Source organism: Drosophila willistoni, unplaced genomic scaffold (assembly GCF_018902025.1).
Source record: "Drosophila willistoni isolate 14030-0811.24 unplaced genomic scaffold, UCI_dwil_1.1 Seg711, whole genome shotgun sequence".
NCBI lineage: Eukaryota > Metazoa > Arthropoda > Insecta > Diptera > Drosophilidae > Drosophila > Drosophila willistoni.
In genome coordinates, this window is record NW_025814620.1 from 1 (window position 1) to 61477 (window position 61477).

At 37.0% G+C, this 61477-nt stretch overlaps 1 protein-coding gene, 1 long non-coding RNA gene and 1 pseudogene across 3 annotated transcripts; 1 reads left to right on the forward strand and 2 right to left on the reverse strand.

The window, feature by feature from the left end:
* Window positions 1-15320: 15320 nt before the first annotated feature.
* On the forward strand, window positions 15321-15662 carry LOC124461883. Of its 2 annotated transcripts, none has more exons than XR_006955292.1 (4): window positions 15321-15341; window positions 15406-15448; window positions 15510-15577; window positions 15635-15662. It is a non-coding gene; the product is annotated as an uncharacterized LOC124461883 (long non-coding RNA). The 2 variants fall into 2 exon arrangements; XR_006955293.1 differs by having other exon boundaries at window positions 15513-15577.
* A 5402-nt stretch (window positions 15663-21064) lies between these two features.
* On the reverse strand, window positions 21065-22381 carry LOC124461884 (annotated as a pseudogene).
* Window positions 22382-51196: 28815 nt separating this feature from the next.
* LOC124461885 lies at window positions 51197-52747 on the reverse strand. The gene is made up of 3 exons (XM_047013313.1): window positions 52506-52747; window positions 51431-52071; window positions 51197-51324 (listed from the first exon to the last, which is right to left on the reverse strand). The coding sequence occupies exons 1-3, from the start codon at window positions 52745-52747 to the stop codon at window positions 51197-51199; spliced, it is 1011 nt and encodes a 336-aa protein (XP_046869269.1).
* Window positions 52748-61477: the final 8730 nt, after the last annotated feature.

Consider the following 61477-nt stretch of genomic DNA (forward strand, 5'->3'; position numbering starts at 1 on the left):
TTTTAAAATGTAATTCGGGCTTTTGGTAGACTGCAATATCACAGTTATCGCAATAATCTCTCACTTGTGACACCATGCCTGGCCAATAAAAAAATCTCCTTATTAATTTAGGGTCTTACTTAGCCATTCTCAGTGTGTGTATAAACTATTTGAGCACTGGCTATGACTTCAGTCGTCAAACCAGATGGAATCCACAGTTTCCATCTCGATTCTTGATTTTTAAATTTCCATCATCATGTTCAGTTCGTATATAGACAAAACCATCTTCATACTCGTATATCTGGATACTCTCCCAGACTATCTAAAAACTTTTTCAAATTCTGATATTCACTATCACCCAAAACAGTTGGAATTTAAATCAACACCAGGATAAACTTCTTCTAGTGCACTTATTTCATCTGAAAACATTCTCGAAAGCGCATGAGGTACGACATTGTCCGACCTTCTATGGCTTATCGTGAACTTGTAACTTTGCAATTTCATGCCCATCTAGCCAACCGTCCCTTCAAATTAGGTTGCTTCATCAGCCACAAAAGGCTCGCATGATCCGTAATCAATTCAAACTCCTGCATCTCAATATAGCATCTAAACCTGTCGATTGCTTCTAATGCTGCTAAACATTCCGCTCCGTTACACTGTAGTTTCGATGAGCTGACTCAGTTTCTTGGACTAATAAAATTGGTTTTTCTTCTCCTTCATCTGACATTTAACTAACGTAGCGCCTATGCCGACATCGCTCGCATCGCAATGCACATAGAACTTCCGTTCAAAGTTCGGGTTCTGCAAAACTGAGGCTGAAGTCAACGCAGACTTTAAGCTTTTCAAAGGATTTCTGAGCTTGCTCGTTCGACAAATTCTTTTTCGACGACAGAAGCTTCGTGATTGAAAAACTAATATCTGAAAAGTTAGGTATAAATCGTCTATACCATCCGACTACTCCCATAAACGCTCTTACTTGTTTAACTGTTTTCGGAATTGGCCATGACTGAATCGCGTTGTTTTTTGATTGTTCAGTTGAAATTCCTCCATGCCTACTATTATCCTAAAAATGCAAACTTTTGTGACAAAATTTGCTCTTTGCCACATTTAAAGTCACATTCGCCATTCGAAATTGCTCAGCTAGCTTGGCTAACACAATAAGATGTTCCTCAAAGCTTTCGATACTAGACATAAATCGTCTAAGTATCCAAAAGTACAATATTTTATTCAGGGGTTTATTTCATCCATTAGTCTATACATTGTTTGCGCGGCATTACACAAACAAATGGCATAACCACAAAATGATACAATGGACGACCGGGTACTGTAAATGCTGTGATTGCTTTTGATTCCTCACTCAAACCTATTTGCCAAAAGCATCCTTCAAATCTATCTTGGAGATGATGTTAGCTTTGGTAGTCTGCGAAAATTCCATTGATGCTGGGCAGTGGGTATGGTCCTTTCTTTGTAACCGTTAATACGTCGTGCATCTAAGCATAAAGAACTTTCTCCAGGTTATCGCCAAACGCATGGGCGAACTCCAAGGACTATTTGACTTCTCAATAACTCCTAGCTCTAACATTCTATCGATCTCCTGAAACTGGGTAAAATCGCTGTTTAATCGGGTGGCATTGCTACCTCCATATGATGTTGCAGAAGCTTTGTTCTTCCGAGGCCTTGCCTTTCAAAGTCTGGAAATAGACAATGATTCCGCCTAAACGTTTTCTTCTTCTGCTGTCAGCGGAAACTTTTTCCTCACCGTCTTTCTCTGTTAATCTAGGCACGTTGCTATTTGAAGTTTGTTTCAATCGAGGAAATTACACCGGGGCCAATTTGAAAGCTTTCCAAAAATCTGTTCCTAATACTACCTATGCTTAATCGAAGGGATTATAAAGAAATTAATGTCCTTCATCTGCTCCCTATATTTTACGTTCAGTTGTATGGATCCAATAACTGTTTGTGGCTGTCCATCAGCCGTTTCTGACGAATTAATTTTGCGAAATTTTGAATTGTGCGACCAGTCTATTTTAGCCAGGTCTGCTCCAATGCAACTAATATTTGCCCCTGTGTCTAATAAGCCTAATTCTAAAATTGTAAAAATGAAATTGAAGCATAAAATCGGCCATCTACGGCTTCATTAATTACTGAACAAATTAACCTTCTTTTGGTATTTCGTACAGCTTTCCAAAGTTACGCATACGCAAGGTTGAGCGCTTTGTGCTCTCTTGACGCATGCGACATTACTATCATCAGAAATATTCTTTCGCAAAATCTTGCATATTCTTTTAAACGTATGTGGTATGGTTTAATTGGATGTAACTTAATATTCTTTCTATTTGTTTGTAACTCTGAAATGTTTTCTTGCTTTTTCTTGTTCAGTGTAATTACGATTTAATCTTTTGTGAGCAACATTTACTAGGGGTCCGTCCGCTTGTTGCCATCGGTGGTCCTTCCGATAGTTTTCCGTCCGATTTGAACATTTTATACACTGCGGCTTGTATACTCCTTTGGTTCTGCAGCCGTAACAAAAGATAATCCGATCTTCTAGGCACATGTCCCAGCGATGTCCTTCTACGTCACATTCCAACAACCAAAGAATTCGCCACTCGCTGAACTGCATCTACCTCTTCACCGACAATTCGTCTTCTGACTGTTCTGTGGCGTCTAGTACTGCAGCTACGGATTTGTAAACGGGTTTAGAAAATTTACACTCTTGATCGGACGCTTAATTAGCGTCTCTCCCAATAGATTTTTCTCTTCTTTGTACTAACTGAAGTAGATGTGACACCGAAACAACTGATATATATAACAATGCTTCACGCACTTCCGGTATCAGGTTACGCTGCAACTGCTGCACTAGTCTATCCTCTTCCAATGGAACCGAAAGCCTACTAACAATGGATATTACATCCCATAAAAATTATCAAATGATTCTCCAATCTTTTGCTTCCTACTTCTTATTTCTTCAAAAATTAAATCATCATCCTTGTTATCAGATATTGTCTTTTGAGTTTGTCACAAAATCTGTCCATTCGTCTGCAAACTCTCAAACTTCTGATTTATAAGATTCTCTATTCTTTCAAACAATCTTTCGTAGTCGACGCTGGTGCCGATGTACTAGCTGTGGCGTTGACTCTTGTCTGATGTCTCTCAAAATTTTCTGGTTGAGCGCGTTGTACTCTTCGCTTAGGAGGTCTTCCTGTCTTTTCGCTGTTCGTAGTGGTTCTACCTCTTCTGATGAATTCATCACCGTATTTTGCGGACTATTGTAATCAGGTATGGCTGACTGTTCTGGACCAGATAAAAGGTGTGCTTGCCTCTGCTGTCGCGTATTATGGACTTTAGGAACTGCTCCTCGTTTTTGACTGGCTGATAACTCTGTTCTAACTTGTACATCTCTAAGGTGGCATAAAGGCTTGCATACCGGACACTCTTGATTTTGTCGAAACATAAGTAATTATACAATTTCTATGAAATGAGTGCATACACTTTGTCGTTGCCCTTTCGTGTACGTCTGAAATAACTTGTGAACAAATGCTACACACTTGTGATGAGGATGATCGTGGTACCTCCTCGTACTCTCTATCACTGTGTATTACTGACATTTTTAAATATTCGATAGCGTTATCAATTCAACCAAATGTTAATCAAATTCTTATTTTTTTTTTTTTCTTGAATTAATAATTTTGAATAATTTTTCTTTTCGGGTTACTCTAAGTGAATTCAGGTGTAATAATTTACTTTATCACTAGGGACTACTCTTGATATCTGCGTTAGGGATGCTATTTTCTTAGCAACAGGAAATAGAAATTTATATAAGTACACTCATATTTTTGGGTAGTGTCTTTCTTTTTAAGCGGTTGGGTTAGGGTCCCTGACTCTACATCCATAGTTCCTATTCTCAAAAAAAAAATCATCTTCCCTCTTTTATTTGAGTTGCACCTACATAAATGAATTTAAAAAGGGATTCGTTACCTGTCTTAATATAGTCGCTTGCTATGCCAATTATGATCTGGGGTTGGCTGATTAAACCATTAATGTTCTCACCAATGTCCTGACCACTCACAATTAAGCTGCTACGGGCTATACTAAAAGGGATAAAAAACTAGACTGACTAGTCTATGTACTCTCTACAATAATACTAGCGGTTGCATTATCCTTAGATGATGTTTCAGCCATTTGTCACAATCATAATTCCAGGTAATACGTATTCTATTAAGCAAGAGGTACAGAGTCTAGGCTACTATCAAGCCTTCGTCTACTCAACACTTTTCAAACCAGAGTCTAGCTCTCGGTCACATGCCAAAAGTTAGTAGTTTCTGCTGTTTTGACAGTTATTGTTTGCCTTGGGTTCATGTTGACAGTTAGCTTTAAAATATTCGGAACAATTAGTAACCTAGTTGAATATCCGGACCAGATCTCTGGGCATCGCCGGAGACGGTAATTCCAATAATAGTTAACTTTACGATTTTAATTGTTGATAGTATAGAATAAAGATTAGAATGCACAAAGAAATTAAAGAAGAAAAGGGGTCAATCTACCAAATGAATTATCTACCTGAGAAAACCTTAGGGAGATAATTATCAAATTAGAATCGGGCCCTCAGTTGGGCGCCAAAAATTACTGTAACGTACAAAGCCTTAACGTAGCCGATGGGCAGCAAAATTATTGTATCTAATTAGAATGTGCCCCATGGTTGGGCGGCAAAAATTTCTGTAACTATATATCTATAACCACGACACCACAAAGGCTTACCAACCATTGCAGTCGGCAACTATACGTTATTGTGTGAGGCCTATCTTGGTGTTAACACGATTCATCTGCGGGACTCTTAATGCGGCTAGCAAGACAATCGGCTGGGGTGGTTCTTTGATGAATGTGTTTCACCCACTCACACGTCAGCAACTTTAAATAAAGTCCCTGTGCTGAAACTCGAAATAGAATAGAGAGCAAAGAATAGAAGAAATAGTCCTAGTGTTGGCTGTATAGGTGTATCTACAGCCGCGCTCTCTACCCACCCTACCATGATTTTCCTTTCAGCGCTAGGGGAAAATCCCAGAACAAACATCCTTATTCACATTAGATTGCCCAAAAAGAAAGTTCAGAAAATTACCTCATTATAAAAATCATTATTATTCACTTAAATTAATGTATTCTCACAATCATTCATTTCTTAGAATCTAATGTTTCATGTAGTATTCTGAGAACAAAGTTAACTCACATTAAAAAAACCAAAACCATTCCATAGTATATATATAAGAAAATTTACAACTTCATAAATGATATGAATTAATTTGTAATTACTAAAAAAAATATATAGCTCGAAACTTTAACGCATATCGATTTATATTCAAAGATAATTAAATGAATATAAAAAAAAAATATTCTAAATACTCGGCATAATTTCATGAACATTAACTTCTCTTTTTTTTTTTTTTTTTAAATTTCGACCCACTGTGCAAAAGCAAAACGCAACGCTTACATATGCAGCGTATAAAAATTAACCGTTAAATTTTTTTTTCAACTCTTCACATACAAATGTTTCAATAAAACAATTATGCATATTTATTCACTCTTGCCCTTTTCTCTTTTGATACTTTTCACTTTTCAGTTCATTTTCTTTTTTCTTTTCTTTACGCATGATTTTATTCGAAACACATTAGAAGTATATAAAAATATATGGAAGTATATAAAAAATATAACGGAGTGGAGATAAGCAACGACAATTGTTTTCGCTTTTGTCTGCATCCGCTGCATCGCTGTCCGCATCATGTGGGACTGGATAATTTTGAATGACATCATATTTCGTGTCATCAGGCAAGATTCCTTTATCTGTGCATTTATGTCCCAAAAAGGTGACTTCATGCATAAAAATGAACATTTTTCAGGATGTAACTTTAGGTATGTTGCCTACACTTCTCAAAAACATCTGTTAGATTATTGATCATGTGTTTTTCGGAACAACCTATGACTATTAAGTCATCCATGTAAAGAAATGCTTGCGAAGGTTCAAGGCCAGAGAACGCTATAGTCATCATTCTCTGGAACGAATTTGGCGCTATTTTTAAACCGAATGGTAGTCGCGTGAAGCGGTATGAGCCATTACTTGTGGAAAAGGATGTTATGTCTCGTGACTCTTCTTCGAGTTCAATTTGGTGAAAACCTGACATTAGGTCAAGGCATGAAAAATATTTTGCTCTACCTAGTTGGTCTAAAATGTCATCAATTCTAGGTAGCGGAAATTTATCGGACAACAATTTTTTATTAATTTGACGATAGTCAATTACTAATCGCCATTTTTTATTTCAGCGTTTGGTAACGATTTTTTCGGTACCAATAAAAGTGGGCTGTTGTATGGGGATACAGAAGGCTCAACTATTTCGTCTTTTATAAGCTTTTGGACTTGTCTTTGTATCTCGTCTTTTTGACTATGAGGATTTCTGTAGTTCTTTATATATATTGGTTCATCATCTTTCAGTCTCAGCTTTTGTTTATAAAATTATTTGTAGTTATAGATTCGGTATCCAGACCGAACACATCACTATACTGTGTGCATAATTTGGTTAGTTGGCTATTGAACTGTGGTGGGAAATTCTTGGAGAGTGTCGCTAATACCGTTTTCTCTCTATCTTCTGGACTTGTTTTAACTACTTCGTAGTTCGAAAGTGATTCGTACTGCAAGTTATTTATCTTGACTATTTGATTTGTGTTTGTTGTATTTAGTAATTTTATGAACGCGTTTTGAGAAGATGCTATGGTATTTGCTATGTAAATACCATGCTGAATTTCTTGGTTCGGAATTAATATACTGTCTTCCGCTGAGGTTATTTCAATTTTTCGGACAACTTGTGATCTTGCTGGCAGAACTATGGAGTTGTTGCCAGAACTGTATGCTATTGGCACATATATGGGATATTGTAGATTATTTGGTCTAAGTATAAGCCAATCCTCAGTCGGTTTGAAATCTAATTGACAGTTATATTTTCTTATGAAATCGATACCTAGTATTCCATCACAAGGAATAGCGAATTGTAAATTTACGATATGAAAATCGTGTGGAATTATGTATTTAGAGGTTTGTATTTCAATGGAAGTAAGTCCTTTAGATTTTGTTATTTCTTGACTTATTCCCTGTATATTTATTATTTGATTTGTTTGAATATATTGGAAGTTGTCGGAATTTTCTTTTAAAATTGATATGTCAGCACCTGTGTCTATTAAAAATACTAATTCTTTTCCTGTTGCTACGTTAGTGAAACTTACAAATGTGCTTTGACTGAGACTGATGGTGTAACCTTGTAATTTTTTATTGCTGAGTATCTAAAGGTTGTTGGGAGTTTCCCGAATTGTTCTGGGCTACCCTAACATTGCTATTATTAGAGTTATAACCTCTGTTTTGTTGGTTGTTTCCTCTATTCCTTCTGTTATTGTTTCTGCCTCTGTTGTTTCCTCTCTGGTTGTAGTTCTGGTTATAGTTTTGGCCATTGTTGTAGCTATTATTATAATTGTTATAATTATTATAATTACCACGACCATTACCTCTACCACGATAATTATATCTGTTATTATGATTACCACGGCCTCTTTGAGCAAATAGGACCGTATTTGGATTGCCTGATATTTCAGTACTTTTTTGTAAGTACTTTGCTATTGCTTCATCCATGGTTTTGAAGTTTCCAGAGTCAAGTATATTTTTAATTCTGTTGTTATCGCAATTTGCAATCATTGCTTCTATAGCCTCGTCTGTGCTATTCTTACTAGCAATTTCTGCAGGTATACCCTCTTCGATATATGCTGATTGCAGTGTCTTTCGCAAGTTGTCTATCTCTGAAGTAAATTTGTCAGCGGTTTTACCTTTCTGAGCTGTATTCTTCAACTTGGCTTTTATAACCTTGGATGTTTCACCAATTACAACGCCTTGCAATTTTTGTATTATTGCTTCTATTGAAGTCTCTTTGTTTACTTCATATAATGTTTGGCCAACAATTTTTGATTTTATTACCCGAACTGCTATATCTTCATAGTCTCCTTTCATCATATCCACCAACTCCAGAGCTGTAATGAATCTTTGGAGTTGCATTTTTGAGCCGTTAAATTCAGGTATGGATATGCTTATTTCTTTCACATATGCCCTTCGGGCATTTAATTCTGCCATCCTGTTGGTTGTGTTTATTACACTTTTATTGATGTCTAAGTCCGATTCGTTGTCTTGTTCAGACAACACTTCTATATCAGGTAGTGTTAAAAGCGCAGGAATTGTTAGATCGTTTAGATCTTTCTCTTCTATTTCTTCCTCGCTTGTTTCAGATTCTTCACCTTCTTGCTCTGTTTCCTTTTTAGAGGTGTCTATGCTCAGAGGTGAATTAAGTACGGTCGGTACGAATATTTCAAGATTATATTTTGTTTTTATAGAGATTAGATTTGCTCGTAACTTGATCAATAGATTGGAAATCTTTGACCAATTTTCTTTACCTATGCTCTCTCTATTAACATGCACTAAATTTCTCGCTTCGTTGAAAGAATCAACTAGGATTTTTGCGTGCTTGTTTATGGTTTCCTTTTGGATATTCCTATTTTGTGTAACACATTTATATGATTTCTTAAATTTTCTTTAATATTTTGGATATGGGTAATTAATTCTTCCCATTCCATGCTTAAAAGTTTTTTTTTTTTTGTGGGTTTTTTTTTTTTATTTATTTAGATGTCCTCATCTGATTCTACTACATTGATAGTTTCTATTTCTGTTTTAAAAATATTATGCACCCATGCAGGCACATCCTTATTCCTAGGTTTCTCTAGTAACAGTCTGCTATAGGCTATTTTTATGGATTTTTCCATAATTTCCACAATGTTTCTTTTAAACTTGTAGTTGTTTTGTATCCAGATTTTTATTTCCTTGTACTTTTTGTTTACCGGTCCTGAGTGTATCAGGAAATCAAGGAAAGGAATATATTTCTGCAGATGTTCAGTTTCTACTTTATTCATGTTTACTTAATTTGTGACAACCTATTGTTGCTGTGCTTCGTCCATCAGATAGAAGCGAAGTGTACCTGTTGCATTTGAAAAACAACATATATTTGGTACTGTAATTAGAAAACACATCTGTACCATTGCGCTTCCTTGAACTGGGAATTCTTCTCCAGTCAAATCAAGGTATGCTGCTCTAATCTGTACTAAATTTATCGAATTCTGTACCGAATTGACATTACCTGTTCTAAAACCTCTAGTAGGTCTTCTATAATGCTAGTATTCCTATCTACTATCTTCCTAAAATAATCTTCTAATGTGCTCATTTTATCCAATTAATATATATATTTGTGTTTTTTTTTTAAATTTTATTTTTTTTTTTTTTTTATATAATTTTTTTTAAATTTCGAAAATGATCTTTTTTTTTTTTGTAAATGCACTGTTACAATAATTGATGCATATGTTATTTAGATCTTATCAAGATCATTAGCATGGCTTAAGGCTCTCTTTGTTACACATTTATTGTGTAATTTGTATGCTTTATATAATACATATGCGCTCATTATTATCACAATTATTAATAAAAGTACATTTGTTGGTTTTAGATCTACATTTGATGACTCTATTTTGTTAATAACATTTGCAGTGGAGTCCACTGTTTTAGTGTCTATTAACCCCATATTGGGTGTATCAAATGTATCATCAAATTTACTTATTTTGTTGTCAAACATTCCATTTAAAAAAAAAAGGATTTTAAATCAAAAATTTGAATTTTTCATTTCATTATATATTTTCTTGAATTTACTTTAATATTAGTATTTTGAGCTGAAGGCTCTTTTTTTTTTACATATGTTCCTGCCTACTTTTGCGTATGGTTTTCAGGCCACACTCTAATCGGACAGCTTTAATGCCGCACAATTGTACATTGATTACTTATATATTACAAAAAAAAATGTGCATCGCAGTACACTCAAAAAAAATTTGTGACGCAGCACATAGGTTGTTTATTTGTTTTTTCTTCTTGTTATCTTCTTTCCGTCTAGTTTCTAGCATCAGCTGGTCGTCGCCGGTTGGCACGCTGATGCTCCATCGATGGCGTAAAAAGCGGCCTGCTTTTCACGCTTGTAGTCTCAGCTGCTGATGTCCGTGGCCTATGAGCTCAGGCGGTTCCGGTGCCGGTCATCGCACCAGATTTGTTGATTTTTGATTTCTTCAGTTTGGGGACTGGCTCCTCCTTTGGAGTCCCGTAGCAATGCTTGCACGTATACTCGCAGTATGCTGAGTATAATGGTCCCTCGCAGTCGTTCGGGCAGGCCTTCTTCGGTTTTGGTATCTCTTTCTCAGCTTGTGGACTTATTCTTATCTTTGGTTTTGCCACGTTTTGTATTGCAGAGTATGGGATTCTGGTTGTGGTTTTATTTCTTCTTTCTTCTAATTGGGTTTTTATAACCTCTACCTCGGCGTGTAATTTCACCGAGGTATTCCAATTAGTTTTTGGGTTATTTATTAGCTTCAATATTTCTGCCTTTCTGGCCTTTAACTTTTTTACCACACCAGTTTTTCTTCCCATCACTCTACTTACTGTGATTTTTCTCTCCTTTATTTATTTCTTGTATGTATAATATTCCCACGTCGGTGTAGTGGGCGGTCTGCCTACCACACTGTAATTACAGTTGTTGTTTAATTTCCTTTTTTTTTTTTCTCTGGTCACTTTTTGTACTTAGTGACCACTGTCACGGTCGCCATGTAATATAAAAGGTTCGATGTTTCATATTATTTCACAAATTTATTTAGAGAAGAATAATATGTTCTGTTTAGGTTGGCTTGGTTTTATTGAATGAATTTTAATTCTATAACAATTGTCGTCTATAGCTAAGACCGCGTAGCTGCGCTGCTGGTCATGCAGGCAGAGGAGCGGTATGCTTATGTATAAACATACTTATGTATAAATGTATAAATGTTTACATAAGAGTATGTATGTTTATGTACCGTCGCAGCGGTGGAGTGAGGATGTATCATATTGCATCTTGGGCCAAAGCGGCCGCGCGTGTTATATTTGCCGACACAGCAATTGTCCAGCACCATGCACTCATGGGTGGTCATGTTACTTAAGAGGCAAATGCACTTGAATGTTGCGCACATAAATATTGTAACTAATTGCTACAATATGTTTGTATTGTTGTTAATGTTATTCCACAACATGCTACATTGCATTGAATACTCTTGCTTAACGTCTCCGACTTCGCTTTATATTTTGGTAACAAAAAAATGTAGTAGAAAAAACTCACCCTTGTAGCGTCCGACGAAGGCATTCGAGGAATTGCTGTAGAGGCTATAGATTTAATTTAATTTTTTTTGTATTAATTATGTTCACATTTTTTGTTTCTTTACCAAGTAAAGCAATTGCTCATGCTTGTTCTTTTTTTTAAATTTTTTTTTTTTTGGTTTTTTTGTTTTTGCTCCTTTTTTTTCATTTTTAGTGTATGTTACCTCGCGACTTAAAAAAAACAATTTTGGTTTTGCACAATGTGGCTCGAAATGTTGCTTTGCGTTTTCTTCTTTGTATACTTTTTTTTTCACTTGCTTCACTCCTTTTGCATTTTTTTTTTTTCTCTTATTACCAATTATTACTTGTACACCAACTTATTCTAGCTTTCGATTCTAGTATATTACCTAGGTTTAAACAAAAGAAGAAGTTAAAAATTTTCGTTTTTTATGGCTTTCTGGCTTAAACCCTTTTTTACTTGATTTTCACTTTTTAACTCGGTTACAATTTATTCTTTGGGCTGCGTGTTTTCGCTGTTTTCACTTTTCACCGCTTGGCGCGTGTTGTATCGAAATCTGACTGATCAGATGGTCGCCAATGTAATTGCTTCGTCTCTTTGGTGAATAACTTCTTCGCTGCTTGCACTATCCAACATAAATGTCTTGGACTTCTGGCTTTGGAAATCATTGACACCAAAATTTGGGCTTTACGTTTGTCTAACAAAAAAAATGATATACACATACATGATAAAATGTGAATGTCGTTAATGCGTTTTTTTTTTTCTTTTCTTTAGAGCTGTATAATTACCTTCTGCTTAATCAAAGCAATACATTTTAATTTCCTTTTTTCTTTTCCATCATGAACGAACATACCGAGACTTTGAAAATCTACGTGCAAAATTTTATTTGCAAAAATTACCAAATTTTAATGATTTAAAGAAAAATTAGCACTTACTCAAAATGTATATCTTGAAATAGAGAACACCAACATCAATGGTTTCTTTTTTATTTCCGATTCAAGCCCATGAAGGATGGCTTGTATTTATTTGTATTTAAAATTTACTTGGGTTATTTTAACCACAAAAAAATGAAATATTAATTTTTTTCTCACTTCCTGCAAAGGACTGTTCCGCTCGGTTGCCAATTTGAAAAGAATTTATCAAGATAGTTCGCCTATGCTCTATGCCTAGCTTTGATCTTCGTTTAGACCCGAAGTCAATTGTCAAAGTGACATTATCCGCTATTGGCATAATGGGAAAAAGAAATGTATCACTGTGGTGAACTTTCTTTCTGCAATCAAGCAGTGCATTCGCGGGTCTTTTAAATGCTGCCTTCCTTTCTTTTTTTACTTTTTTTTTTTTCTTTTGAGCTGCAAGTTTTACTCAAGGCACCTCCACGTTTTTCGGATAGTTGTCCAATTGGCAACAATGCATTTTCAATTATGCTAGCTCCATGTAATAGAATTTTATGCATAGTGGGGGTCATAGGATGCCAATCATATAACTTTATATATAGATTTGTAGTTTCTAAGGCATATGCATCGTATTTGGCAGTATCAATTTTGAAGCCACTGAAAATGGCTTCTAAAATAACTTTAAATCTATATATAAGTTCATGGTTTATTCCTGTAATGTCAGATGCCAAATAAATGTTTTCGAAAAACCGCCTACTAGTATGTGTTGCCAAAGTTGGCTTTGGGCATGTCTACCAATAGTCCAGTTTCTAATCGAAATCGTTCTTGTATTATTTTTTTTGTCTGTTCTTCTAATGTTTTTTCTTCAGTTGTCTTTCTTGCTCTATATTTTTTTATTGGCAATTTATATGCCAGGTGTAAAATGCTTTCAAAGAGTCTTATCCTGGCGTGTAATATGGAAATTCCAAATTCTAATGCTTCAGGACATACAACATTTTTGTTACTTAAATCATTGAAGTTCTTTGATGTGGCACCACATATGTAACACCGACTTGTTGAGGTTGTGTTAGTTGCCGCGTTACACACTTTTCTATCAACCATGGTCATCTTCATAATATGATTAAATTTAAAAGCAATCTGACCTATAGACACTTCGGTCGACGCAAGAGCTTTGCAAGCATTCTCCACAAATTTTATTTCATCCTTGGCTACATCAGTGGTTTCTTTCACGAACCTGAACCGAATCGGCTTACAAAAGCGTGACGAAGAAGGTGTGGGATTTTGCCAAAAATCTTATTATGGTCTTTGAAGGTCCGTTTCCGCGCTAGTAGCTGTAATTTTCATAGCCATTTTAGGTGGATAGCATTCTTGTTTAGCTTTCAATAATAGATCATAACAGGAATAATGGCCTTTGTTTGTTGCTCTTATTATTTCGTATTGTCGCCTTGTCAGATCAGCCTCAACAAACATTTTGAGAGCTTCAAAGGAAAGGAGGAATGGTTTCATTACTCTTGGAGTATGACTTTCTATACTTGCCAGCCCGTGTTGGTGAGTTCGTTATATCCTTAAGGATTTTAGATGCATTTCTTTTCCCATCATTTTGCAAAACCACTTGTGCAGCATGGACTATCACCTCAGGATTTACCAAACTTCGTATTACCTCAGTCTTTCTTCTCTCGCTTCGATCACTCGATTCAGAAAACTGTTTACAAGGACGCCCTTGACGATTTGACGAATCAATTGGTATTTCAAATGTCCCTTCTAACCACAAATAATATTTTTCTAAAAAAAAATTTATGATTCAAAGATTTTTTGATAGTTTCAGAAACTTTGGAAGACTCGAGGAGGTAACTTTTCAAAAATCTAGTTTTTCTTCCATGGTTCGTATATTTTGGCCTTGCATCAGGTCAAATAAATACCTTCTCGTCACTTCTCTCACACCAGAGGCACTAGATAAACCTACGCAATTAGAAGACGCACCTATACCAAAAATGAAATGTCGAAATAAAAATTATAAAAAAATATTATACAAAACAAAAAATAATAAACAAACACAAATGACGAAAACGAATGCAAAAAACTAGCAGCAGCTACCATTTTCATTTTTATTACCTTAAAACATTGACAAACACAGTTATACCACTCACAATGAGGGGAGCCGGGGTAACACAACTAAAACATTAAGTAAACATGAAAAAAGACATTCACAAAATACACAAAAAATGTTAGGTTATTCAAAAATACACAAAAAATATTTAATTTGTCAATTTAATCTTCAAATAAGAATAAATTAAAGTAAATACCTTCAACTTCAAAATTCATTATAAATAATATTTTTCTGGAGTACTCTGTCACACGTTCTATCCCTTTGAAAAGCGTTTTTGTTGTGGCGAAAAGCAAGCAAAGCGTAGTCCGGCTTCAAACATGAACACGTGTTCATGTTTTCAATGGAATTTTGCGCAAGTTCCGTTAGATTTCCAGAAAAATCCGGTTTGCCATCAAGGTTGTTATACAATTTGTGTACAATTTGGCAAAATATTGTGTGATTGATATTTTGATTTTTAGGCTATGGCCACAACCACAGTGCACCGGGTCTCGAATTTTTTTTTTTTCTATCGCCGCGCAAAAACTTCGAATAAGTATATTTCGTGAATAGGTGGCTATAGGTGGCCAACTATAACTTCATATATTATGAAACTATGTATAATTATTAAATGAAGAATATTACAGGACGGAAAGGAAAGTAGTTATAAGCTCTTTGAATTTTTATTTTTGGAAAAATCTGTCTCAAAAATTTGGTCTTTTATAACAATGCTAATGTATGCAAAACATTCTTAAAATTGGTGAGTACTACATAACACATAAAGGTACTTATCTGGACTATTGATATCCATCACAATTACTTTGATAGTAACTTTGCAAAAATAAATATTGACTTTGGAAAAATGTATCACTGAAAACACTGTGAATGATAATCGAAGTTTGACTACCTGTAATTCGGCGCGGGCGCTATTTTGAAAGGTGGGAATGATGAAATTAGTTTCTCTGAAGTATCTCCTAACAATGTGCATCAATAGTTTGTTCTTAAAATGATTTTTTTTGTTGACTTTTGGCCGCCTTATTTTTCAAAATCTACCTATGTGCAGCGTGGCGTCGCTCAGCAATTTAACACATGTTTTGCGATTTCTTCTTTTTTTTTATTACAACTCAACCCAAGGTACTCTAAAATATGTATGTAAGTATTTAGCCACATTTAAAATTCATACATTAACTTCTTTCAGCAAAGACGTCCAACTGGGACACTTCAGAATGGAAAAGCTGCCGGTAAGTAAAACTTACCTTGAGGTGTCTTAAATAAATGTATTTATTCCTTTATTTATTTTAGCAGATTTAGTTCCCCAACCACCACAAACGTCTGAATCAACTCCAAACTTGACACCACAAGAAAAAAATGTATGTAACTAAATTGTCCAATTACAAGACTTCAAATTCTTTAAATTGTTTTTTCAGATTTCTTCAACGGCTCGCAGGGTAAATGAGGTAAATGTTTCTTAATCTTGAAATAAATTTGTTGTACACAAAATAATCCAATATAATTATGTTTTGTAGAAAAGAATTTTGAAGTATTTGGTCCAATAGTCGAAAAAAATGGATTTACTCGCAACCTTAAGGCGGATAGGATTATATGTGGTTTTCCACGTAATCGACAATTGGTATTTCTTGTTCAATTTGGTGAAATCGAGGAAGTTGTGACCCAACCTGATATGAAAAAATATGCACCACAGCTTCTAATCGATTTTTATATTGCAAATTTAGATGATGGTCCACTTGACAATTGCAAAAGTGAGTGAAATTTTTTCCTTTGTATATCATTTGGTTTAACTGCATATCTATATATGTATATAAAATTCTCGAGTGTGGTGTTTGTTACCAAACTACTCCGAAACGGCTCGACCGATTCTCACGAAATTTTTTATGCAGATCGTGTAGGACTGAGAATCGGCCAACATCTATTTTTTATACCCAAATAATAACGAGCTCACGATTAAAACTGACTAACTGTGATGGATATCTCAACTACCTGTGTTTTATACGAGTGAAATTAGACACACGGCCTACTTGATAAGAGATGAAATTCAACAAAAATAATTTAAATCTTCCAATCGAAAGAGGCCGTGAAAAACCATATACAACGTTGAGACTTTCTAGATTTCAGTAAGGTGATGTACACTGTCGAGTTCACACGGCTTCGCTTGGGGATTTTCGTATACAAAAATTAAATTTTCCAGTTTTTTTTTCGGAACAAAAGTTGAAATTTTCTTTTAACTTCAGGACAATATTTTTCTTCTAAATTTGTCATGTCTATGTGGCGAAATATTCTAGGAAGGGTGCGGCCCCAAGCATTGACAGGATGCAAAGGTTTTGGACTGTCTCGCAGAATGGCATCTAAGGATTTCGTGGATTCACCTAAGTGTTCCAAAGTGGATAATGGAGGCTGTCAAAACAAAACTCAGTGCAGCCCTAAAAGTATAGCCAAGCCCAAGAAAGAAAAGGAAGAACTATTCCAGTTTCATCACCTTCTGAAGCAACCAGCAGAGTGTTGTGCCGATCCCTGCCCAGAGAGATTCCCCACCTTTGACGAGTGCCTGTACAAGGAGTCGGATAAAGCTGCCCGCAAGTATCAGGTCACTTGGGTAGAGTGCCCATTCAAATTAAACCGAAAAAGATCTGCTGTTTTGAAAAAGGCAAGCGGCCACCGATTCCACGACGCAGACGTAAGGAGCCGAAAGCCAAGTGTGAGGAGGAAGTTCAGTGTCCAGAGGAAGGCCGTTGTCCGATATATGTTGGCCGATTCTCAGTCCTACACGATCTGCATAAAAAATTTCGTGAGAATCGGTCGAGCCGTTTCGGAGTAGTTTGGTAACAAACACCACACTCGAGAATTTTATATATTTATCGGCGGCGCATTTGTGGTTTAAAAAGAACCGTTTTAGCGGGCGCCAGCGTTCTGTCGCTGTCGCCAAGTGTGGTTCGGTGGAAGGTGCGCACAAGAATTGTGCGTCTCGAGTTCAGTCGTTGTTACAACTCGAGTGCGACCGAACTCGCTGCGCTAATTATTGATCAAGAAAATAATACACGTTTTACACCAATCAGTTTTCCAACTTGATTTATTACAACAATGGCACGAACACGCAGGGGGGCTAATTTGAGTCGTCAAACAAACAGATCTAGAGGCATGCAAGATAGAAGAGCAATAAGATCAGATGCAGAAAGGCAACAAAATAATGCAGATGTCCGTGTAAGAATGGCGCAGTTACGTGCATCACAATTACAAGAGGTACGAGATGAGCGAAACCAACAAAGACATGAACGAAGAGAAGCGCGCAGTTTTATAGCCAACAGACGTAGAGGGATTGACCAACATCAACAAGTACTTCGAGCATTTACATCACATTCATTTCTTCGACTAGCATTTCAGTATGAGCCTGATGTTGAATATTACGCTGGAGTTTTACATTTTTCTGCCGTTCAAATTTCGTGTCTTCGCTTTTATCCAGGTGAATGGTTGCTGCCCTGGCTAAATTGAGATGTTATGACGTGTATCCCAACCTGAACAGCATAGTTTTCAATGATTTTTTTTGACATGTGTTTGGAAAACTTAATTATTTCTGTTTTTTAAATTTTTACTCTCTGTATGTTTTTATGATCATTATAATAAAATACTTTTATATTTCTATCTATATTATTATTGTTTTGTATTATTATATTATGTTCATCAAAGCATAAATTAGTTCAGCTAAAAGGTAACACGAAATTCTTTTACTGTTAGGCGTTACGAAGTTCGCCGGGTTTGCTAGTATCTATATAATTTACAATAAAAGTGAATGTATGGAAGTAATTTTAACTCAGCTTCTTTCTTTAGACCCTAAAATAATGAAATTTTTGAAAAAGCTTTTTTAAGTGATATAAACAAAATTGTGAGGGGTTTTACTTAGATTCATTCAACACTCTGTAAATAAGAGCTGTCAGCATATTTCTCTTTTTATTTATCAGTTGTGGCAGACAGAACCGCAATCCGTTGCCATTTTCAATAGAGGGAAATTGTGGCAGGTTGTTTACTATACAACAAAAAATAGAAAAACAAAGGAGTGCATATGTAGTAACTGCCACGAAATCGATACGATATCAACATGGTAGCTAATTGAAAGGTATACTGTCTCTCTCATCACCTACTTCAACTTGATTCCTTTATTCGATGGATGTGCTCTACTGGAGGATGTGCTCAAATACATATTGTAGTTGTGGAAAGGGGCGGAGGGATTGCTCTGTGTGTGTGCCACAATGCGATACAATTTAGATTTAGATGCTTTATCTGATTTATTTGTATTGAACGTGTGGGCGTGTTGCCGACGTCTAAGTCGTGATTGTCAACGTGTCTGAATCTGAGTCCTAATGCTGTCTGCCAATAGGTGCTTCAAAATTCGATAATCTCTTTGGCAGCAGCAGCGTCTTTAAGTTGTCGTTGCTTTTAATAGGCATTAGTTTCCATCAAATAAACTCAAATTATATATACATATATGCAGTTATACCAAATGGTATACAAAGGAAACAATTGCACTCACTTTTGCAATTGTCAAGTGGACCATCATCTAAATTTCCAATATAAAAATCAATTAGAAGCTGTGGTGCATATTTTTTCATATCAGGTTGGGTCACAACTTCCTCGATTTCACCAAATTGAACAAGAAATACCAATTGTCGATTACGTGGAAAACCACATATAATCCTATCCGCCTTAAGGTTGCGAGTAAATCCATTTTTTTCGACTATTGGACCAAATACGTTAAAATTCTTTTCTACAAAACATAATTATATTGGATTATTTTGTGTACAACAAATTTATTTCAAGATTAAGAAACATTTACCCCATTACCCTGCGAGCCGTTGAAGAAATCTGAAAAAACAATTTGAATTTGAAGTCTTTTAATTGGACAATTTAGTTACATACATTTTTTTCTTGTGATGTCAAGTTTGGAGTTGATTCAGACGTTTGTGGTGGTTGGGAACTAAATCTGCTAAAATAAATAAAGGAATAAATACATTTATTTAAGACACCTCAAGGTAAGTTTTACTTACCGGCAGCTTTTCCATTCTGAAGTGTCCCAGTTGGACGTCTTTGCTGTAAGAAGTTAATGTATGAATTTTAAATGTGGCTAAATACTTACATACATATTTTACATTATCTTGGGTTGAACTGTAATAAAAAAAAAAGAAGAAATCGCAAAACATGTGTTAAATTGCTGAGCGACGCCACGCTGTCTGCCACGCCAGACAAATACATTCACATACATACATACATATGTATACATACATATACTGTATACACATATGTATTCACTTAAATGTTAAAAAAGTTTATTAAATAAAGGACATACCACCTGTTTTATTCAATTAGGAAATATATACAAATTAGTTATTAGATACTGTAAATTTATAATAGCAAAAATTAAGAAGAGAAGAAGATTATAAAATTGTTCTAATAGTTTGCTTAAATATCAGATTTTGGGTTTAGGTCACATATATACATTTATTTGTTTTTTCTTTAATATTAAGCGATAATTCGGGTATATCAACTTTAATGAGCTGAAACGATCCAACATAAAAATAATACGATTCTTGAGGTTATTCTTCAAGGCTCCAAGTAAATAGTGAAAGGTGAGTGGAAATTGCCAACTACTAAAAAGGTAAGCACATACGTACATACATATAATCAAAATGAAAATTATAGAAGGAATTTTTTAAGGTTGGGGAAAAAAGTGTTTGGAAAATGACAATATTAGCAAACTACTAAAAACATTTGAAAAGTTACTAACTATATTTCAAGAAGCAAATATCTGAATTACAGCCAATTTGATCAAAAGCATTTGAAAAATGAGAGAAAGGAGATATTTTTACTCCCTTTAAACAAATTATAAAAACCAAAAAAATAAAAAACCAAAATAACATATTTCATTTTAGTAGTTGGCTGTCATAATTTTGTCGTGTCAGCTTCTTACGCTGATCAGGAATATATATAATATACAAAACATCTGAGCAATTTTATAATATTCTTTACGAAAGTGAAACTCAACAAATAAATAAATGGCTGATAAAGCAAACTCATTCATTAGTTTGTATATAAATCAGTAATACTCAGAATATAGGCCGATTAATTATATTTTCTATTACATACATGTGTATCCCTTCAGTACCGGTCGCCGGGGAATCGCCGGGGATTCCCCGGGGACAAACTGGCGACACTCCCAGTCCCGTGCACAAGACCATTGAGCGACATTTGTCCCTCCAGTCGCCGGCGACCAGAGCGACTAATATTTTGATTTGTGTTGCGTTTATGTATGTAGACAGAGGGAATAAATTTGTATTAGTGGCATGTATTAATGGCTTCAAATATATATACATATAATTCATATAAATTATATTTGGTATTTAAATTTAACTGAATTAAGCAGAGGAATGAAACAGTTGTGTCTCTTCCCCCTCAGTAACCGCACTCTCGTAATAATTTCGCTTACATTGTGTTGCGTATTTGTGTTACTCTCTCCCTTTGTGTGTGTGTGTGTGTGTGTTTGCTTGGGTGTTTCGTATGTTTAATTACAACTGATGCTGATTGGGCATGCAGATCATGCTGACAACGTGTGCGAAAACTAATTATTATGTTTATCAACTTTGAAATTGTCACACCTGCTTGTACGTGATTGTAGTTTATGTTGTGCGCCCCAAAAAAAAATGTCTTACACAAAGTTTTAGATAGGCTTTAGTTAGTTAAACACACAGAAAAACTAACTAACTAACTAACATTCGCTACGTGGACACATCACATTCACTTATTGTTACCAAACTTAATGTAATCATTGTATAACAATCAATCAGGTTTCATTTTCATTTATTCACTTTCATTATAATACTAATCAGATCCATGGGTGATTTTGAACACTTTTTGGCATAGGCTGCATTACAATCACCACCACGTTTGCCATAATGTTCAGACTCTTGATATTCACCATCCATTCGATGCGTTAGTTTGTCATTCGAACTCGATGGAGTTAATGTAATGTGTAGAATCTCGCCAAGTAAACCGCTTTCATTGCTCAAGGGAACAGCAGCATGTTCACAAATCACTCTAGCAAACAACTCCGTCCGGGTAGTCCCATATTGTCCAATATCATCTCAATGCCACGATAAATAATCCAACGATATATGGCACCATAGTCAAACTGCTCATTTCCATTTGTCTCCTTCTCTCTGACCGATACGGTCATCGGTTTGAGATAGACGCGCGTGATCTCTGTTGAATTGGTGGGCAGAAAGTATTCTGCTTTCAACACATAGCCAGATGTAACTGATTCGAAATGTAAACCAATAACAGGTATACCGATACCGCCAATAAATTGTACACGTGTCGGTGTGGTGGGCGGAAAGATAAGCGATCTACTAAAGCGTTTCAGGTGACTATTGCTACTGTAACTGCTGGAAGCCGTAGCAGAAGACAGTAGAAACCATAGCAAAAGAGCTAAGCCAGCAAATGTTCGATCCATTTGGTTGAAAAACTAAACAAGAACTGGGGGCTTAAGAATTTTCACACCTCCAATGAAGCTCAATTCCCTCTAAACAGAAGTCAACTCACTTTCTTTCTTCAAACTTGCGGCTTCTCGTTTTGTTTACTTTCATTTAAAATTTAGTTGAATTAGCACTCATGTGAGAAGTGCCCTGATCTAGTTAAAAATTAGTCGTTAACTATAGACCATAAAAACATTTAAATACATGTGACAAAAGAAGAATTGAAGAATGAATAAAGAACCTTTTTTCGAAGAGAGAATAGCAAGGTAAAGGGAACTCTAATAGACTTTATAGGAATGAAGTATGAGGCTTTACTTTTAAATTCTGTATACCAAAAGTAACGATCACTAAATAAACAACGTAAATTTCCATTAAAAAGCTAATGTCTTCACATTCTTGGCACATTAAATGCAGATATTAAATTACGAAAGACAGTTTTGGTTTACTTTTTTCCTCATTCATCTGATATCTTTTATTTGATTCTCTTTTGTAATCATCTTTGCTCAAATAACTTGCTTAAGTTACCAGTTCCTATTCTCTTATTCAATAAATAGCTAGAGTCATGCCGCATCATTCCACCTACCCGAACAGAAGCTGAGGAGTAAAATTTAACTCTAGATTCACTTGGATGTCAGCCATTTTATATGTGCACTTTTCTATTTGGCCTCATCCCTTCATCTCCTTTCATTTCGTTTTTTTTCTGTTCATTTTCATTTTCATTTTTGCTGCTTGTTCTCTAATCTTCTACTCATAGTCCTGTTCATGCCCATGCCCAGGCTCATCCTGCATTTCCTTTGGCTCTGCTCTGATATTGCTGTTGTTGCCACGGATGCTGCTGCTGCTGCTGCTGGTGCAACAGCAATTCACTTAACTTACTCAAGTCGTTGATGGCATAACTTCCGCTACTGCTTTTTTTTCTAGTCGCTTTCCATCTCCCGCTGCCACCCGCTGAGACCGAGCCATGTGAGACTGAGATGTGAGCTTAGTGTCTTAATGCCAATCCTTGCACACATAGATTTTATACAATTTCTGCTGAACTCCTTTGGTTCCTATGTAGTTGTACGTTTTATTTACCAGTCGCCTCTGACTGAGACATTGTAAATCACCTAGTTTTCCTTTGAATGTGAAATAATGTTTACTGTTTGGCAGCATGATAACAGATTTATTCTCATTATTTTATTCTTTGACAAATGAAAGCTTACTTAAAATAATTTATTTACCTTCGTTTTTATATTAATTAAATGAATGAAAGACACTTTTGCTTTTTTTAATTTAAAAAATAAATAAAACGTACAAGGCGAAATTGGGGAAAACTTCTTGAACAATGCACCACACGACGACGCAACCCACATCAAACAACAATTGAAGTTTCACTTGCAACACGCTTATGGAACTTGCCGCAACGAGTGCTTGCAACTTGAGGACAAAGATTTTATGGGACTCGTTAAAAGCCGCAAAGTTCATGCTGAGTGCAAAAGTGGGAAAAAAAGAAACCCTCAGCTCAATTCACAGCGGGAGCTTGCAGGACTTTCTCGATAAAGATATGAGACAGAATATGTAAATTTTTTGGAAAGTTGGTTAACTTATCAAATCAATTAAAGTTGACAAACATTTGGCTAACACACGAGTCTGTCCTGTCTCTAGGTCCTATCTCTGTCACATCATGGACTAATTAACCACAAAGCATTTTTAAGTGTTCAAAACGTTTAAGCCACTTGGCATACGTGTCGTATGCTTAATAACTATAGCAGAGAGCAGCACTGTCGTGGATGTGGGTGCAACAACTTGACCTCATAGAAATTAGCCTCGTTAGCGAACTCAAGAAGCGTAAATCCTATTGGGTAAAGCAACTCAACTGTTGTATGTTGTATGCCAAATGAGCATATGCCCACAGTATTGTAGAGTATACAATATAACAAGTGGTCATATGCTCAACATTAAAGTAAGAGTAACATACCAACACTTTGTTGCTATGTTTATGCAACCATTCATAATAATAATATGATCCGCCACTTATGCGGACTGGCCGCTGAGCGTGGGATCGCTAGCGTAAGTACTTTTGACTATGTACCCTCTGTACATATATGCTAATACGTACAAACATATATACTGCAACACACTCTCTCTCTCTGCCAGCGCCCTAAGCGGCAGAATGTATTCAATACATATAAGATGTATAGGCAAAACTAAGATATGAATAAACTGTCCAGACAATTCTGGATGACGCTCGAACAGAACAGTTGCGTTTTATTTAACCAAAACGGATTTAACAAAAACTTAATGCGCACATAACATGGCGACCGTGACATGTGAAAAAAAAAGAAATAAATTAATTAACATTTCAACATAAACCAAAAAAAAACACGAAAATAATTTGTGCAAATTGTGAAATGTATTTTCAATTGATTGCGAACCACTGTGCGCGCTATGAACAAAAATGAAACAAAACAAAAGAAAAATTAATCTAGATACTGGAATTCATGTGATTTTTCTACTATCAACTCTTGGGTGCTGCTCCAAGGTGCACTCCCATAACACACATACGTTTCTCCAATTATTTACAAAAAAAAAAAGAAATTAATTGGAATTTAAAAACAATAATGAAAAAAAAATAATATGAAACATTAATATGAAACCAATTAAATCAACAACAAGATACTGATGTCCACGGAACCTTCCTTCAAGACCGCTGTTCCTAACGAACAAAGGGATTTGCCGACGTTGCAAGAGGCTTTGCAGGCAAATCCATTCGATGGACCACGGCCACTAACAATAGAGGAGTACAGGGCCCGGCAGCAGAAGAGAATCCCCAAGAAGACGAAACGAGGCGGTGAGGTGAGACGCCTGCTCACCCAGAAAAGACTGCAGCAGGATTTGCTAAAGGCCAGCACCAACGAAGAAGACCGACAACGCTGCATAGAGCGTATTGAGGACATCAAAATTGAACTGCGCCAAAGAGCGCAGAAACGCAAGCGGGCCGCAGTAATGCGCAAGCCCTAACTTGCCATAGATTTAAACTCTAATAAGCAAACTGAGGCACGAAAGTGCAGGTTGCGCCTACTAACCACTGTTAGGCTTTCTACTAAAAACACACGATTGGACAATTAATTGTTTAAATAAAAAATGTCAGCCAATCGTGTGTAACTAACACAACAATAACTTTTCCATGTCTCTGGCGCTGAGAATAAAACTCAGCAGCGTTAGAGAAATAGTTTCAAGAAAAAAAATTAAAAAAAAAAAAAAAACTTTAAATAAAAAATAAAAAAAAAAAAAAAAATTTTATATATATATATATTCTTGAGTTAGTATTTTTTTTTCTTTTTTTTTCTATATGCACCCTAATGCGATTCCAAAAGACAGTAACATAGAAAAAGTTGACAATATGTTAGATCATGAATCTAAAGTAGCGGATTCAACCGCGAATGTCATAAATAATGTCGAAACTGTCTCGGTTGATTTGAAAATCATAACCTTAATGCTTGTAATAATTGTTATTCTTTTATTAACAAACGTTTTAACAAAACTATATAAGATGCACAATAAGTGCCTTAAGAAAAAATATTCCAGTAGGGCAGATAACCTAGATGTTGTTTAAGACGATAGACATAGTAGAAAAGTGTATAATAGAGAACCCAACTTTAGAATAAATTCTTTGATAATATTGAGTAAATATTACGAATTTATAAAAATTGGTGATTTCGAAGACGAAAATATAGATACTTTTAATTGTACAGCAAGCCCATTAATAATATGTAACAACAAAATAGAAAAGGGCATAGTAATGAGTACATTACCATGTGTAATGGTAAAAACAGTAGAAGAAAACCATGACATACTTGGTTCTACAACAATAATTTTGGTACGATTGCACCGCTGAATGTTGTAGACAAAATATGGATGGAGTACGATAGCACGAAAGATTAATGATCATAAAGATAAATTTGAAAAATCTTTTAAATGTATTAACTCAGATAAAGTCATAAGACCGGAAACTTTGATAAACCATGCTCAAATACTGATAACACAGTATAATAACATATTATCAATAGTAAACAAAGTTAATGAGAAATTAGCAAAAGAGCATAGGCATCAGTGTGAAAAACTGATAAAATCATTGAAAATAAGATTGAACAATATTAGTACTAGACGAAATATTGTAATAGTAATTCCAGAAGATCAAAGTCAGCCAGCTGAATTTGACGAAAGCCAATTAGCAGATTTGGACGAGTCCAAACCAATTATTGATACTGAAAGTGATATCGATAGTGACATCGAAACACTTGAAGAAAGTACAATGGCTAACCAAGTGGAATTAGACAGGCAATATGTTAGACAGGTTTCCACTTCAGTTCCTGAATTTGATGGTAAAAAGTTATTATTAAACAGATTCCTAACTGCATTACGCATTGTGGAAAGAACTAAGGGAGACCAAGAGGATATAGCAGTTGAGGTTATAAAATCAAAAATAACCGGCACAATCCTCTATAAAGTAGAAAATGAAACCACTATTGCAGGGATAATAAATAAGCTCAAAGAAAATGTAAAAGGAGAATCTCCTGACGTTTTAAAGGCGAAACTAATGAACATAAAACAAAAAGGCAAAACTGCTTCCCAGTATGCAACCGAAATGGATAATTTGCGGAAGCAACTGGAGGCAGCCTTTATTGATAACGGATTAGACCCAATCAATGCGAAAAATTCTCTACAAGCGAGTCTGTTTCTGCAATGATTAAAAATTGCGAGCACGAAAAACTCAAAGTAATATTAGAAGCTGGAAACTTTGTAACTTTCAATGATGTAATGGGTAAATATATCCATTGCAGCACGGAAATGACTGGAAGTGCAAATACAGTATTATTTCAACGAGGCCGCAATAATAGAGGAGGTAGTAACCATTACCAAAGAGGTAGAGGCAATGGCCGCGGAAACTACAACTCCAACTATAACAATTACAATAACAGAAACAACAATAGAGGTGGTCGAGGTAATGGCCGAGGTAGAAATAATTACTACCGAGGTAACAGCCAAAACAGATACAATAGCAATACCGAAAACAATTATGTCCGAGTAACCCAAGATGCTTCGGGAAACTCGCAGACACCTCCAGATACTCGAAATTAAAAAGTAAAATATATACTGTAAACTTAAGTCTCAATAATTTTGTATCATTTACAAATGTTCAGACAAATAAAATCATTACATTCCTAATTGATACAGGTGCAGATATTTCAATTATAAAAGAAAATTCCGATGTCTTTCATGACATACAATTCAATAAAATCATAGACATTCGAGGCATAGGTGAAGGAGTAATTAACTCCAAAGGACTAGCCTCAATTGAATTACAAACAGGGAAATACATTATTCCATATAAATTTCATTTACTACATTCAGATTTTGCAATCCCTTGCGATGGAATAATAGGACTAGATTTTATAAAGACTTTTAATTGCCAATTAGATTATAATACTTCAGAGGATTGGTTTATAATCAGACCTTCAAACCTAACGTATCCCATTAATGTACCGATAACATTTAGTTCTGGTAATAATTCAACACTTCTGCCAGCGAGATCCCAAGTGATACGCAAAATAGATTTGTCTTCAGAAGAAGAAAGCATTTTCATCCCAAATCAAGAAATCAAGCATGGTGTTTATATTGCAAACACTATTGCCCAAACCAAAAATACTTTTGTCCGATTTTTAAATACGACAGATAAATGCCAACTAGTAGGCATTAATAAAATAAAAATTCGAACCGCTCTCAAAATACGATGTGGTTCAAACTTCAAATAACAATAGAACAGAGTCTGTTATTAGTAAACTAAAGAAAAATTTTCCAATCATGTTCAAAAAGCAACTTATGGAAATATGCACCGAGTATAGTGATGTGTTCGGACTTGAAACCGAACCAATCACAACCAACAACTTTTATAAACAAAAATTGAGACTTAAGGACGAAGAGCCAGTATATGTAAAAAACTATCGATGCCCGCATAGCCAAACCGAAGAAATTAAAAAACAAGTAGAAAAGTTAATTGAACAAAATATTGTTGAACCATCGATTTCACCTTACAATAGCCCACTCTTATTGGTCCCAAAGAAATCTCTTCCGGACTCTAAAGTAAAAAAATGGCGATTAGTAATTGACTATCGCCAAATAAACAAAAAACTGCTATCAGATAAATTTCCACTCCCCAGAATTGACGATATTCTTGATCAACTGGTAGAGCTAAATATTTTTCATGCCTTGACTTAATGTCAGGTTTCCACCAAATTGAACTTGAGGAAAGCTCAAGGAACATAACGTCTTTTTCAACAAACAATGGTTCATATCGCTTCACGAGATTACCATTTGGTTTAAAAATAGCACCTAATTCATTTCAGAGAATGATGACAATAGCATTCTCGGGTTTAGAGCCTTCACAAGCATTCCTTTATATGGATGATTTGATCGTTATTGGTTGTTCTGAACAACACTGCTTAAAAACCTAACAGACGTTTTTACACTTTGTAGAAAACCAAATTGAAATTACATCCAGAAAAATGTTCATTTTTCATGCATGAGGTGACATTTTTAGGTCACAGATGCACCGACAAAGGAATCTTACCAGATGTTACAAAATTCGATGTTATTAATAACTATCCAGTCCCTACGGACGCAGACAGTGCTAGAAGATTCGTTGCATTTTGCAATTATTATAGACGTTTCATAAAAAACTTCGCCGAATACTCACGGCATATAACAAGATTATGCAAAAAGAATGTCCCATTCGAATGGACAGCGGAATGTGAAAAGGCATTCCAGTATTTAAAAACACAACTTGTTAAACCAACCTTGTTACAGTACCCAGATTTTAGCAAAGAATTTTGTATAATCACAGATGCAAGCAAGCACGCATGTGGAGCAGTTTAACTCAAAACTATAATGGACTCCAACTCCCAGTTGCATATGCATCAAGAGCATTCACTAAAGGTGAAAGCAATAAAAGTACAACTGAACAAGAGCTAGCAGCAATACATTGGGCAATTACACATTTCAGACCATATATATATGGCAAACATTTCACAGTAAAAACTGATCATCGCCCTTAACATATTTATTCTCGATGATAAACCCAAGTTCAAAATTAACTCGCATGCGACTCGAATTAGAAGAATACGATTTTACAGTAGAATATCTGAGAGGAAAAGATAATTTCGTGGCAGACGCTCTGTCCAGAATTACAATAACTGATTTAATTGATATGAATAAAAAAGTCCTGAAAGTCACTACCAGGCACCAAAGTAGACAACAAAATTTCTGCGCAGAAAACAAACAAGAACAATTGCCAAGGCAAAGTCTTGAAAAAGCTTCTAAGCCCAACGTATACGAAGTCATAACAAATGACGAGGTACGAAAAGTAGTGACCTTGCGAATGACAGATTCGAAATGTTTATTGAAACATGGGAAAAAAGTTATAGCGAGAATAAATGTTAGCGATTTATACTCCAATGGAATTCTAGACTTAGGTCAGTTTTTCCAAAGGCTTGAATGGCAAGCCGGTGTATATAATATCAGCCAACTAAAAGTGGCACCGAGCGAAAAGATCTTTGAATCAATTTCGATAGATACTTTCAAACATATGGGCAACAAGAATTTAAAATCATTAAGAGTAGCGCTACTCAAGCCGGTGACCCAAATATACAATGAAAAAGAAAAAGAAGCTATATTGTCTACATTTCATGACGATCCAATTCAAGGAGGTCACACAGGCATAAATAAAACGATAACAAAAATAAAAAGACAATATTATTGGAAAAACATGACGAAACATGTAAAAGAGTACATTAATAAATGTCCAAAATGCCTGACGTCAAAAACGACGAAACACACGAGATCACCTATGGTAATTACAGAAACTCCACAATATGCTTTCGACAGGGTGATAGTAGACACAATTGGTCCACTACCACGTTCGGAAAATGGGAATGAATACGCAATCACTTTAATATGTGATTTGACAAAGTATTTAGTAGCAATTCCTATTGCAAATAAAAGTGCAACAACTGTCGCAAAAGCCATATTCGAATCTTTTATTCTGAAGTACGGTCCAATGAAGACGTTCATTACGGACATGGGAACAGAATACAAAAATTCCATTATAACTGACTTGTGCAGATATCTAAAAATAGATAACATAACATCTACAGCACACCACCACCAGACATTAGGTACCGTTGAAAGAAGTCATAGGACATTCAACGAGTACATTCGTTCATATATTTCAGTAGATAAAACTGATTGGGACGTATGGTTACAGTATTTCGTGTATTGTTTTAACACAACACCATCTGTAACTCATAATTATTGTCCATATGAACTAGTATTTGGAAGACAGAATAACTTACCAATACAATTTAATAGCGTAGATAAAATAGAACCTATATATAATATAGAAGATTATTCTAAGGAAGTTAAATTTAGACTAGAAAACGCGTATAAGAGAGCTCGAATACTTTTAGAAAAAAATAAAATTAAACAGAAAGAAATAAACGATAAGAAAGTATTAGATTTTAAACTAGAAATAGGAGACCAAGTTTATTTGAAAAACGAAACAGGTCACAAATTAGAATCTTCTTATATAGGACCATTTGAGGTCATTAATATAGAAAAGAATAACAATATAATTATAAGAAATAAGAAAAATAAGGAGCAAAAAGTTCATAAAGATAGACTAAAAAGGATAAATAAATAAAGAAAAAAAAAGAGATAAGAATATATATATATACATATTGAAAAAAAAAAAAAATTTTTTTTAATTAAAAAAAAAAAAAACATTTTATTAAAAAAAAAAAAAAATTAAAATTAAAAATATACAACATAGTATTTAAGAAAAACAAATAAATAACTACATAATATTACGTTATTCTTTTAAAAAGGGAGGTGTTGTATGTTGTATGCCAAATGAGCATATGCCCACAGTATTGTAGAGTATACAATATAACAAGTGGTCATATGCTCAACATTAAAGTAAGAGTAACATACCAACACTTTGTTGCTATGTTTATGCAACCATTCATAATAATAATATGATCCGCCACTTATGCGGACTGGCCGCTGAGCGTGGGATCGCTAGCGTAAGTACTTTTGACTATGTACCCTCTGTACATATATGCTAATACGTACAAACATATATACTGCAACACACTCTCTCTCTCTGCCAGCGCCCTAAGCGGCAGAATGTATTCAATACATATAAGATGTATAGGCAAAAACTAAGATATGAATAAACTGTCCAGACAATTCTGGATGACGGCTCGAACAGAACAGTTGCGTTTTATTTTAACCAAAACGGATTTAACAAAAAACTTAATGCGCACATAACACAACCTCATCTCTGTCTTACTTATGCTTAACTATTCGGTTAAAGGAGACGGACATGACGTCGGTTGGAACTGTCGGGTTTGGATGAAGGTAATGCGTTAAATTATTATGCAAACGACATTCCTTCTCATATCTTGGTATGCAAATGTCTGTGCTGCAAACATAAACAACACAACACACATACACACACGCACTCGAAATCCGGAACGGGGACAGAGGAACCCAAAGAGTTGCAAAAATGTAAATGAGATCATAAATAGAGAAAGAATTGAACCAAAAAAGAGGAGACAAAAATAACGATACATTGAACAGGTGCGCTTGACAAATGATTGATAAAATGGACATGAATGCATCCGAAAAATCAATAATTACCTACAACATATAAATGTGTTCAAAATAAATCCCCCACTGAGCACAAACACAGGAGAGAGAGGCCAATTATTTTCGTTCAAGCAATGTAAGTCTGGAAGACAACAATAAAGGACCTTCTGTACGAGACATGACTCTGGGCAGACACATTGGAAATGATTCTGCCAACTTACGAATACCTCACGGCTTAGATTAATTCTTTCAATTGAACTTAGTACATTTTTTAAGCATCTTATGAACATAACAAAAAAAATATTTAATGTAGTTGGATTTTTATAATTAATTCAATAGACAGAAAAGATTTTCAGATTATAGAAGTAGAGTTCTGATTTCAAGTGTCATTTAAGTACTTAACAAGTTGCTAAAAAAAAGTCAAAACGACAGGAAAATGTTATAGTTTTTATATGAAAAGTGCCCCTTTTAGGTGGGTCTTAGACTAGAAACCCTTATAATATTGAGTTCACCTATTCATTAAAGTCATAAGCTTAAAACGAACTTCATAATATATAGACAAATTTCATGCTTCGATTAAATATTTCGTAACAAAATTTGTACCTTATTAACATTGGCTTGAAGATGAAGCTTATTTCTACAGAAATTCAAGTACTTATAGCTAACAGCATTCAATATTAGATACAATAACATTTTGTGTCCAAAACAAATAAGTGAAATCAATTTACAAAGTACAAACAATTTGACCCAAAATTTCAATCTAATTATGCATGGTCACTATGCGGATCACTTTTGCCGAAAATTCAAATAAACAAAAGCCTTATATGCAAAAATGAAAACATAAAGAATACAAAGGAAAGAACAAAAAGGTTCAGTTGAAACACACGTGCCTATCCGGAGTGTGTGTGTGCGTGTGTGTGGAAGGGAATTGACAATTGTGAGCCAAAGAGACAAAGAGTGAAAGTGGATTGAAGTGGCAATCAAATAATGTTAGGCCTTTCGACCTTTTCCAAATGAGATCAAACTAAAAGACCAAACAAAACCGAAAAGCAACCGCCGGCAGTATTAAAATATTTAAAATACACCAATGTGTCCCCCATTGAGGAGAGTGTGTGTGTGCTTGTTTGTGTGTTTTTTTTTTTAATTCATTTATTACATAAATAACAACAAAATATATATATATTACAAATTTAAAGCTGCAAATACGTATAAGGGGGGTTTCTGCGGGACGTCCCATGGGGAATTGCTTCGCAAAAACCTATAACCCTTTACGTATGGCCATCTCTTTCACGCTCTGCCTTTCTTAGGCTGATTCCCACGAAGCCTGTAAAGCTGCTCACTGCTTCCCACGCCGCCGCGTCTGCCAGCATTGTGGGCACCAGGTTCTCGGTAGTCAGCACAGTGCCGACCGTTTCCTCCAGGAGCCGCCGTTGACTAGTGAATCGCCTGCATGCGAAGAGGGCGTGTTCCGCGTCCTCTACCATTCCTTCACCACATGTCAGGCAGTACGGCTCAGCCTCGTGTCCGAATCTGTGGAGATAGGATCTGAAACAGCCATGTCCTGTGATGAACTGTGTCAGATGGAAAGTCGCCTGTCCATGCTTCCGTTCAATCCATGGCCTGATCGTGGGGATAAGGGTGTGGGTCCACCTACCCTTGCTAGATGAATCCCATCGCTCTTGCCAGATGGCTAAGCTTTGCATCCTTGCGTCGTCGCTAGCTGTCCGCTTTGGTGTACCGTTCCTCTTTGCGTCCGCGATGTTCCTGGCCTCGTCCGCAAGTAAGTTGATGGGGATCATGCCTGCAACCACCAGCGCAGCATCCTCAGAGACCGTCCTAAAACCGCTGCAGACCCTTAGCGCGCAGAGACGGTAGGTAGCGGTAATGCCCCTACTGTACGCCGTAGTGTGTATGGCGTTGGCCCAGATTTGTGCCGCATACAAAATGACCGATTTCAGCACACTCATCAGGAGTAGTCTCCGCTCCTGTTTCGGTCCTCTCGTGTTCAGCATTAGCCTCGATAACGCCTGTCCTGTGCTCGCTGCTTTCCGTTGAACGTTCTCCAAATGCTCTCTGAAGCATAGACGGGTGTCTAGCCACACGCCCAGGTACCGGATGGCTCGCTTTGAGGTGATTGTGGAACCTTCTACTTGCACTGAGGCATGCTCAACTGTTTTCCTACTGCTGATCAGAACCGCCTCCGTTTTTTCGGCTGCCAGGGCTAGGCCAACCGACTGAAGCCACCGCGTGATGCTGGCTATAGCTTGCGAGGCCACTGATTCTGCCTTCTCCAGCTCCTTGGCAACAACAACAATAGCCACGTCGTCAGCATATCCGATGGCTTCGCAACCTGGCGGGAGTGGGAGACGCAGCACTCCGTCGTACATCAGGTTCCAAAGAAGCGGACCCAGAACCGAGCCTTGTGGCACTCCAGCAGACACATTACGACTCTTAGGGCCGTCGGAGGTGCCGTATCTCAGGATCCTCTGCCTAAAAAAGCTCCGAATGATGGCAAGGAGGTACGGGGGGACGCCGAGATCATGAATGGTACTGAGTATGCAGCTCCAATCCGCAGTGTTGAAGGCGTTCTTTACGTCAAGCGTGACAACAAGGCAGTACTGTTTGGAGCCTCCTTTCCATCTTGTTCCTTCGATGGCGCTGCTGGCAATGCCAACCACCTTGCTGACTGCGTCAATGGTGGATCTTGCCTTGCGAAAACCGAATTGGTTGGCTGAGAGACCGCCGCACTCGCTGACGTAAGCGTTCAGTCTCGTTCCGATGAGACCTTCAAACACCTTGCCTATAGAGTCCACCAGGCAAATCGGTCTATAGGAGGGCGAAGTATCTGTAGGCTTCCCCGGCTTTGGGAGAAGGGCCAACTTCTGGATCTTCCATTGCTCGGGGAAGACTCCCTCGGTGAGGCAGCGGTTGAAGACGGCTGCGAAGACTTCTGGTCGTAGAGTCAGGGCCAGTTTAACGGCGCGGTTTGGGATCCGATCTGGACCGGGTGCTTTGCCGAGTTGGAGCGACTTGGCCGCCACCAGGACTTCATCCGACGAGATCGCATCAATGGTGTGTGAAGCTGGAACTGGGTGCTGAGCTATGCTTGGGGAAACCGGGCGATTGGGGAATAGGCCGTCGATAATTTGAGAGACTTCTTCAGCGTCAGATGGGATGAGCTGGCGGTTTGCATGTATCCGCTTGACCACTATTTTGTATGCTCTTCCCCATGGGTCGTGTTCTGCGGAGTCACACAGCTGCAAATAAACTTCCCTTTTCGCGGAAAGGATGGCCTTCTTGAGGGACCTTCTAGCCGAGCTGTAATGGGCGTGGTGGTGTGTCCAGTCCGAGTCCATGCGCTTCCTTGCTCGTTGGTATTTCCTTCTTGCAGCCATACAGGATCTCCTCAAAACTGCAATGTTTGTGTGTAGACTGCTTGTTTGTGTGTAGATGTATGGGTGTGGGGTCCATAAAGAACAGCTGTGTCCAAGAGAACGGAAAGGATACTAGGGCAATGAAAGGTACCCTTAACTTGGCTTTACCGTGTTTAATTGAGTTTGAAATAGCTGACAGATTTTTTTTCTCCCCTGGTTTGTGTGAGGCCAAACAAAATTGGCTTAGTTTTAAGTGTATGCCACCCCGCTGAGGGTGTTTGTGTGTGTGTGTGTGTGTGGTGTGTGTGTGTGTGGTGTGTGTGTGTGTGTGTGTGTGTGTGTGTGTGTGTGTGTGTGAATGAGTGTGTCCAAGGTTCCGGTTTTACGCACTTTTCTGGCCCTTCTGGCATTTTGATGGCCCAGACAGAAACTTAATTAAAGCTCAGTGGCAAGCCTCGCTTCGGGTGGTTAAGCAAATGAATTTGTTTCTGATTCTCAGTTAACATTTTGTGGCATCATAAATGTTGAAGAAATCGCTTAAATTGGCATTTTCGAATTGCAATTTACGATTGAATCTTAAATGAATATGTATACAATATTTAGGAATATATAAAAGCCTTTATCATTGAATTTTATGCCACAATCCTTTTTATATACGTTTTTTTTTGCTTTAGTAATTCATTTATTTCAATTGTTGTTGAAGCATCCGCCCCGTGAGCTGCCACAGATGCCGCCGTTGCCGTTGCCGTTGCCGTTGCCGCCAACAAAGACCGTAATCTCTACTCACTATACGACATAATAAGCAGTTTTTTATGCAGGGCACACTGTGTGTGTGTGTGTTTGTATGTGACTGTGTGTGTGTGTGAGACGGAGTTTTTTATTGTTTTCGGCCGCATTCCAGCGGCGCTTTTGACAGCAACGGTGGGACCAATGCAGTTAGAAAATCTGTCAAAAATATTGAACCTTATTTTCCATTATACAAATTATTTCTATGTTTTTTAAATTTTTATTAAACCCTAAGTATTAGCCAGTCAAAAATTACGACTGTAGTTACAAAATGAAAACAAAAATAGTTGTAAGCTTTGCCAATCTGTTTTTGGCTTATAACCCAAATCGCTACAAGACTCTCACTCTCTCTCTCCCTTTTAACTCGAAATTAGCATAAAATGTTTTCACATTGAGACAATCAAGGAAATTCTCTTCCCCCTACCCTCAAGTTGGACATTTTTTATGAAATTTTATTATTATGTTTGCTATTTGAAGTTCTTCTAGCCAAAACTCTGCTTTAAGGACTTTTGTGAAAACTGCCAACACATTCAATATTAAGACAGCACCCCAGAGACTGAAGGGATTGGCACTTTTTATTGTGCTCTCTATTAAAATGGCTAACTAAAGGATACACACACACAAACAGATTCAACTCGAATGCGACAATTAATTCTGGTAAATTATGACCACACAAAAGCTGAAAATGGCGCTAATGTGATGACCAAAAAACACGAGCAGCTGTCAGTGCAGCAGCAGCGGAAACGAAAGGACAGGACATATCTAGGACCTACCATCTTTTGGTGGTTTGTGGCGAAACATTTTTCGGTTCTAATGCAGCGATATAGAGAAATGGAGGGACAACTCCCTGGCGTGTCATTTGCAATATGACAGTTTCATGCAGAATAACAACACACATATATACACACACATTTACAGCCTCGCCGGCTAGTCATCATGTGATGGAAATCTAAGCCTCATATCTTAACTCTCCACTAACACCATTGCTGGGCCATATAGTCATATAATTTATGGCCAAACATTTCAACATTTCACAAAACCCTCAAAACTATTGTTTCAATTGTAGTATACTTTTAGGGATAAGATTAGGCTACATACTTTTAGGGATAGATTATAAGTAATTAGAACTTAAGCATAATGTCTAGCTTTAAGTACCGTTAAGGACACTAGCCATAAGACCAATGTAAACGTTCTCCTATAAATACCGGGCTTGCGGCCCCAATAAATCACTTCAAGTCAAACCTTGCCTTCGCCTATTTCATGGCGATCCTGCCTAACATTGCACTATGGTCTGGATGTCGTTTTTTTTGGCATAAAGTCCAAACTTTCATGAAAAGATTCGGTGGTTTTGGTAATTGCTTATGAAAGTAGATACCCTGAGCACAAAATATCTATAAAAAAAAAAATTTCAATGGCATTTCTGGGTTCGTACCAGGGTCTCAAAGTCAACATGTGCTTTGTGGGTAATCGACATTTGGAAAGTGAAAAAAAAACATAAAGTTTAAAGTGCCACCATTTGTGGAATTTTGCACATAAAAATAATTAAAAATATGGAAAATATACATCAAGGTATGTATTTTTAATGTATATATTTATTTTATGTGTAGTCTTAGGATTCAAGTGTTGTGTAATGTCCAATAAATGTGTATTTTTTTAGAAAATTGTTTTGCGTTCTCTGTGTTTCGTGGAATAGAACTAACGAGCTGACACCTGCTGACAAAAAGTAATGACACAAGTTTGTACCTATATATGTCGTCTTTGATCGCAAACTAATGCCTTCGCCCCGTTTTTCCCCCTTTTCCATTAATTTGATAATATTCAGGCAAGTTCGAATTTTGTCATAAAAAACTCATCGATATTTGGTGCAGCAACAATCGAGAAATAAAATCTGTATCAGAATGGATCTACAGTAAAGTCAACAATAACCATCTGGAATACGAAAAAAATTTTAAACTATCTATTTTGTGCATGTTTATAATTATTAATTGGTCAAAACAGTTCCGAATTTTTAAAAATGCAGCCTGAAAGTATGCAATCGGGTCAAATTTATAGTTTCGACAAATCGCAATAAAGCATGGTGCAATTCCAAAAAAAAAAAAAAATGAAATTTTTTATATTTCCAGCATGCTGCAAAAATTCAACTCTTTAGCATTCAAACTGTAGTTTATGCCAAAAAAATCGACATCCAGACCATAGTGCATTGGCAATAAATAAAAAGGCAATAATAAAAAAAATCCTTGCCATAAGAAAAAAAAGGCAAAGTGAAAAAAAAATCAGGACAGACCACATTAACAAATGCCAAAGGATACAAAGGAAGCGCTCCAGAAGGCATTGGAGGAGTGCCCACTGGACGGCCCACGGCCGCTAAGCATAGAAGAGTACCGTGCCAGGCAACCAGCAGCAAAAGCAGAGCTTGCTAGAAGGAGGAGAAAGAGGACGCACTGACGGCCACTGACCCTGGGCGGAAGCATGCAAGCTGTGGAATAAAATAGACGAGCTGGAAAAAGTGCACCAGAGGACCAAACAGGCGAGGCAACAACAGCAACAGAGCCAGATGCAGCGATCAGCAACAGCAGCAGATGCAGAAACAACATAAAAAATTTAACAAAAAACAAAAAGTGTGCTATTATATGTAGGCACCTTTGTGGCAAGAGGCGATTTTTGCGCTGCCACTATAAATAATTAATTAATTAAATAATTACTAACAAAATAGAGAAAAAATAAAATGAAAAAAAACTAATATATTGTCCGAAAAATTTTTTTGATTAAGTCTATCAATGCCAAAATACCCTAGAAAAAAGAAAAAAGAAAAAATACATATATACACATATATACATATACATATGCATAATTGAAAAATACACAAAAAGAAAAAAAAACATATATTTATACAATTAAATATTAAATTCCAATCAGCCTCATATACCCCAACATAACCTAACAAAGAGCCCATGTCAACCATGTGCACTCAAAATTGCACAAACAACATAAGCACAGTTGTAAAGCTCGCCACGATCAAAGCTAGCTTCTAAAAAAAAAAGCTCAAGTAAATTTCTCAAAGCTTGCAAGCACACATAAAGCTTTCTGATCGCAGCAAGCTCCACAAGATCAAAACTGCCCAATAACGAAGTCTAAATACCCTATAAGAAAAATTACAACATTTTTTTGGAAACAATTAAATGTTAGAAAATAGAATTTTAAGCAAATTGAAAAAAAATAACAAAGAAAAAAAAATAGAAGAATCAAAATTTTTTTTTATACAGAAGAAAAAAAAAATGAAATATTAAGAGAACAAAGTTATTTTGAGGGAATTAAATAAAGATAAAACCAAAAGTAACAAAATTTCAATGGACCAGAACATAGAAATATTGAAAGAAAAATTTCAGAAAGCATACAAGTGCCTAAATAAAATAATTTATGTACACCCTCAAACCATTAATAAGCTTTAACTTTTGAACCTCTAGTAGCAAAAGACACAGAAGAACCAGCTGTAAAAGATAACCCAGAAGACATTCAAGATATATCAGGTGTAAAAGATAACCCAGAAGACATTCATGATAATACAAAACCAAAGATGGTGCAAACAAAGATTGAATTTCTTAAAACAGTTTCTAAGCTGATTCAGGAGTATGATGGTGGAGTAGAAACAATTCAAAGTTTCATAGATTCACTGGAATTAATCAATGAAATAAAAGCAGAACATGAAGAAACAGCTATTAAAGTCATAAAAACAAAACTAAAAGGGGACGTTAGACTACTAGTTACAAATGAAAACACTATAAATGGTATAATCCAAAAGAAAGAAATTAAGGGTGAAACAGTTCAGGTAGCAGAGGCAAGATTAAATAATTTAAAACAAAATGACAAGAACGCAAGTTTATTTATGTCAGAAATAGAAAATCTTACTAAATCATTGAAACGCGCATTCATAACAGACAACGTAAACTCTAAAACAGCAAAGAAATATGCAACTCAAACAGAAAAATCAATAAACCAGAGGCCTAACTCGACCCGTCAAAGTCTACCTGCAATTTTTGTAACTTTTTTCAAATGAAAAACTTATCAAAAACTAATGGAAAAACACAAAGCATAGAAAAAGAAATATGATCAAACACTGTTTCCACGATCCTATGTACAATATATAAACATAAAATCAGCACAGCATAAATATAAAAAAAATGTTTATTGAAAGCAATCGGTCAAAAACGAAGTATGAAAAATCACTGTCGAAAGATTCCTATATATATGAATATCAATTGACAGCAATGTTAATTAACTGAAAATAAATCATGGTCATAGAATAGATAGAAAATAATAGAAGCAGGCAATTTTACTGAAATGAAAGATGTTATAGCTAAATTTGTAAATACATCTACAAATATAGAACAAGATCACAGGCGTGTTTTATACTAAAAGAAACAATTACACCAAATAGGAACTCGTACAATAATAATAGAAATTATAATAATAATTACCAAAATAGAAACCCAAATGATAATACTAAATATAACAATACTAGGAATTACAATAACTATAGTAATAATTATAATCGAAGAAATTATAACAATAGAAATTACCGAAACTAATTATCCTCCTAAAACACAACAAAATAATAACATTTGTCAGATTTACAAATGTAGAAGAAAATTCGGAAAACTCAGAAAGTCCTCTGGTGTGAAAAATCGAACAAATAAAATATATAATTTAAATTGCAACCTTAATAGCTACATAACTTTAAACTTTGACGATGTAGGGACAATAAAATTACTATTAGACACAGGAGCTGATGTATCACTAATAAAACAAGAAATATTAAGAAAAGACAATACAGTTAACATACAAAGACGGACAAAACTTAGTGGAATAGGCAATGACGTCCTATTTACAATAGGCGAAACCACAATCTTAAACCCAATAAAAAAAAAAAAAAAAAAAAAAAAAAAAAAAAAAAAAAAAAAAAAAAAAAAAAAAAAAAAAAAAAAAAAAAAAAAAAAAAAAAAAAAAAAAAAAAAAACATCTTTATCCCCAATCAAGAATTACACCCGGGGTATTCGTCGCAAACACTATTGCTTCTAAGACTAACCCATATGTCCGCATATTAAATACTAACAACACAGACGTGCAAATTACAAATATAAACCTATTAAATGAAAAACTGTCCGATTATGAAATCTTAAAAATAGACAAACAACATGATTCAAAACATAAATCTACAATATTGAACAAACTAGCACCCCATTTTCCCGACTTCATGAAAGAACCTCTACTAAATTATGCTCAGAATTTGATGATGTATTCGCAATAGAATCTGAACAAATATCGTCCAACAATTTCTATAAACAAAAATTAAGACTCAAAGACACAACACCAGTCTACACCAAAAACTACAGGATAGCACACAGTCAAAAAAACGAAATCAATAAACAAGTGGACAAATTGATCAATGATGATATTATTGAACCATCAATGTCTAAGTTCAATAGTCCGATTTTATTGGTTCCTAAAAAGTAGCTACCTGGCAGCAAGGAAAAACGGTGGAGATTGGTAGTTGATTATAGAAAAATTAACAAACAACTAGTAGCGGATACATTCCACTACCCAGAATGGACGATATCTTGACCAGCTAGGACGCGCTAAATACTTCTCTTGTTTATACTTAATGTCAGGATTTCATCAAGTAGAATTAGAAGAAAAATCTCGGGACATAACATCATTTTCCACAGATAAGGGCTCATTCAGATTCAAGCAATTACCATACGGATTAAAAATTGCACCAAACTCGTTTCAAAGAATGATGCCCTTTGCATTCACTGGTCTATCACCATCCCAAACATTCCTTTATATGGATGATCTAATTGTAATCGGGTGCTCTGAAAGTCATATGATCAGAAACTTAAGGGATGTTTTTGAAACTTGCCGAAAATATAACTTAAAATTGCACCCTGACAAATGCTCTTTCTTCAGACATGAAGTTACTTTTCTAGGACACAAATGCACAAATAAAGGAATTTTACCAGACGAAAGCAAATTCAAAACGATTCAAGATTACCCGACTCCCAAGAATGGCGACGAAGCCAAAAGATTTGTAGCATTCTGTAATTACTACCGTAGATTCATTCCAAACTTTGCATACCATGCACAATTTATCAATAGATTATCTAGGAAAAATTTAGAATTTAACTGGAATGCAAACTGTCAGCAGCTTTTGAATACTTAAAAAACAAATTATTAAGCCCACAAATACTCCAATATCCATATTTTAATAAAAAATTCTGTATCACAACTGATGCAAACAAGATCGCATGTGGAGCCGTCCTCAGCCAAGAATTTGATGGACTACAATTACCCATATCATACGCATCTAAGGCATTTACAAAAGGCGAAAGCAATAAGTCAACAATCAAGCAAGAATTAACGGCAATACATTGGGCAATTCAATATTTCAAACCATACATATACGGAAAAAATTCCTAATTAGAACTGACCATCAGCCATTAACATACCTATTTTCTCTAAAAAAACCATCGTCAAAGCTTACTAGAATAAGGCTAGATTTAGAAGAGTTCGATTTTACTATAGAATACATCAGGGGACAAGAAAATTTCGCAGCGGATGCTCTCTCCAGAATTGAATTTGAAAATATAAAAAACATAGAAACTAATAAAATACTTAAAGTGGCAACAAGATCAGAAACAAAAAAATTAACAAATAAGGAAAACCAAATTAACAATAACAAAATAGAAACACCAAGAATATATGAAATAATAAGTCCTAACGAAGCCAAAAAATACGCGCAAATTAAATTCAAAAAATGTTTTATTACCAAAAATAAAGAAAAATTACTCTCCTTCAACATAGGCGATTTGATCATTAGTGGAAGAATAGATCTAGATCGATTCCTTCCAAGGCTTGAAAAAGAAGCCGGTGCTCAAAGAATCTATAAACTGAAGATAGACATGTCAGAAAAACTATTTAGGTCACTTACACCTAATGAACTAAAACAAAAAGGAAAAGACACATAAAAACATTTAGAAATAGCAGTTCTACCTCAAGTAAAAGTAATAACAAATAAAGAAGAAATAAGAAATACATTAAATAAATATCATAATGACCCAATAGAGGGAGGTCACTGCGGGGTAAACAGAACACTAGGAAAAATAAAAAGAGATTTCTTTTGGAAAATATGTCTCGGGATGTTGCAACATACATCAAAAATTGCGTTTGCAAAGGCAATATTTGAAAAATTCATTTTAATTTACGGTTCAGTGATAACAATTCTAACAGACATGGGAACAGAATTTATGAATTCAATACTAATAGAACTTTTCAAAAATTTTAGCATAACTAAAATTAACTCCACGGCGCGCCATCATCAAACTCTTGGAACAATAGAAAGAAGCCATAGAACTTTCAATGAGTACATCAGGTCATATATATCCATTAAAAAAGACGATTGGGATGAATATCTAGCATACCTCACATATTGCTTTAACACCACTCCATCCACCGTACATGGTTATGCACCTTTTGAACTAGTCTTTGCAAAACATCCTAAAACTGTCCCATTCTCGTCTGAAACGGTAGAACCCATTTACAACATTGATGATTTCAATAAAGAAATAAAATTTAAATTACAAATAGCACAAAATAGAGCGAAACTGCTTATCGAAAAATTTAAAGCATTACAAAAAGAAACATATGATAAAAACACAAAAAAAGTATCGCTAACTGAAGGACAAGAAATACTTTTAAAAAATGATACAGGACATAAATTAGATAACAAATACACAGGCAAATATACAATACAGAGCATAGGTCCTAACAATAATATAGTAATAGCGGATGATAAAAACAAAAAGTAAACAGTACATTTAGATAGAATAAAAATAATATAAACAGGATATGAGAAAAATATAAATTTTTCTTTTTAAAAAAAGGAGGTGTAGTATACTTTTAGGGATAAGATTAGGCCACATACTTTTAGGGATAGATTATAAGTAATTAGAACTTAAGCATAATGTCTAGCTTTAAGTACCGTTAAGACACTAGCCATAAGACCAATGTAAACGTTCTCCTATAAATACCGGGCTTGCGGCCCCAATAAATCACTTCAAGTCAAACCTTGCCTTCGCCTATTTCACAATGTGTGTGGAAAAGTGCATACAACAAAATGCAAAAGTCGCGAGTTTCCTTAACTAGAAATGGTAAAATTAAAAGGCACCGACTAAACTATATTCTAACTATTTTCACAATACTTATATTGTTTTTTTTATGATTCGTTTAAATAACAAAATAAGTTGCCATCAGGCCATTTTATAGTTATTCTAAACTTTTTATTGCTTTACCAAAAGGTTTAGGCCTAAAAAGTTGGTTAAAAGCATGACTCATTTTCTAGCCTGAAGTGCTGACTATCGTCCAAGAGGTAAAGCGCCAAATGATCATGGTGGTTTTCCATTCTGGAACAATACCGATTGAAATTTCTGCAGAATGTCAATAATAAATGTAAACTAGAAGATTGTCTACAAGGCTTAGGTCAGATCAGTTGTAGGTATATCACTGGGCTTGGTTTAAAGTTGAACTGGGTTATGCTAAAAATTAGGGACATATAAATGCATTAGTGAATAAATTATCAAAAGTTAAGAGTATAACTAACCACACGATTTAATTTTCATCTGATGACTAAAATTAAAGCAAACTTCTTGAAGTCATTATAATAAAGTATAAAGATCTTGAGAATCAAGTTAGGCGTTTTAGTGTTGCTTATGATATTTACCTAAAACTATTTTCAAACGAAATTCAATATTACTTAAAGCAAAGGAACAAGACATCAGATTTTGGCAGTGACCAATAAATTTGTAAATTATTACCTTATTTGATTAAAATTAAATAAATTGATTAAAATAATAAAATTAGAAACTTTCCTTTCTTTTTGTAACACTAGAACTAAATGCACACATATGTAGCTTAAATGTATAACAAACAAATGAATGCCACATTAAATCCGGCACCTCTCGATGGGCGATATATAATAGAGTCATTAAAACTGTATAGACCAGAAGAGAGTTATGAAAAATAAGAAAACTATATAAAGATGAAGATTCTTCCGCCCCCAAAATTAATAAACTCTCTTTTGCAAGAGTATAAAAACAGAAGAGTACAATGAACTGTCGCAGAATACTTCGTCATTGTGTGTATATGTTTGTATGCGTATATATATGCTTGGGTGTGTGTGTGTATGTGAGGAAGTTGAGTGGATTTTAGTTAAAGAAATGTCTGAGAATTGTCCTGGCTGAAAAAAGCACAAAAGGCGGAAAAACGAAAAGGCGTTGATGTTGATGTTATTGTTTTTTTTCCTTACATATTTCGACCAGATGTTATACAAACAAAAGGAGGGGTAAAGGGATATGGAATAAGTACTTTTTGACACAGAAATTCTAGAAAAAAAGTCCATCTCATACTTGGGACACACATGCAAAGTCTATGGAATAAAGAAGTCATGCTCAATAATCAATTTTTAAAGCAATATTTTATTTTTTTATACCCTTGCAAAAGGGTATATTAATTTTGGTCAAAAGTGTGCAACGCATCGAAGGATGCATCTCCGACCATATAAAGTATATATATTCTTGATCAGCACGACGAGACGAGTTCAAATAGCCATGTCCGTCCGTCCGTCCGTCCGTCCGTCCGTCCGTCTGGATCAACGCAAACTCCTCCTAGACCGTAAGAGCTACAGAGCTGAAATTTTGCATGTAGGCTTGTATATACTGCAGGCGTTGTATATCTTGCATTCAGCCGGATCGGATCACTATATCATATAGCTCCCATACAAACAGCAAAGTCACGAACAGTGACTTTTCTTAATAACTTCGTTATTTTCTGAGCTATTGAAATTTAATATTGGTGAGTTAATTACACATATAAACGACTATGCCAAATTTGATCAAGATCGGGTGACTATATCATATAGCTCCCATAGGAACGATCTTTCGAAAACAGTGACTTTCCTCAATAACTTCGTTACTTTTGACGCGATTGCTTTTAAATTAAACATTTGTTAGTTTAATATATCTGTTAATGGCTGTGCCAAATTTGATAAGGATCGGGTAACTATATCATATAGCTCCCATAGGAACGATCGGTGGAAAACTGTGACTTTGTCCAATAACTTCGTTATTTCCTATGCTACGACTGTTGGCCGTTCTTTCGCAAACATTATCCTTTTTAGATAAAACGTTTTTCCACTTTGATAGCTATAGGTAAGGAAAGAGTTACCAAAAAAGTTGCAAGGGTATACAAACTTTGACGCGGTCGAAGTTAGCCCCGGCCCTCTGGTTTTCTTTTTTTTTGTATACTTTTTCGTTTATATTAACTTGTTTCTTGTGTGTATGAAGTTATGTATTGATGTGTATATATATTTATAAATGAAACTCGACCAAGTCAAACTTGGCTTGTTAAAACTTTTTGGCCATACCAAATTAAGGCCTTGGTTAAGGCGAATATTTCGAGCCAACAAAAGGCTTCCATCTCTTTAAAATAACGTAGCGATGCGATTATTGAGTAAGGGTAAAGTTGGAATAATACCAGCTGAGCCGCCCAAACGTTAACGGCTATTTGCCAACAAGACATCGACATCAACGTCGGAATGATGAAAAGAATCGCCTAATTTGCGACCCTTGCAAATTGTGAATTCGGCCAAATCAAATAACTTACGACGCTCCTCAAAGGATGTCATCTTAGGTTCATTCATTGTTCGTATCAGATATCGATTCAATTTCTTCACCCTCATCATCCGATGATTTTACTTTTGATTTTAATTTGCTGGCAACTGCCAGACGTGCCGCCAATATTCCGAAATCAAGGGGATCGGCACATCTTGGATATGGAGTTCCGGTATGGCTGGTTTTCATAAATCCTTAAGTTCGAAATGCTGTCAATCGGTTTCTAATCGCAACACTGCTTCGCAAGAAACACGTACGCTTTGAAAACATTTGCTTAACCTTCCTCTGCTTATTATTGGTTGTACTAACCTTTAGAATAGACATTGTTTTTTTGGTGGATTCTATATATATATATATAGTTTTTTTTTTTTATATTTTATTTTATTTTATAAAAATTGTATATTTTGTTGTCGTGTTGTTGTTTTATTCAGTTTTTTTTTGTATATAAATTTAAAGTACAAATTTCTGCTTGATTACAATACACTAGGCGGCATAAATATTTTGACGAAGAAAAAGTTGCGCATTTTGTTGTTTAACTTTTAAATTTCTTTATAGAAAATTATTATTTAATTTTCCGTATTGTGTATGGTTAATACAAACTTAAAAATAGGAAAACAAAATTTTTTTGAAACAAACTTAACAAAATTATAATTCATTTAATATTTTAGAGTATGGCATAAGTATTTTGACAAGCTCTGTCAAAAAAACATATTTTAGGCTTAACAAAATTAATTTAACTAGCTTATATTTAGTAAAATGTATAGCTTCAATTCCTTTTGCGAGGCGTCGCGGCACAGGATTCACTAAATTTTGAAGGATTTCTGGAGACATCTCTTCCCATAAGGAAGAGAGCTCAGAAATCGTTTCTTCTCTGGATTTGTTTAACTCTTCTGTTCTCTTGCGCTTCAAAAGAGACCAGACGTTTTCTATAATATTTAGATCTGGACTTTGGGGGGTCAGTTTAGCGTTGGAACATCCAGATCCTTCAAAAAGTTGGTTATCATCTGGGCTTTATGGCATGGGGCGTTCTCCTGCTGGAGAATAAACGACAGCCGATGAGCGATCTCCGGAAGGAAAGGCATTTTATTGAGGGTGGTCAGTATTGGCCTTGAGATGGGAATGAAATCCCCCAGCCCATTATATGCCACACATCCCCAGAACATCACAGAACCTCCACCATGGCTCACTTTTTGACAAACGGGCCGTCTCTTTTGTCTTTGCTCGATGGGCAGCTTTACAAATACTTTTTTTTTTGAAGAATTATACTCAAAGGAGCTTTCATCTGTCCACAAAACACTTCTCCAGAACTCCTTTGGTTTGTTTATATGCTCCTTTGCAAATGCTAACCTTTTTAACTTGTTAACCTTTGAAATGAAAGGAACGTCCTTGGCTACAAATGTTCCGAACTCTCCTTCTTTCAAGCGCCGTCTGACTATCCTCTCGCTGATTGACTTATTGGCTGTCAAATTCAGCAAATCGGCTGCTTTTTGAGGCTTCAGCAATACGTTTTTTTAAATTCCTGTAGTAGGACTCGGTCATCAGTCAGGGTAGTTTTCCGTTTTGCGCCTGTTCTTTTTAAATTTTTCAACGAGTTATACTTTTTGTCCTTATTTATTTGGTAGTGCACCGTTTGTCAAGACACCTGGTACTCTTTGGCAATGTCCACTATTTTTTTTCCGGCGTGAAACTTAGCCACCATTGCCGATCTAACCTCCAAACTTAATTCAGCCGTTTTAGCCATGGTTTACAATATGCCCTTCTAAATTTTTATTTTTTCAGTATCTTAAATATTTATTAAATTTAAATACATACGACTGTTGGTTCAAACGCGCTCAAAACTGAATTCACATGTGCGAAATGATTTCGTCAAAATACTTATGCCACGCAGAAATTTGATGTTTGCTTGCATTCTTATAAGCAGAAAGAGAATGCAAAAGCTAAAGAACTTAAAATTTGGCATGCACATAGCTGTTAATAGATTCTTTGTTTGGCATTCATTTTCGCACCGTTATTTAACGGTACTACGCATGGACAGCTTCAAGAGGCACAAAACGATTTCGTCAAAATATTTATGCCGCCTAGTGTATATTGACATGCTGTGGGATTATGTAGCAATTAATTGGCAATTCCGTTCAAGTGGCGTATAATTAATGCGATTAATATTATTTCAATGGAAATTATTCTTTCATTTTAATGATGCATAATTCGTGATAATTAAATTGTTCTTGTTCAATGTGAAAAGTTGTGTGGTAATTGAATGTGAACGATATCAAATGGCAATGGAAACAAAGAAAAATCATGTAAAACTATATATGTATGTATTTGTTGAATTTGAAGGCAAACCGGAGTTTCAAATGGCCCCAACTGATTTCTGACCTGCATCTTATATGCTCGGCCATTTTTAGCCACGGGCGTTGTCGGAGATTTGAAACGCATCCTATTTTATGGGTCCTTCCTGAGCCATGGAAAGTTTTCTAACCTTTGTACGACGGTTTGAAAACCACGCCTTGAGCTGCAACAAATGAAACATTCAATTACTACCTTATATATGCATTGTTTTCATGCTTATAGTTAAACTTACCTGACGATCAGTTAGCTGCAATTTCTCAGCCAACTGTTGACACTTCTGGGGTCAAATACATATTTGATTTGAACTCAAGTTCCATCTCTGAGACTTGATATTCTGAATGGTTTTTACGACCTACAGGCTTTCTAGGAGTAACACTGCTAGGAGTGCTAGGACAGCTAACCAATGGACCTTCAGTAATAGCTAAAGAAGATTAAAAAGAGAATTAGTTCAATAATTGTTATGGCACTTGTTAATGAAAAAATAACGATAGATATATTAATTTTAGCCTCTAAATTTGTAAAAATAATCAACAAAACGGAATTTCTAAAAGGTTCCATTAAAATATACCTCAACTTTGGTATCAGAAAACAAGTTATCAGACCCCAGTTCCTTTGCTACACCCATGAATGCATTGCATTCCCATCTCCCCCCCGCTTTGGTTTTTCTCATTGTTGGACAGGAAGATATTGAACTGAACCGCATTCAGAGTTTATGGCACCCGCAGTTTAAACTTTTTCATTCAATTCAGTTAAGTTGATTTTCGCTTTACTTTCGCATTTTGTTGCTGCTTTTTGTTGTCTTGCCGGTGCCTGTGCCTCCCTTTCTACCTGGATTGTTGACCTGGCTTTCTTCTGTTACACTTTGGTATAGACGAAAGACCTTCGTCCTGGTCCTGGCTAATGGTGATTATTGCATTTTACTCTCCTGCTGGCACTTAAAGCGGCATCCCCAGCAGATGGCACCGATGAAGGGAGTGGTGGCTTGAAGGCATTGAAGTGTGACACTGTTGCACACACACACACACACACACACACACACACAAAAAGCTGAGATGCGGACAGGAGGGCTGCGGCTAACTGCAGGTACAGCTACGCAAATATCCTGCAGGCGAGAACAAGAGCCGACTTTCAAGACCAAGTCCATCCAGCAGCAGCTGCCAACTTCGGCCGTGTGGAAGAAAGTGCAAAGTAAATTCACAACAGCTACAAACTCCAATTCCCTTTTCCCTTTTCAGCCACAACTACAAGTCCGGGTGCGGATGTGCCAGGCAAATGCACAACTCGCTAGCTAGGGCAAGATTTGGCTCCTACTGCAAACTTTGATTAAATCACACAACAAACTGAGCAAGTTTACCAAGAAGCGAAAATGGGGGAGTGTGGGGTATAAGAAAGGTTCATGCTGCCAGCGGTTTGTGTGGGACAGATTCAAGTGGTTGGCCACAGGGCCACTGACTGCAGTTAACTTCAATGCGAAAAAGGTGAGGGAGAAAAGTAAAGGCAAGTAAATAAATTCATTAAACGATTAGAATTCAGAGTCGTTTCTTTTTCTGTGCTGGAGCTTAAATATTCAGTTATCTGAATTACGGATTAAGTAGACTAATGTGGCAGTGGCCCGTGCCAGGTGCCAGTCAACATTGTTTTAAGCACAACTAACTTAGTTTCGGCAAACTAATGAAGTCGAATAAAAAAATAATTAGCAACAGCAACAACTAGTATTAAGTGCCATTTAAATACATACCAAAGTGATTTTGTAGAAGAACTTAGAACACTTATGAATCTCTACTAAATGTTTGGCATCCTTCATTTAAACCAAAATCTCTGCTGTGCGAGGCATTGACCACATTATAAAGCACTTTCACTTCACTAATTAATGCACAACCTGCAACTATCCTTGAAACTTGGCCATGTCGGCCACATTAGTCTGCAATTTATGAAATGTTTCTATGATTTGGAAGTTTAACTAATTACAAGGTACAAGTTACTTGACTTGAGAGGTAATACTCTCTTTATACATTTATTCTGTTTGGAAAGTTAATAATGTGTGAATATATGAAATAATTTATTGTAAATGGATTCACTTCACAAAGAATTTGGATATTCTTTCCATTCATGATGCATACGGATTTGGCTTGCCTGTGAGAACGCCAAACCGTTCCCACTCTGCATTGATACTTGATAACTATGACTTGCAAATAACACTTGTAAATTTTAAATACCCTCAGTGTATTGGACCCTCCCTAATCACTGCCAAGCTTCAATTCCCATTTGTCCGATCGGGGTGGGGTGACGGGTTTTGGCGTATCAACAGCCTTGGGAGCACGACAACGATTACATCTCTGACGATACCAGAAATTCTTATTGAAACAGTAGCAGCATTCCCAGTCGGTCTTATGAATGCGCCAACGGCGAGCCACCCTCATGAAAGATGGTGAACCACTGAAAAGGGGTTCGGCTGCATACTCCGATTTGCTGGCCTTGCAACGATTGCAATTGGAGCGCCAAACAAAATTGCTGTACCAATTGTCACGAGCCGGTCTTCATTTACGGGGTCGACGTTGACGATTCAGCTGCTGCCGATCCTGTTGGTGTTCCCGATTGTTCGATGGAGCGAACTCTCGAGGATATCTAAAGCGGATGCCACGACCCTTGCGCGTTGATAGATATGCTGGTAAAACCGTTATAGTTTCTCCCATAAATTTGCTGCCATTCAGGCATCTAATGGCCATTTCCGCCATGAACGGACTTATATACATATGTAATGGACGCCTCACCCTTTGATCGTCCATTTTGCTTATTTTTGTACACAAAAATCCTTGGTTTTCTCGCATGGTCCACAGCGATCATTCCCACGGAACTAAAGAACATGAGAATATCATTTTTCGTCACACTCAGACGCATGCCGAGCACAAAGATCGTCTCTGGTTTCAGTTCGAATCGCTCTTGCCCGAGCATAATGAACGGGACACCATCAATGGACGGTAATATATTTGGACTCATACTTGTCGGTTCCTTTGTCAAACTCCTGGCCAATAACATACTGAAGCTCATGGATATGCCAGTCTGTTGTCGATGATATTGTTGTTGTCGCTGTTCACCAATATCCATCGATGGCAGAACCACATTTCTGTTCATTTCGGCTAACCCGAAACGACTTGACCTCGAGCTCAATATCATGGTTGAAGATGCCGCCATGGTTGTGGCCGTTGCCATTGTGGTCACACTGTGGCGTCTACCCACGTCACGATGTCCACCAACGCCGCCTTCTTCAGTTTCGTTCTGGTCTAGCCCTTGACCTTGAACTCTGCCGAATTCACAGTAGCTGCTTCTGCCCAACAACAATGGACCACGCGCATCTCCGCTGCCATCCTCGAACCTATATATGTCGCCAAAAGAACCGAAAGCACTAGCCGAACTGTTTAAATAATTTGGATGTAGATAAATTTGGTTTTGATGAATTCCGAAAAAATTTTGCGTGTAAAAGGGGTTAGCATACTGATGAACAATAAACCACTGAGTTTAATATCTCATAAGAACTTAACTTTATTTTTACTTCAATGTTACTGAACTGTGTCTGCCACTGCCAGAACACGTCTTGATCGTTCGTTTGCTTGCTTATTACTAAATTTTTAATTCTTACGTAACTACGTAGGTCATATAGGTTTATAAAGAGTGACAGAGACAGAGCATACCAGACTGGCGCCAGTATATTCTAGAAAACTTAAGAGAAAATACAAAAACAAAAGCATTGTGAGATGTGCAAGATCATTCATGAGTCTTTGCCTTGCTGCGTATAGCAATGTAAGTTAAATGACAATTGGTTCCTCAACATCCCGCCCCCCCTGAAACTCCGTTTCTAAACCCGGTAGGGCTGCAATCTTCGTGATAGGGCGAGTAACTTCTCCTGATTTGGTGAGAACCTGAACCGCTCTGACGAGTCCATCATCTCCTGTGAACACCTGAGTTACCCGTCCTAAGAGCCATGCCGATGGAGGCGCGTTAGAGTCCTTGATCAGTACAAGATTACCGATCGCAATGTTTGGCGATGTCAAGTATTCTTGATGCCAACGCTTCCAAAATCCTTGAAGCATTGCTTGAACATGCTGCTAGTAGCTCACTCGATTGGTCGGAATCTGCAAATAGCTGTCTTCAGGAACTGCTGTATATGTTCTGCCAATTAAGAAATGTGCCGGTGACAAGTAGGCAATTTCAGTATCCGATGCTGTGCACAATGGTCGCGAATTAACGACAGATTCTATTTGCGAGAGCAGTGTGTGCATCTGCTCAAAGGTGAGGACGTTGGTTCCTATTACACGTCGCAAATGCAGCTTAACCGAGTGTACAGCTGACTCCCACTTACCACCCCAGTGTGGTGAATATGGATGAATAAAATTCCATTTGATACCTTGATCCGCAAGCACTTTCGAAACGACGTCATTGTGCTCGCGTGAAGCGAGAAGCTGTACCATTTCGTCTAGTGCACGTTTTGCACCAACAAAGTTACGCCCGTTATCGCTATACATTTGGGAGCATTTCCCACGACGAGCCATAAAACGTTTTAATGCCGCCAAGAATGTGTCGGTGCTGAGATCAGTGGCCAGCTCCAGATGAGAGCTGAAGTAACCATACATACAAACAGGCAAATGTAGCCCTTTTCCTTCCTGGGTTTCGTCCCTGTGAACCTTCAACAAGCATAATCGCATCCAGTATGCTCAAATGGAAAGGCTTGTCGCACTCGAACAGCCGGTAAATTGGCCATAAACTGATGTGCTGTGTGATGGCGCTGTCTAAAACAGTTTAAACACTCATGTGTGATACGTCGAATAAGATTTCGTGCGCCAATGATCCAATATTTCTGGCGAATTATTACAAACATTGCTGAAACTCCTGGATGAAGATTGACCTTATGCTCATATTTCAGCAGCAATTCCACAAGGCGATGTTGTTTCGGCAAAACTACTGGATGCTTGGCATCTGCAGGCAATTGCGACCTTTCCAAACGTCCACCCACACGTATAATTCCATCTTCGTCAACGAAGGGAGATAGTTTGCTTAAAATTGATCGTCGCTCCAAAGATTGCTTCCTCAAAAGCAGCTGTCTATCTTCATTGAATTAATTTTGTGCCTGTCGTAGGCAAAACTTCCTTGCTCTGGTAATTTCATCGAACTTTAGAGGTCCTGAATATTTAGACTTGCTTGATTTGGTTCGATGAACGAAGCGGAATACATATGCGACCACTCGAACCAGTCTAATCCAAGATGATGTCCTTCCGAGTAGTACCTCAAATGGGGAATCCTCAATATCCTTGGAAATGGTTGTCAAGATTTTGGTTTTGAACTCTTGGAGCAGCATTTTAAACTTGATCACCACTGGCGCCAGAATGCCGAGTGGGTCAAAGATGCGTGCCGTGTCAGACAGCACTTGTCGCTTCGTACAAGTCATATGTTCCGATAGTGAAACCTTATATGTTAGGACGTCTTCTCCAGGACGCCAATGCAGCCCAAGCACCTTTGCTGGCATCTTTGAGAAATCGATTTCATTTCCCTCGTTGCTGGCAATTCGTTTACTATTCGAGACCCATTTGCTTAGCTCCAATTGTGCCCGTGACATAAGGAATATCAGCTCTTCCTTAATGTCGAGCAGTTCTTGTTCGTTCATGAATCCTGTCAGTACGTCATCGACGTAGAAATCATCCAAAAGTATCCTAGCCGCCCTTGGAAACTCGTATTCGTGATCAGTTGCCAGTTGTTCCAGCACTCTAACTGCCAGAAACGGCGCACATGCTGTGCCATAGGTGACTGTGGTCAACTTGTAATGCTTCAATGGTTCCTCTGGGTCTTCTCTCCAAAGGATTCGTTGAAAATTCTGATGTTCAGGGGCCACTAAAATTTGTCTGAACATTTTGACGATGTCCGCAGAAAATACGAATCTGTGCATTCGAAAACCCAGACAAACGTTGAAGAGGTTGCGTTGTATACATGGGCCAATGTGAAGTGCGTCGTTAGAGATCGTCCATCCCGATCTTGAAATGATCCATCGAACACCACCCGCAGTTTGGCACCTATGACTGGATGGTGTGGCAAATAGAATGACTTTTTATATACGTTTGTGGCTTCGTCTGCAGCTACATCCTTTATGTGACCCAGCTGGATACACTCTCTCATAAACTGAGTATATTTTAACTTCAAGCTGGCATCCTTCATTAGACGACGCTCGACTGCGAGAAAGCGCGATCTCGCTCCTTGAAACGTATCCGCAAATTGTGGATTTTGTTCCTTGAAGGGCAAATCGACTATGTGTCTTCCATATGAGTTGCGGTTGTGGGTACGCCGGAAGTTCGTTTCGACCTTTTCATCCTCTTCGTTTACAGTTGTATGTGATGGAACTTCCTCTAGTTCCCAAAATCTTTGCAGTAGTCCATCTATATAACCGTAGTCAGCAATGACGTAGATGATGTTTGCAATCTTGAAGTGTACACCGATGTGATTACCCATCCAAATATGGTGTTAACTGCAATAGGGTGCCTGTTGGTGTTTAGATTATATAAAATAAGCTAACATTAAGCCAATTATAATATAGAACGAATGGAAATGTATGTCAATATTAAGTATGTAACCCGATTATAGATATCGATGGCTCATCAGTCATAAGTAGATCTGATATGGTCAGCAGTAAACAATAAAGACCTAGTTAATCAATAAAAACGTACTTTGCTGACCTAACACTATGCACTGGTGAGCTCGCTATTTTGTACTATAAAAGAAATGCATTATTCTTAGTAAGATCAGATACCAATTGTAGCTACATCGGGTGTGCATCGCTGTGTCTTTGGCCCCCATCTCTACCTTTGTAATCTCACTCCGAGGTCCACCCAATTTATGTGTTGGTTGCGACAACCTTTAGTCACTGGTTTATGTGCTAGTGCCTAGATATATATATAAATAAATAAACATTTAATAACTTCAAGAAACACTAACGTCTTTCATTGAACATTTTGGTGACCCCGACATTGGCGGCTCCAAGTTAAAAGAATAACAGACTTGGTGAAACCGTCATCAAGCGAGAACATTTGGTCAACTCAGGCGACCAATCTCTCAACAAAAAGGAAACTGGTCAACTAGGCGACTACTTTCTTTGCACGCTTTGGACACGACAATCCTAAGCGAGGGCACAAATTGATGAACATCTCACATCAATCTGGGGTCCCGACTAAAAACATCGCAATTGATTAACTTGGCAATCATTGCGGAGCCACCTTGGCAAATAAAAAAGATTTATTGGAAAACTAGGAGTTGGTTTTCCGCAACGGGGTAGCAGTGCATACCCATTGAATAAAAGTTGATCAACTAGGCGATCACTTTATAAAAAACATTTAACAACATTTGTGTCAACGAGGCGACCAAATCATAAAAAGTTATTTTTATATAAAAAATAAAGTTTGATCAACTCAACTCTGTTGCATTCCCTGGCGTCAGCAATATCTGACCTAGTTAACTCGGTCAGTAACCCAGGTAGTACGCACGAGTATAGATTTTGGCATTGATCAGCAATTTTTTAAACAAAGAAAAGAAACTCAAAAATTGGTTTGACTGTCGTGGCAGTTATCAGTGTAAAAGAATAGGTATATTGGAAATAAAAAATAAAACTATTGTTAAAACACTAATCAAAAGGCAACTTCGATTTATTTCTTATTCTTATTTGTGCTACACTTGACCAATTTTAGGAACGAGTCGGAGCGTTCCCTGTCTTTGACAAAATAAATAAACTCCCATCGGGTCAAGTACTAGTACAGATAAGCAATTACATAAGAAAGAACATGGAGGAGTTTTATAAACAGCAGACAGAACGAGGAGAGGCAATCCAGGCCTTTATTCGGAATACCAAAAAAGATTCTTTCGCCAGGAAAACGAAGCCATCTTATTTCGAGGAGAAACTTGAGCTCCTGGAATACATGTGGGAGAACTTCGAGAAAAGTCATCAGGAGTTGATGGACAAATTAAATAACGTGCCAACTGAAGATGACTACTTTGTAACGGACTATTTCAGCAAAATGAAGACGGTTGTATCTAATATAGTGGAAGATTGGAAGGACCATTTGGCAAAAATAAAGCTAGAGAGGCAAGCTCGCCAACGAGAGGAAGAGCGAGTCATGATCAAACCACTGGTTCGTAAGCAAAGTGCTCTGCTGGAGTCATTGTCCAGGACATTAAGACAAATTGTGCCTGAAGATAAAATGACTTACAAATCGGTAGTCGACAAATTATGGATGCAAATTGAAGAAATCCATTATGAGATTCATCGGCTAGCTGAAAATCCAGCCGAAGCCGGATACAATATAGCTACGTTTGTGGCCGCAGAAAATACAATGCTGAAATTCTGTGTGGCACCAGCAGAAAATGTAGTGATACAATCACCACCTGTATTGCAATCGATACAATCATTGCAACTACCCAAAATTCCCATTCCAAAATTTGATGGGGATTATCTGAAATGGCAACAATTTCATGACATCTATAAAAAGGTGGTTCATGAGTCAAATGCATCCACGATAGAGAAAATGTGGTACTTAAAATCAAACCTTTCTGGAGAAGCAGAGAGATTGATACGGCACCTGGAATTAACAGAAGCCAATTACAACACTGCTTGGTCAGTGTTGCAGGAACGTTTTAATAACAAACGAGTTCTAGTAACAGACATACTGGCAAAGCTGTTTGATCACCCAAATGTGGGAAATGACGCAGCTTCTATAAAGAATTTGCATGATAACATTTTTGAATCATTGCAAGCCTTAAAAAATGTAGGCGTCAATATGGAATCGTCAGATGCTGTCATAATGTTTCATATGACAAGAAAATTGGATAGATTCAACCACGCACTATATGAGCAATCTCTTTCCAACACAAGGGATCTGCAGGAAGTAAAGGACTTCCTATCCTTCTTGGAACAGCGCTTCCTAACATTAGAGGCGATTGGGAAACCAAGAAACGAAATTCGCAGCATTGAAAAACCAAGTCCAAGGAAGACATGCGCAACAGCATCTGGGACAAACAGTACCCTGTGTGCTTTCTGCGAAAGAGCAAAGCACAAACTCTTCCAATGTGAAAAGTTCAAAATCAAATCCGCAGCAGAGCGGCTTAATTGGGTGCAGAGACACAAATTGTGTGTCAATTGCTTCAAGCCGGACCATATGGCAAAAAATTGCTCTTGGAGGGATGCTTTAAATGCGATAAAAAACATAACACAATGTTGCATTTAGAAACAGGCAACCAAATTGCTACATCTGCTTCTGCAGCTTCTGCGTATGGAATTGGCAGAAAATACACCCTGTTGGCAACGGCCAAGGTAGTGGTAAAAGGGATCAATGAAAGGAAAGGAGAATTTCGAGCACTCCTGGATAGCGGCTCTCAAGTAAATCTCGTCTCAGAGAGACTGGTAAAGAAGTTATCGTTAAAAATTAGCGAGACTCATGTGCATATAAATGGAGTGGGTGGTCAACCACAGATAAGCAAGGCGCGAGTAAGCTTGGTTGTAAGGTCAAGATACAACAAGTTCGCAATGCTAGTTGAGGCATTTGTATTGCCACACATAATAGGTGACCAACCCACAGAACAAATAACGCAGAAAGTCACATTACCAGACAACATTCAATTAGCGGACCCAACATTTGATAAACCCGGAAAAATTGATATGCTGTTGGGAGCTGATGATCACTATGCTATACTGCTACCAGAAAGGAGACGGGGCAATCGAAACCGTCCAACATTACAAAACTCAGAGTTTGGATGGATTGTTGCTGGCAGAATTAATATGTCAACGTCAGCTTCAATCACATGTATGGTAGGCATGACGAATCCAGAGGAATCACTGGAAAGATTCTGGCAGCTAGACACACTAGAGCCAATAAAAAGGTACAGGAGTCCGGAGGAAGAGTATTGTGAAAAATTCTTCCTCGATAACCTACACACGGCGGCGGACAATCGACTAATTGTAAAGCTTCCATTTGCTGAAGAGGCGTCATCTCTTGGAGAATCTCGGGAAGTAGCCATAAGAAGATTCATGTCATTAGAGAGGCGAATGAACCCTGACATAAAAAAGGAGTATGTAAAATTTATGTCAGAATATGAACAGCTTGGACATATGAAGCAAGTAATGGTAGAACAAATTCCCAAGAACCATTACTTTATACCGCATCATTGTGTACTAAAACCAGAAAGTACCACCACCAAGCTTAGAGTGGTATTTGATGCATCATGCAAAACGTCATCAGGAAAATCACTGAACGACATTTTATATCCTGGACCAGTTGTACAGAGTCAACTCTTCTCAATTCTTCTGCGGTTCAGGACCCACAAATATGTGTTTACGGCAGATATTGAAAAAATGTATCGTCAAGTTTGGATAAACCCTGCCGATCAATTCAATCAGATGATTGTGTGGAGAGAGGATCCAAGTCAAGAACTAAAGTTTTATCGTTTAAAAACGGTGACTTATGGAACCACGTCAGCCCCATATTTAGCGACGAAGTGTCTGGAATATTTGGCACTGAAAAACATTGAAAAATTGTCGTCTGGAGCATCAGCATTAAAAAATGACTTTTATGTTGATGATTGTCTCACAGGAGCAGACAGTTTACCAGAAGCCCTGCAAATAAGACAAGAGCTTCTAGAAATCTTGAAACCTAAGGGTTTCAACTTACGAAAATGGTGTTCAAATAGCAGTCAACTTCTAAAGGAAATTCCAAAGGAAGATACGATTGCCGACATCAATCTCGGTGACACACTGGAACAAACAAGTGTCAAAACATTGGGAATCATATGGGCACCCAAAGAAGACCAATTATGTGGAAAGGCTCAAAGACATACAAAAGGAATAACCAGACGAGTGGTGCTATCCGAAGTCGGTCAAATCTTTGATCCTCTAGGACTGTTCGCACCGGTAGTGGTAAGAGCGAAAATGTTTCTTCAACATGTTGCTACCGAACGAATTGAGATGGATGGTGACCTACCGCCGTATTTGGAGAAGCAATGGGAAGCTTATCGAGAGGATGTACAGGCACTAAACCACATGAAAATTCCAAGGCATATTTTTGATGGCAAGGTCCCCACTACAAAGGAATTGCATACATTTGTTGATGCATCAGAAAAGGCGTATGGTGCGGCAGTTTATGTCCGATCAACCTATAAAAGTGGCCAAATTTCGGTCAGATTGTTGTGCGCCAAGTCGAGAGTGGCTCCCCTGGAAAAACAGACACTGCCCCGGCTGGAACTATGTGCAGCTGTACTTGGAGCTGAACTCACGGATAGAGTTCGACAGGATCTCCAATTCGGATCAGAAAGTGTGGAATCATTCCTCTGGTCAGATTCAACAGTAGTACTCTCGTGGATGAATTCACGGGCATCACATTTCCACACGTTTGTGGCTAATCGGTTGACAAAAATACACGCAGTATCACATCCAAGGCAATGGCGGCATGTGTCATCAGCGCTCAACGCAGCTGATGTTCTATCTCGAGGCATATCAGCAGCTCAGCTTAGCACACATACATTATGGTTGTATGGACCACTATTTCTGCATGGACCACAACGTGGCTGGCCAGCACCATTTAAGCCTACAGAGCACACGATGGATACCGCTGAGAAGAAAACCAAGGTATTCAGCATGGTGACTGCCACGGCAAACAACAAGAGTGAATGGATATATACGGTAAATCACAGAAATTCGTTTTACCGGCTACAGCGAATAGTGGCGTATGTGCTACGGTTTTGTCACAAGCAGAACAGGAAACCAACGGCTCAGTTAGAGTTGGAAGAGTTGGACCAAGCACGGAGAGTGATCATTAAGCAAATTCAAGAAACAGGATTTGCATATGAATTACGGCACTTAAAGAAACGACCTGATCAACCGCTAGATCGCAAAAGCACGGTGGCAACGTTGCCACTAATACTGGATGAAGATTCAATCATACGAGTAGCAACTAGGCTACAACAAGCACCAGTATCAACGGAAACAAGGAATCCATATCTCTTGCCGTATAATGATCCGGTGGTAAAAATGATGCTACGGAAACTTCATGAAGAGAATCTTCATTGTGGACATGAGGCACTACGCGGAATAGCTCGGCAACAGTACCACATCATTAAGGTGAAACCGATGGTCCGGAATGTGATCCAGGGCTGCGTAGTATGCACCAAGTACCGGCCGCAGTTCTTTAAACAAGTCATGGGTGACTTACCTGAGCATCGGGTATCTCAGAATAGACCCTTTCTCAATGCCGGAGTAGACTATTGTGGACCATTCTGGATCCACCATAAGGTTCGAGGAAAACGTCCCGACAAAGCCTACATTGCAGTATTTGTATGCTTTGCAACCAAGGCAGTACACTTGGAGTTGGTCGGAGACCTGTCCACCTCCTCATTTGTGGGCGCGCTTCAGCGCTTTATTGGGCGCAGAGGAAGATGCCAGACATTATACTGCGATAATGCAACAAACTTTGTTGGAGCAAACAACCAACTTAAGGAACTGACCGATACAATACACTCAGAAACGGCAGCAGGTAGTATCAAGGAATTTTGCAATCAAAAAGGAGTGCAATTTAAGTTCATACCACCACGGTCTCCACATTTCGGAGGATTATGGGAAGCTGCGGTAAAGTCCGCTAAGCATTTACTGTTGAAAAACGTATCGACAGCAAACTTAACGTTCGAACAACTGTCTACCATCATTGTCAATGTTGAAGCAGTGCTGAACTCTCGTCCGTTAACGCCAAACTCAGACGATCCCAACGACTTAACAGCTCTAACCCCAGGCCACCTATTGATCG

Excerpts from the sequence above, each read along its gene's own strand:
- LOC124461885 (XM_047013313.1), bottom strand. The coding sequence starts at position 52,747 with ATGCTTCAAGGATTTTGGAAGCGTTGGCATCAAGAATACTTGACATCG. Across the intron at positions 52,072-52,505 it reads CTACCGGGTTTAGAAACGGA|TTCGGCTAGTGCTTTCGGTT; the intron begins GTTTCAGGGGGG and ends TTATTTAAACAG. Across the intron at positions 51,325-51,430 it reads GCAAAATGGACGATCAAAGG|CATATCTATCAACGCGCAAG; the intron begins GTGAGGCGTCCA and ends CGGTTTTACCAG.